The sequence below is a fragment of the Mauremys mutica genome, chromosome 3, assembly GCF_020497125.1.
Source record: "Mauremys mutica isolate MM-2020 ecotype Southern chromosome 3, ASM2049712v1, whole genome shotgun sequence".
Lineage (NCBI taxonomy): Eukaryota > Metazoa > Chordata > Testudines > Geoemydidae > Mauremys > Mauremys mutica.
In genome coordinates this window covers 169,663,930-169,736,018 of record NC_059074.1, presented here as the reverse complement: position 1 = coordinate 169,736,018, position 72,089 = coordinate 169,663,930, and the positions used below count along the sequence as shown (strand labels likewise).

General features: G+C 41.8%; 1 protein-coding gene across 1 annotated transcript; it reads right to left on the bottom strand.

Moving 5' to 3' along the window:
* Nucleotides 1-13,775: 13,775 nt before the first annotated feature.
* PKDCC (protein kinase domain containing, cytoplasmic) lies at nt 13,776-62,091 on the bottom strand. Its single transcript, XM_045010242.1, has 7 exons — nt 61,227-62,091; nt 44,656-44,778; nt 41,115-41,386; nt 36,382-36,461; nt 34,934-35,041; nt 20,929-21,102; nt 13,776-17,995 (listed from the first exon to the last, which is right to left on the bottom strand). The coding sequence occupies exons 1-7, from the start codon at nt 61,908-61,910 to the stop codon at nt 17,910-17,912; spliced, it is 1,527 nt and encodes a 508-aa protein (XP_044866177.1). The 5' UTR covers nt 61,911-62,091; the 3' UTR covers nt 13,776-17,909.
* Nucleotides 62,092-72,089: the final 9,998 nt, after the last annotated feature.

The following is a 72,089-nucleotide window of genomic DNA, read 5'->3' as shown; positions in this document are numbered from 1 at the left end:
GATGGGACAGAAGGTGTGTAGGTTACACAAGCACTTTATCAGAGAGTCTCCTGTGTTTGCAATGAGTTTGGCAGTCTGTTCAAACTTCCTGTAACATACAAGGCAGGCAGTAAAATTTTCCTACAGTGTACCACGGTCCTAGGGCTAGAGAGGCCACATTTCAGGGGGGTACTAGGGACGCTGGGAAATAGTTACTTTGACTCAGGTCTTGCAGTGTGGATGCCAGAGCCCTAGGCTGGAGCATGGGTTAGAAAAGTCTTAATGTAGGGTATAAATACAATGTAGATGCTCATGACCAGGGTACATTGGTCAGCTGATTCAAGTTCCACTTATCCTGTGCTTACATTGCAGTGTAGACATACCCTAAAAATAGCAGTGTGGCCATGGCAACATGGGTGGTGGCTGACCAGATGCCCAAGTACAATCCTGCCCAACCCCAGGATATGTACTAACTCAGCTGAGCTGAGCCACCGTCCGTGCTGACAGGGTGACACTGTTGTTTTTAGCTTGAGCCAAGCTAGCACGTGTACACCTCCCAGCTGCTGTGTAGACCTACCCCTTGTCACTTGGGCAAGCTACATGGGCCAACATTTTCAAACCTGAGTGCCTGAAGTTAGGCACCTAAATCCATAATAAGTCACCTCAATGAGTGGTTTGATTTAGGTTTGCAAATCAGATAAGGGATTTAGCCACACTACTCCCATCAATATCAGTCCTCTCTGTCTGCTTTGAGAAGCTCATCTTTTATTTTCAGAGGGCCTGAGCATCTGCAGCCGCTACTGAAGTGAAAGAGGAAGTAGTGCTCAGCCCCTCTGAAAATCAGGCCACTTATTTACAGATTTAGGTGCCTAATTTTGAGTACCCATGTTTGAAAATTTTCCCCTGGAGCTCTTCGTACATGTTTAAAGTGCATATGGACTATATTCACCTAAGCACTTCATAGTCCTTGAAGAATGTCTCTATGACTCTGATCTAGCAAACCTGATCACATGCTTAAATTTAAGCACATGTGTAGTGCCATTGACTTCATTTAGACTGCTTATGTGCTTAAAGTTAAGCATGTGGCTGGATCACTTGATGATTACCTGTTCTGTTCATTCCATCTGGGGCACCTGGCATTGGCCACTGTCAGAAGACAGGATACTGGGCTAGATAGACCTTTGGTCTGACCCAATATGGCCGATCTTATGTGCTTATGTGCTTTGCTGAATCAAGGCCTGTATAAGTGCAAAGTGTTCTAGAATATGTTTTAAATGTAGACACCTCACACCACTTCCCTCTGACTTTCCTTGTTATTTTTTTAACTTTAAAAAAATTGATGGCCTTTCTTGTTCAATTATTTTCCACCAGAATTCCTGCATGTAACCAGCTAGAAAAATTAGCCCACCAAACAGGAGTATTGTGAGGATTACAGGCCTGATCCAGCCCCTCCTGAGAGATTATGAATATCCTTGACACCCGTTGATTTCATTAGGAGTTGATAGTGTTCAGTACCTCTTAGGAGGCACTCTGTACCCTATAGGATTGGGCTCTAATAAATTAATGTTGGTAGACCATCTTGAGATGTTTACATTTAAAAGCAATGATTCTCAACCAGAGGTATGTGTACCCCTGTGGGTTTGCAGAGGTCTTCCAGGGGGTACATCAACTCATCTAGACATTTGCCTAGTTTTACAACAGGGTACATTTAAAAAAAATCTAGCGACGTCAATATAAAATAAAGTTTCATACAATGATTTGTTTATACTGCTCTATATACTGTACACTGCAATGTAAGTACAATATTTCTATTCCAATTGATTTATTTTATAATTATATGGTTAAAATGATAAGGTCAGCAATTTTTCAGTAATAATGTGCTGTGACACTTGTATTTTTATGTCTGATTTGTAATCAAGTAGTTTTTAAGTGAGGTGAAACTTGGGGTACGCAAGACAAATCAGACTCCTGAAAGGGGTACAGTAGTCTGGAAAGAGTCCCTGGATTAAAGGTGCTATATAAATAGAACATACTATTTTTCTTGATGATAATGATTGCAGGTAATTGGCTGTATTCTATTCGTCCAAGCAATTAATAGTCAACACTGGAGGCATATGTTATCCACACAAGTTTCCTAGTTCATTCAAATTAAAGTCACTTCTGCAACTGCTTTAATTGAAAATATTTAATTATCCAATGTTTTTTACAAAAACCCCAATCAGTACATTTACAGCAACATATTATTTGCAAAGCATTGCCTTGGGAAATTTGTCCAAAAGTGAATTTGCCTATGTGTGTCTTATGAGCACTCCTCCAATGTTTATCCCTGATAAATAGCAGTAGATGCTGCCAAATAATGGAAGAACTGCCTGAAAAATTCATCACGGTGAAACACAATGTGGAAATACTTGAGCATGTTTTGTCCAATTAAAAGGAAACAAGACCATCTTGCAGTGGGAGTAGGGGCATGAAAAGATGTTAATCGCATGAGCAGTAATCTCTTTGGCTGTTCAGTGTGCCACACTTGGGCTTTGTTTGCCTTTACTTATCTGGCTTACTTATCCCAGTTTGTGTGATCATGTAGGTGGTAGAAGTCCTCCTTGAGTGTGCACAAGTTCAGCTACTGGAAAAGTGCAATGAAACGTGAAGAAGGAGAGGTGGAATCATACAGAAGCAATCTCTGCAGCCACCTCTCTAGACAGAAGTGTTCAGTCAAGCGATACAAACAGAAATTAAGTGAAATGATTTATTAAAATCCACAACTGAATGTAGAGGACGAATTTCCTTTTCTGTACTGCAGAAGTGCTAATTTGAAAAAGAAAAAAGGAAGGTGATGAATTTTCCCACTACCTTGAATGATCAAAAATTGATCCTGATTGATTAGGGGAAAAACGTGGTATTAGGGTGACCATCTCAGAATCGAATTTAGATTGTGTCTTCTCAATTAAATCAAAACTGCTTGGTATTAGTAGCTAAACTTCCAGGCTCTCAGATAGTAATGGAAAGTCATTAATATTACAATAACCAATTCCAGGAACATTCATTTTTTAACTCCAAATTTATTGTTTGTGGAATCTTGATTGCAGACAAAACATACCCAGCATGTGTATCTAGTCACTGTTTACAAGGACTATGATTCGCATGAGAACAGAAAAGTATATTATGTGGTTTCTTAATAGTCCTTACAAAGAACCTTCTGTTTCTAACAAATGGTTTATGCAAATATATTCTCTGACTTGCTTCAGCAGCGTACCTGTGAAACAGCATTTCACAATAGGGAAAAAAATGAACATTCAGTGCAATGTTACACTCCTCTCAGCAAGTGAGTTAATGGACAAAATGTGCCCTGTACCATTGTCATTTTCCACTTTTGAAATTTCAGTGGATAAGCTTTAGCTGAGGATGGCAAAGGCAAACCATCGCCTTTCAGCTCTTCAGCCACTGTTGCCCGGGGTGGAATGTGGGATTTGAAATTGCAGACTAGACATCAATTTTCAGTTTCAGTGAGCTACACTGAATGGTTGTTTTACAGAGGGGCAGTATAGAGGAAAAAACTGAAGTCAGTTATATTGCTAGATGTTGGAAGGGCAAGGAGTTGAATGGTTTCATTCACAAAGCCTCCTAAAGATATTTATTTGTGGTGGTGATAATGCAGAGAACAGGTGGGCAGTTTGGTGTTTGGGGCCTGATCCTGTGGGCTTCATTCAGACCAGCAGTCACACTGAAATGAATGGGACTCCTTGTGTGGGTAAGAGATGCAGGATTGAGGTCAAATTCAAAGTGATGGGTAAGGTGGTGTAAGTTTGACTCCTTTCAGTTAACTTCAGTGCCTTTACATTCACCAGGCTCCTTCAAATCTACCGACACCTGCTCTACTGATGTGTAGGAGAATCTGAGTGTAACTTACACAGCAAAGAGTAGAAAGAAGGAGTAAGAAGGGTAAGTTGATATAGCCTTTAGGGCTTTCAAAGTCACTTGTTTGGCTGTCATGCACTGAGTACTGATAGCAATAAGACATGTGCAGAATCCAATGAGCAGATGTAATAGTTCACAGATACTGCAAGTACTCTCTTTCGCTAGAAGGGACAGCTGGACATGCACTCTAAAGACTCCAGTTCTGGTCGGTCATAGGTAAGCTATATGATGGGTGATGTGCCACCGTGGACTGTGATCTCATCACATCCCACAAATTTAGGAGTCAGATTATGACAGGCACTAAAACAATTGTGCAGACATGCAGTACTTTGTGTGGCCTGCAGACGGAGCCATCACAATTGTACTTCCTGCACTGAGGGCAGAATGGTGCCTCAAAGGAGGCAGAGATAGACACGGAGGTGATGAGGCTATGACACCGTCCTTCCCCTCTCCCCTGGCCCATAGCTCAGGCCAGCTGCACCAGGGGAATTGGGCTGCATGACTCCAAAGGACAGTGAAGTCTATGAAGTTGCCTAGCACACCTGGTTGCTCACGGGGAGGATATGCCTCTTTGAGGCACTATTCCTCCCTGAATTCCTAATGGAGCAGCACAGCTCGGCACCAATCCCATATCTCAGCCAGTGGCTAAATGGCCCAAATTGGCCTAAGCAGGGTTGGACCTGGTCTGTACTTGGCCAGGAGGAGGGATAGATAGCTCAGTGGTTTGAGCATTGGCCTGCTAAACCCAGGGTTGTGAGTTTAATCCTTGTGGGATCCATCTAGGGAACTGGGGTAAAAATCTGTCTGGGGATTGGTCCTGTTTTGAGCAGGGGGTTGGACTAGATGACCTCCTGAGGTCCCCTCCAGCCCTGATATTCTATGATTCTTTGACCTCCAGAGGAATTCTAGTTGCTAGGTGAAAATTAAGCAGTGTTGATGAGTGATCCTGTTTTGAACCAATGCCCCCAGCATAATGTGGAAAAGGGAACTGCACTGCTGCAGGTGCCACATTTCGAAAGAGATCTGAGGCCCTGGCCACTCACATTCCTGGTGATCAAATGATTCCCTGGCATTTGTCAGAATGAGAACATAAGAACATAAGAACATAAGAAAGGCCGTACCGGGTCAGACCAAAGGTCCATCTAGCCCAGTATCTGTCTACCGACAGTGGCCAATGCCAGGTGCCCCTGAGGGAGTGAACCTAACAGGAAATGATCAAGTGATCTCTCTCCTGCCATCCATCTCCATCCTCTGACGAACAGAGGCTAGGGACACCATTCTTACCCATCCTGGCTAATAGCCATTTATGGACTTAGCCACCATGAATTTATCCAGTCCCCTTTTAAACATTGTTATAGTCCTAGCCTTCACAACCTCCTCAGGTAAGGAGTTACATAAGTTGACTGTGCGCTGCGTGAAGAAGAACTTCCTTTTATTTGTTTTAAACCTGCTGCCTATTAATTTCATTTGGTGACCCCTAGTTCTTGTATTATGGGAATAAGTAAATAACTTTTCCTTATCCACTTTCTCAACATCACTCATGATTTTATATACCTCTATCATGTCCCCCCTTAGTCTTCTCTTTTCCAAACTGAAGAGTCCTAGCCTCTTTAATCTTTCCTCATATGGGACCCTCTCTAAACCCCTAATCATTTTAGTTGCTCTTTTCTGAATCTTTTCTAGTGCTAGAATATCTTTTTTGAGGTGAGGAGACCACATCTGTACACAGTATTCGAGATGTGGGCGTACCATGGATTTATATAAGGGCAATAATATATTCTCAGTCTTATTCTCTATCCCCTCTAAAGTGATAACACTTTACACGCATGTAGCGCCTTTCCTCTGAGGATCAGTAAGTGCTTTAAAATGCTGGGAACAGTGGGGGTATTTGCCAATATCCTGGCAAATTCCAGCTTGGTTAAGTACATTCTTGCCTATATAAAATTTCCCCTGCAGTCTCGGTTTAGAAAGTTTATAGCAAGTGAAAAATAACCTATTGTGTAGCGTTGCTGGTACAGAAGGACCGCTTAGCCCCACCAAAGAATAGCTGAATTTCTGTGGTGGACAAATGATCCTTGTATGCTGTGTACAAGCTATAAAGGGCTTTAGGAATCCTTGTAGATGAAAAATGCTGTGTACATGTAAGCTATTTGTATGTATATCTGGGGCACAGGGCCACCAACTGGCAGAGGGCAAAAGGGGTGCATAGGGTTTTACAGGCATTCCCTGTACACCTAATAGCTTTACCAAGAGCCAGTAGCCCACTGGTCATCATAATCACTTCAAAATGTATGTATGGATAATATTATGTATCTATACTGAAAATTACATTCTTAACATCTTGGAGTAAATGAAGTTTTGAAAGTTTTTTTTTAAAGGAATGACATTTTTATAACCATAAGGTACATACTTGTTCCACATAGAGCTGTCAACTTCACATGACACCTTATATTACAGAACTGGAAAAATACATGAACAAGGATTAATCTTTCCCTATCCCTCCCATGTATATTTCCACTGGCAAATGGCACAGGTTAGAATTTAAACATTGTATCACTCATTGTTCCTTACCATGTTCAGCCAACATATACCGTGGTGTCAGCAACTGATGCTTCATTATACCCTACAGACCAAGAGCCTTAAGACCAATAGAAAAGAGAAACTTTTACTTCTCTTCTTGCCCTTTGTAAACGACCTTAGATAATGTATCCGGTGCTTTGTATGGTTCTTCACAGCTGTTTGATTGTGTAAGGCAAATATGGTCCAAAAAGCACTTATTGGTGGTTCCTGGAAAACTCCTCCTTATTTGCATCAGTTAGTTCACATCAAAAGGCAGCTAAGCAAACATTAAATACATTCCTAATTTAATTTTTTCATTAAAGCAATTGCTCTAATTGTCATAGGAATACTATGTAATTGTGAATAGGAGGGGGAGGGTGGCCTGTGCTGTCGTGAATGAGAGGGGAGGTGATTCTCAAGGTGATCCTTATATTATTAACGTACGGTAAACTTTCTGAAAAAATTTGAAACCATTTGATTTGGAGCAAAGTCCCTTCCACCAGTGGGATTATACACCCACACTAACCCCCTGTCTTGAAAACCTCTCCCAGCTAAACTCATTTGACTGTGGGGTTTCCTAGTTCAGAGGGAAGTGCATTATGCACCAACATTTAAAGCACTCAACATTTGAATGGAACTCCCTCCAGCCATTCATATTATGAATGTAAAGCCCAGCAGCAAGACCACCAGACGTGCTGCACCCCTCTAGAAGGTCCTTAGTGCTAGAGAGGCGTCTATGATGTATACTCAGGAGTGAGTACCTGACCTTTTTGAGGTCACAGGGAATAGGGAAGGCAGTAATTAATTGTGGGAGGAGAGAAGTAGTTTCATCATTTAATCCATAATAAACGTTGTACTCCTGTGTTTTATACAGCAAGTCAGACTACAGGATCACAGTGGTCCTTCTGGCCTTGAAATCCATGAATCTAGGAATATGAGAGGAAGGCTGATCCAGAGGTTAGGGCTTTAACCTGGGACTTCTTGCTTTATCCCAGACTTCCTATGTGTCCTTGGGCAAGTGACTTAATATCTCTGAATCTCAGTTCCTCATCTGTAAAGCAGGGATAACAGTACTGCCCTGCTGTTGTGAGGATAAATACATTAAAGATTATGAGGTGCCAAGATACTACAGTAGTGGGGGGACATATAAGTGCCTAAGATTAGGGCAAGGGGCTGAAGTATGGGCCAAATTGAATTGTGGGGGCAGACTTTACATGATAGAGATGGAGTGAGCCCCGTGGAACTTGGAGGTTATTCACAAGACGAGTACAGATGCTTGATCACATATCTACATAATAATTTATATGGAAACGAATGTACTACTATTGATTTCTTTCTGATTGGTGAGTATTGATTTAAATATTTACTTCAAGAAACTTGTCCCAGTACAGATTTTCAAAGGCAGGGTGACAGACAATGCCAGCCTGCATCTATCAATGCCATCCACTGAAAGAGGTTTGACTTATTCTCCAATGAAAAAGCCCATCTGTCTTGGAGATGCCACTTTATTAAATGCATGTTTTTACCATCCTGTATTGGCTCCGTGTGCTAATATGAAAGTTCTAAACTGAACACTGTTTCTAACTTCCCTTGGAATAGATTTCTGGCCAGCGAACAAACAAATATTGAAAGTACTTTGCAGGGAAAAAAAATACTGGAAACACAAAAAGATGAGTTCCATTTGTAGATTTAATTAGGAGATCATGTCAATAGAGCATTGCACTGTCATAGGATAATGGTCTCCTGCTGCTATATAAATAGTAAGGCAAAGCTAAGGCGTTTATTTTCAAAGCAGAAGACGCTGGTCCTGTGACCCCTTTCGAGTGAAGTGACTTTGATTCTCTTATACCTAGTGACTTATGTTGATTTAATAATTTCTCTGGTACAGTAGAGTGACAGGTTCTCTCTGTGGGCATGATTCCGATACCCTTCCTCGTGTTACTCCGCAAGTAGCCCCTCTAAAGCCAGGTGCTACTCAGTGGGAGAAGAGGAACCAGACTCTGGCCCTGTATCACTATTGAACAGTTTCATGCTCACTGATCAGTAAACGGGGCTTATTGTGTGCTGTAGTCAATCAGAGAACGGGCTTATCTATAAACATATGGTGAGGGGGTTCAAAAGTGAAATGAACAGGTAAGCTAGTGTCTGTCTAAAATACATTCTTTCAGATCTTATCAGAGCATAACAGTGATTCAGCTTTCTGACTGGTTGATGCATTTTTGATCAGACAAAATAATACCTATATTGGGCCAGATTGTCAACCCCTCTTTGAGTGACACCAAAGGACCTGAGGGCTCCCTCAAGTGCCTTGCTGTGGGTACTCCCAGCATGAGGAAGTGCCCAGCCCAGGAGGCCCAGAAATGGCAGAGCTCCCTGCCATGCTCTGTGTCATGGCAGGATAGGGGCTGGGAGTCATGGTGAGGAGAGATGGCTGGAGCATGATGCATTCTGGCATATGGTCCCTAGGGAATCACAGAAAGCCAACACGCTTCAGATAATTCCCCCAGGCTGCTCGATCCCAGACCATAGGCCAGAGTCAAGGCAAGAATCATGAGCTCCCTTTCCAACTGTGCGGCTGCACGTACCCTAAGCTGGACACAGTGGAGAATACGACTACATAAGTTTATTCTTTAAACAAATAAAGATTAGACCTTGGCTTGACATGCAAGGAGCTGTTTCCTTTTGAAAAAAAGTAATATCAATGTTTATTAAACAGCAAAAGGAAATCACTGGCCTGGCCAAATTATAGCATGTGAATTTACAGTTTAAAGGGAGTATTTTCATTTCCTCTCTGAACAGCTCTAATTATTTCAAGTAGAGCTAGATACTGCTCAAACCAGAACACAGTCTGTAGCAATACCATTCACAAAGCATGCAACCTTAGGTGTAAAACTTATAGTAAATCATCTTTCTGACAATGAGCATAATGGGAACCGAAAATGAGTGAAAACTCAACCAGAATCATGGCAAAGGGCATAACAAAAATGAGCGTGCATTCAAACGCTTATTATTACAACCTCAGAGTTCTTCTCAAGTTCCTCCTTGGATGCTCTCGTTGCCCTACTTAAGCAGACACTTATATAACAGCTTAGGCGAGACATTACATTGGGACTAAACTACTAAATTGCCATTAATTACTTTATTCAAATGTTCTGCAAAATGAGATATTTTACTTCAGCCCTAATATTTAAGGTTCCATTTCAAATTTTTGGCTAACGTACTAGAGGCTTTTGAAGTCTACTCTGGAGCAAGCAGTGATAGTGTCTGCTGAATCCATCAGTTCTTATTGACAAGTCTGGTTAAATTATCAGGTTGTATGTAATTTTATTTGAGTGTAGGAAAATGCATGTTACAGCCAGGAGCTTGGTGGGGTTTTTCTTTCCTGAGATGATGATTTATTCCTTTTGGCTTCAATCGCTCTGGTGTCAGGCATATTTTATATTTCTCCAACTCTGACACTTCAAACATTTGATTTCCCTTTGCAACTTCCAACCTAAAACATGTTTCCCATTATAGATATTCAAGGGACTGCCATGCACACACTGACTCATGAGGCTGTTTTTTATTTTCACAAAATATATAACCCTATTTGAATAAAATACAGATGGTGTCCAATACAGAAAAAATAGCAAATTTGCTATTCCCTCCTCCATCCCTCCCCGCATCATACATCCCCCAAATTTTCTGCTCTACAGTGATATGAAATCTTATCACTCTGAGTCTGAATAGCTCAGAGATGTAATGGCAACTGAGCATTTTATAATGTGTTTATATTTTGTCCATTACACTAAATATTAAGCAGAAAAAAAATGTAAGGACCCAGTTAGGTCAGTGCATGGTAGCTGAGGATGAGCATCTATGCTAATGTAACCAGTCTTAACCATCAGCAAAGTTTGAACCAGAGACATACAGCACTCAAAGCATGAGTTTCTACCTGTTGAGCTAAACACTAAGCTTTTTAGCTAGCTACTGTGGCACACTAAGTGACCTCTTATATTGACCAGCCACCAGAGGGGGGACAAAGACTTATATTGCTCTAATAGCTATGATTTATTCAGAAGAAAGTTAGCTTTGCTCAGGAGGCAGGGGACCCATGCTGGAATAGTGCCTGTCAAAGCTCCAGAAGCTAGGTTTAAAGAAGAATCTGTCAATGGCATTAGCTGGGGATGCCAAGTAATCTTGCTTTGTGTTAAAGAATATGTAATTTTTACCATAGTTTATGGCTATTTTGTTTGGGTTGTTAGTTGTATATGATTTGGAGTTAAGTTCTTTACCTCTCTAGCTGTTTAAAAGTTTATTCCAGCATAATTTGGGCATAAAGTGGGCAACTGGAGGGCATTTTTCTGTGCAATTTGGGATGAAACACAATCTGACCTGAGAAAGAGGACTTGAAAGATGACTGAGCAGACATTCAGAATCACTAACTGAGCATTGTCCTGTTTGTATGCAAAAGGTATCAAACGCCTAGAGTTTGGGGCTCACTGGTCATCAGGAATTGGAAGACTCTAGCTCTAGGCTGTGAAGAGAACCAAGGAAATTCTTGAGAAGCTGACAGCTGGGAGGGAAGGCTATGGGCTGGATTGTGTTCTGATTTGGCTTCGGGGAATTAAGAGTTAATTCTTTCCTGACACTCCGAATGGATTGGGTATTGTCATTGTGCAGCCACAAGCAGTTTGGCACATGGTGCAAGCATTTGCTATGCCAGTGCTCTCTCTGTTCAGGTCTGAGTCTGACCCATGTATTTCTTCTTATGCATCCTTTTCTCTGCCCCTGTTCTTTCTATATCTCCTTTCTGGAGTTTTGTCATCTTGTAGCAGTTGGGATTTCAGCACCCACATCCACCTTGCGAGTGAGTTTCATGTGGCTAAAGTTAATTCTAGCAGGCCAGTGTTTGCACACTGAGTACAAGTGTTTTATAGCATCAATACACAATACCTCACAACTGGAGCTGCTGTTGAATTGCATCACTTATGGCTCTTGTATCCACACTGGTTAGTAGTTACGAACACGTAGCAGCTTTTTGTTCACACATGACTCCAGGAATTGGGGCTTTAAGAAAAACCCAATATCAAAATCATGGGAGTTGGCAACATTAAGTATAATTTCTTTCCACAACTGACACACTGGTAACACTGTACTCCACAAGTAGCCCCCATGAAAGCAATGAGATTACACTAGAAATATAGGGTTGGAAAAGACCTGAAATCATCAGGTCCAGCCCCCTCCACTGTGGCAGGACTAAGTAAACCTAGACCCTGCATGACCAGTGTCTGTCTAACCTGCTTTTAAAATCTTCAAATGATGGGGATTCCGCAGCCTCCCTTGGAAGACTATTCCAGATCTTAACCGCCCTTATGGTTAGACAGTTTTTCCTAATATCTAACCTAAATTTCCCTTTCTGCAATTTAAGCCCATTACTGTTATCAGGGAGCCCCTCACTCATCTTGTCTCAGGACTAAACATGCCCCGTTTTTTAACCTTTCCTCACAAGTCAGGTTATCTAAACCTTTTACCATTTTTGTTGCTGTCCTCTGGACTCTTTCCAGTTTGTCCACATCCTTCCTGAAGTGCAGCGCCCAGAACTGGACACAGTCCTCCAGCTGAGGCCATATCAGTGTCGCACAGAGCAGTTACTCAATCTGAGTAAGGTGGGCAGAATCTGGCCACAAGTATACACCCCTTACTTGAATCTTAGATACCTCACCACAGCAACTGTTAATACATGTTGCCTCTATTTCAGAACTTTCACTCCCAATCCCATCTAGAAATACAAATCAGAAACACCCAAACAAAATTTGCTGAAATCTGTTTGATTCTCAAACAAGCTTTGGGTTAGATATTATTCATGTTTTGGACAAAGTGTCAGCATGTTTTTAATACTAATAGTAACACTAACATTCATAAGAGTGAGAGGAGATCTCCAGTCATTGAGGCGGAGACGGGGGTTTCTCACAGGTCATAACCCCTCAAAGCCAAAGTCTTGTACAAAATGTTATGCACATGCACTTCTAAAATGGGCACTGGCCACCCAACAGTCTGATTAGCTGGCACACATTCCAGTTGGTATATTTACAGAAAATCTGTATTTCATAAATACCAATTTGTGCTATTATCTACATGTGTAGCAGGTTCCTTTAAATATTGAGAACTGGCAATTGTCATTAGCATGTACTTGAAATTAGTTAGCAGAGGAATAACACAGAGGAATGATATTTATTTGTTAAAAAAAAACCAATGAGGAAAAATATACCTATCCCCTGTTTTCTTTACACAAAGCAAAGCGGGAGAGTTCTATTTTTTTCATAAACAGATTTGGCAAAGTCCAACTTAAAACCAAAAAAAAGCTATCTTCATTAATTAGTTTTGTCAGTCAGTTGTTGGAATCCCACAGGATCACCAAGAACTATGATGGAGAGAGACAATGCATTTTTGTCTCATTTACATGGTCAAAACATTTGCAGTCAAGAAAAAGATTTTATTTAGATCTTAAAATATGGCCACTCTAAGAGCATGATTCTGATATGTTACACAGATGTAAATCAGGAATCAATGGAGTTATACCAATAAACCCAGATAGATAAAATCAGCTTCAGGCTCTAACATCTCAAGTGGTGAATTGAAATTTTCTTCTTCCCTGATAGCCTCACAACCACTTGCTGAACAAGCCTATTTGTTTACAGAATGTACCTTCCATTAAGTAAGTTATTTTCCCCATGGCTTTAAATTAAAGGCAATTTCAAAACGAGGGTGACATCTTTTTAATGTAGATACTTTCCCCTTTGGTAAAGGTGCAGCTACTGACCCAGGACAACTGCTAACACAATGAAGGGACAATGGGATTTGGGTTTTTTTTCCCAACACACACTGTCACATTCATCTCCTAAAAGGCTGAAAATCAATTAGATGAAAATAAAAATACAGGACTTGAAAGGCTACAAAAGATGGATCTGAAAACATAGAGCTTTCAAGTTCTATGTCTGTCTGAGGGAGGGCGGAACACCTGACCACACAGTGAAAGCTGTAAGTGGCACTGGACCTTATACTGCAATTACAAAAATGGAAATTGGCTTATGCCTACCGAATCACTATTGCTGTACCTTAGATGATGTGGAAATCATTAAAAAAAAATTCTTGATAAATTCCAATTACCAAATAGTGTCCACCAAGTTTGCATATACATTGGTTTTTTAACAGTATTTCATAATGTTGTGTTTTTTATTAATCCGGGGTTCTCTGGCTTTTCCAGTCTGTGGGACACTTTGTAAGAGAGAGATCCTTTCATGGATTCCCCTTCCCAATCCCCCTCTGCTTGTTTCCACAGATGTTTGACACAGTATAAAGTATTTTAGCAAACTTTTATTTAAAAAAAGTTCTCATTAGAATTTCAAATTTTGGCCAAAAAAAAAGAGACCATTTTCTAAGAAAATATTCATGAAGCTTTTTCCCCAATTTTTGACCAGTTTTACTTATTTCTTCATTGTACAAGACACAAGGAAGGGTTCTCTGGACTCACCTTTGAGTACCTCTGTATCTATTGCTGGTTCTCATGCTTTGTATTGCAATTTTCATTATATTTGGTTTTTTTTCTTAGTCAGCTGACACAAGGAGCTGTGGATTTATGTGAGAACTTCAATGTTCATTTTTAGAAAAGGTAAGTTTATATTCCTTCTGGTAGTGGAGAAAAGCTTGGAAATATGACCCAAGGGCTCCCTCAGAAACCAGCCAGCAAAGAAAAATGAGAATTTTTTTAATCTCATAATTTTTGTAGGATTGACTAGTGATTTTCTCTGTCTCAGGGCTCCCGCTAGTCTTTTTGTCACTGGATTCCCCTAGTGTATCCCCTTTGCTTTTCCTCCCTGGGTAGTAACAGTATTTCACCAACTGCTTATTCAGGTTCATTCAGATAGGCTTCTACTCCCATCCCTTTTGATGCCTGTCAGCTGATCAATCAGTGTCTGGCAGGAGTAAGGCTAGCTGCTAAGTAATCGTTTCTAGCCTGTAGTTTCCTGTATTAGCTCCTGTAGCAAAGGGACCATGGGCAGATCTTAACAGACCCCTAAACTTTCAAGCCTTTCCAAGAGTCATCAGGCCTTCCTTACGCCTTGTCAGATTTATACAAATGATCAGACAGTCTTTTGTGAACAATGCTCACTATTTGATAGATCTCACTTTCCCCAGGCCCATTCAGTACATTGTTGGCAGTTCATTTCATACACCGTCTGTTGGATTTGCACTGAGTAAATCTCTATTCAGATCTCAGGATTTATTTCTTTTTTAATACCAAGGATCAGCCACGTAGAGCCTAGTTGGTGTCGTCTTTCCTTTTCCTGCGTCGGAGCTGCAGGAAGCAGTTTGACGATGCCAAGGAAATGTAAGAAACAGTCCAACCTTTCAAGAAAATATAAAAATACCTTTTTCCACAAAGAAATTGTATATGATTGCTGCTCCAAGTCTAGAAGGGTCTGACTGGATCAAACCTGCCAAATTGCTTTTGTGAGTCGTCTTCTACTGTGGGTTTCCATGCCACAACTATCCACGACATTATAGTCAGCACTCACATTGCCCACTGTGGATAAGTTTAACAGGTGAGGGATTTAAGGTAGGGGATGCATGGTGAGCTTCATGGTCCACAGAGAAAGTGATACAAAATTATCTTGTTTCAGACCCTACCCAATGTCTACCTGAGTTTGATTTATGGCAAAGGCAATGCAGTCTTCTGAACCAGTTTCATACTGGACAAGAATTTGTGCTGCAGCAGAATTTCAGTGGCATTCTAGAGACAGTCAGTGTCAATGTGGGCAGCCACAAACCATGACACAGGATTGAGGACTGCAAAATGACTCCACTTCCTGGAGGTCTTCATGCCTTGAACATCGTGGCTTGGCTTGACTGAACTGCATACACCAAATAAATAATAAATGCTACAAGAACCAGTCTGAGCATTTGCTGAATCAGATCTTAAGCTGCCAAAGACACATTGCCCTAGATAGTAAATATATTTCTGTTACCAGTGGTTATTCCAGCTATTAGAACTATTTAATGTACTAAAGTGCTTCTTGTTAAGATTCTATCAGCATTTCCATAGGAAACCCTTATTTTCAGAGTTATCAAATGGTCCATATAAAATTGATGACCACTGAAATTTGTCATCCAGTCTTTTGGCTCAAAGCTACGTTTCTTTCTTTTTGCAAATTCTGGTGATAATTGTTTTGGCAGTTTTTCAGTTTCCACAGGGCAGTATGGTTTTTGGTTTTCAGTTTCAGATGCTTTTAGGAAAACTTGAAAGGGTGGAATGAAATTATCCTGATCATTAGCCTTTGGATATCTTTTTTCCCCTTGAAATTTAAAAAACTGTTAGCCATTTTACTAAATAAAAAATATCCAATTAAACAACCATTTATAAAATGCATTACTTTTTTTTAAAATGCCAAGTATTTTATATAATGTTTAATATGAAGGCACACAACCAGGGTTAAAGGCTTTCAAAGTATGTCCTGATACCTCAATGCCAGTAAGGTGTATCACTTCAATGATCTTACATTGAAGTACAATATGTGTTGGTGTGATGTGTAATGAATTTTAAAGGACTCCTTACTGTGTGTTTATCACCATTAAATGAATGAGGGACTCCTAATTATACAATCAGTTATTGCAGCAGCTAAAATGCTAATCAGTGAATTATAGCATGTCATTTTAGTGATTTGTGAGACATTATTATAGTATCGGTGATCTCTGAGAAACTGCAGTGAAATAAGGACTGTTGCTGAATGTGCTGCCCCAAGAACATCCTCTCCTGCATAGTCAGAAAGCTGAGAGAACTTCTGCTTCGCTGCTGCAGCTCCCTTCCTCCCTCTCCCCCACTGCCCTGAGCAGAGCCCAGTGAGGACAAACAGAATTTAGTCCTATGATTAATTACTTCGGATTCTATTCTAATCCGCAGTTAATTCAAAATGTTTGAACACCCATGAGCTATATTTACATGACTGAAGTCACAAAGAAAGAGAAGCTACTGAAACATGGTCTCTCGACCTAAAGGTCACTTATTTCAGCATAGACAAACACACATACAGGGCCAAACTTTGCTCTTGGATACGCACACCAGATTCCCACTGAAGTCAGTAGGGAGTCATGTATATCCTAGGGCATAATTGGGTTCTCTTAGATCCCAATTCTGCAAAGATTTGTGCACACAACTTAGAATATTCTATGTTAAGAACTTACATACATCTTCACAGGGTTCAGGCCTTAGGGTAAAGCACAGAAAAAAATTGACAAATTTTAAATTTTATTTTATTTTTTACAAAAATAAACAATTTAAGGAACAAAAGTACAAAATTTTCTGAATGTACAAACTACAAAACAGTATGACATTGGTCACTTTTAGCATTTAGTTTATTGCTTTCACTGAAAGCAAATTCTCTAGACACACTATGCCTATAAAATGCATCTATTTATATAGAATTTAAGGCTAGTGTTCATTTTTCATTTCATTTGTTCTAAGAACTAGTAAGAAGCACCTTAGAAAACCAAGGATTTGAGGATACTACAAATGAAAAGTTTTCCATGGCAAGATTTTCATAAAAAATTATGTTGTTCAAACTGCTGGATTGCTTTGCTGATCTGTCAGTGAAATACCTTAGGGAATATTTTGGACAGTTATTAAGGCCTTGATTCAGCAAAACACTTAAATATATACTTAAAGCTATCCCTATTCAGCAAAGCACTTAAGCATGGACTTAAATCCCCCTGGCTTCAGTGGGACTACTCATGCTTAAAGTTGGCATATGAGTAAGTGCTTTGCTGGATCAGGGCCTAAACAACTGAAATATGGCTTTCTTAAATTAAAGATAAATGTTTTCATAAACTTTTCAAACAAAATGAAAATTGGCTACATTTTTGAAATTATAAATATGGCTGAGTTCCATTGATGACAGGCCCATCGTATTTCTACAAATGTTTTTGGTCTTGCATATCTGATAACATTGACACAAATGTTGATTGTCTTCTATAACATTTGATATTTAGCTTTGTAACTGATAAGCTTCATTGACTCTGTAGTGATTGTACTTGTCTAAATAAATATCCTGGCAGAGGACCCAGACTTCCTATGGAAATTATGAACTTCCAACTCTGTGCAAATATGTACAGACCATTAACCTTGGTTAGAAAGGCTAGAGTTACCTACTGCTTTAAAACCCAACTTATATTCCAACAGTGTATCACATTTTGTATTTTTTGTTTTGTTATAAAAATCACATTTTGAAAATGTTGTTGTATTGCACATTCATCCTGACCATGCAGGTCATTTCTTTAAAGTTTTGCTTAGCACTCTAGATTAGAATGAGTAATAGTGCAATTATCTCTCCCTCCCGCAGACATCTTGTACATAACAGCTGTCTATATTTATACACAAACAGCTCCTGTCATTTACAAGTCAGCCTAAGCCACTTAAGCTGTCAGCCTGTCACTTTCACATATGTTATCTTGTCAGGATCAGGCACGATATGATTTGAGCCCATCTTGAAGAAGACAAGCTGCCGACCTAAACAGAACATGAAAGAAGAAAATAATTAGAAGTGATTACCAACATTTTGGTCTATTCCAAACATTGAAATCTCATATCCTGATTCTTTCTCTGCATTCTTTAAACTACACTGGAGGCCAAATTCTTCTCTCTTTCAAGCTGGTATAAATCTGGAATCTTTCTGCTGAAGTCACAAGGGCCAAACTGCACTCTGTTACACCAACACTACATTGAGAGCAGAATTTGGCCTAGTATAGATACTCCAGGTATATGCTAGGATAAGTGTGGTCAAGATTTGGCTCTGTGGGGTTGTCCAGGTGTAACTAAGAGAAGCATTTGAAGATTAAAATTGCATTAATCTGATTTATTTATATAGATTTGAAGGAGCTTCTATAAGTCAACCCATTGATTTTAATGGGCTCTGGATAACAGTTTAAATGAAGGGCATTCACTAGATCATGCAAGAATATCTTCTTGGCCTGCTCAAACCTACACACACAAAAAAGTATATATGCACCAAATTTGGCCTAGTCTGAAACACAGATGCTAAATAAGTCATCTCCTGTTGTTCAGCAGCTCAGATTTTTAAGGCAACTTTAGCAGATTTTCCACTCTTACCAACAAACTAATACAACAAAAAACACTGAGTGATGGGCAGCCTGTACAGTTTCCATTACGTAATTAATCCTTTAAGCCAGAGTTCATTTAAGGCTGTCCTTCAGTAAGGGGTTGGTTGTTGGTATTTGCTGGTGCCTCGCTAGCCCGTTCTGCTCTCATCATGCTTGTCGAACTAGGATGATCTTTCTTACATCCCCTACAGCTGGACGTGGTCCCAGCATACTGAAATCCCTAGCGCACCTGCTGTAATTGATAAAGGAGAGTCACTGGAATATATGCTACTGTGTCTTTAGGCAGTTATTCAACCTTCCCCTACCTTCTGCCTCAAGGTAATACAGCCAAATGACATTCCCACAAATCCTGCCTCTTCAGCTGGATAACATTTCCCTAAAAAATGTATCACATGCTGATCTGGATGCCAACAAATATGGTTTTAAATAATCAATAACTCCTCAGAATGCCTGAGAATCAAGTGATAATGCAGCAGGAATTAAAGTATTATTTTAAAGAATTATTTTGACGGCGCTATTCAATTAAGGGAGCTGTTCCTTTCTTCCTACAAATCTCACCAGAGCTCAAGAAGGTGTTTTTAGTGGTATATTTGGTACATCTGATTGTCATGTAATGGACAGTATGGTATGATCAGCCAGAAAGTGTTGGCTCCTCAGGATAAAGCTTGCATAAGCCTGTGATATATATTCTTTGTTCTAGGTAGGCTCTGTTCATGTCTTCCGGGTGCACAATGGATGTGAAGACCCACAGCTGCATACCACACCTTACAGCTAATACCATCCTATGGACACCTTTTTTAAAAAAAAGGTGTCTCTTGTGGGTGCCTCCAGTTTTGAGGTACCTGAGTGAGATAAAGAGCCAGATTCTGGCCTGGTCTAAATTAACATAGCTCCACTGACGTCAAAGCTACATTGATTTACACTAGCTGAGAATCAGATTTAGGGTGTCTCTAGCTGGACACCAGAAACTAAGCTACCAAACTAAGTCGCCACTTCTAAATATGTAGGCCTGCATCTTTGCTATCTACCCACAATGGGGCACAATGCATGAGCAGTTAAAGTAGCACAATGTTATGCCCAGGTAGTGTTGTCATTTTTACATTTCTGCCTTAACCGTTTTACTCCCTTTCTGGTGATTTGTGTCACTGTTGTACCATCATTTACATATAGATCTTAGTAAACAATGACTTTGAAGATTAGAGCTGACTTTCCCAGAGCAGAGCACTACTGTGCAGAGAAGCTGAAGAAGATTTCTATTATGTAGTCATATCGCTTCTTTAAACTCGGGGTTTACAATCTCAAGTATTTGTATGGCTCCCATTACCACCGTATCTGAGCCCCTCACAATACTCCTCTGAGGTAAGGAAGGAGTATCGCGCCCTCAGACGGGAACTGAGACAGGGAGGGATATCTAGGCTGCTTTTTAAACCTGCAGCAGCAAATGTCAGTTATCAGGGCTACCGACAGGCTCACACCAAAAACAGCTGTGTACGTAGTGCAGCTCAGGCTCCAAAACTCACCCCCCACCGAGCTTCAGAGCCCGAGCTCCTGCCCAAGCCCAGACATCTCCACAGCTGTTCTTAGCGATGTAACACAAGTGTAAAATTCACTGCCACAGGTCTTCACGCACAGTGTAGACATTTCTTCAGAAGCGAAGTGACTTACCCAAGCTCAGCCAGGAAGTCTATGGCAGAGCAGAGATTTAACCCCAGCTCTCCCAAATCCTAGGATGGTGCCCTAGCAACGGAATTATCCTTTGTCTAGAAAGTTGTGCCAACTCTCCTTACCAACAAACAGCATGTAAACCAGAACACCAGCTGACAACAGCACAGTATTTCTGTCAGGATCAGGACCCTCTTCTGTCTGCCAGAGGGTCATAGCTGAGTGATGGAAGGAGAGATAAGAGAACTTGTTTGGCCTAATATCAAACCAGATCATATGGACTTGAATGTTTCTTTCAAATTCAAATGTTGGGCCAAATCTTGCCTATCTTACTCATGTGAAGACTCCCAGGGAGGTCAAGTCCCTGTGATCTCTGTCCAGCTGCCCCCAATTGATCCCTTCATGCCAGGCTATTCTGAGTCAGTGCACAGACCCCCTCTGTGGAGCACAAGGAAAGTACAGCCTAGCCCACCTCCTCTGCTCAGCCCCAACTGAGGGTTAAGGGACATCCTCCCATCTCTAGCAACTATGCTCCCATGAGCCTACTCCAGTGTAACTCATTCACCAGATGGTTTCAAAACCATATATATTTATATGGGCCAGTAGCTTGTTTTGGATTATTAGCACCAGCTGCTGCATTTGTTCAATAGCACCGGTTACCTGTCCACGTTGTCTGGTTGGTCAGGACAAAAGCTTTGCACTGGGAGTGATTCTCGCAGACCTCGATGGCTTCGCCGACATCGAACACAGAGAGGAGGCAGCCCTTGTGATGGTAAGAAGGCCAGCACCTGTAGTTCTCATCGGGAATAGCAGCTTCCGGTATCTGTTGGTACTCTGCAAAAACCAGAGCTAAACAATGAGTTGGAAAGCTCTTCCAAAAGGGGTTGTCAAAGTGCCGTGAGGGGTGGGAGAGAGAAGGCGTATAAAGGGACATCTCTCATAATCTATCACATAAGATTTTCATCACCTCTATTTGCTAAAACCTCTTTGGTGCTCGTATTTATTTTTAGAAAAGGATCTGTCTGTAAAACTGTGCGTACGGCAGGCATGAGATATTTTATGTGGGATTTCACTGGGAGAATGTCCCATTCAATAAACAGCATCCACTTGAATGAACTGATTCCCTGTCCTCCTCCTTAACACTGAATGGGCTTGTCAGGGTGAGACCTGATCAGGCACTCCTGCCCCTCCCTCTCAGCCAGGAGAGCATGTTATTTCACTTTAGCTTCTTTAGAACATGAAGAAAAGACAGGCTTTTAATTAAGCAAACTTTTTTCCTTGCTCAGATTAACACAAAAGGGGAGTTGCTTGATGGGTGTTGGGGGGAGGGGGGAAGGAGAGACAAAAAGAGCCCATGAAGCATGTCAGCTTGGTTCTTGCCCAGCTCCTCCGCATTGCCTTGTGGATTACTTGGCTCCCTTGGCTGCCGTTCAGTCTCTCTTGCCTTTATGAGCTCCCTCTTGTTCTCTGTTCACAGCTCCTCTCAGTCTCCCAGCTGCTCTTGGGCTTCTCTGATGAATGCATCAGCAAAATTAAACTAATCATTTCTAAATATTTCTACTTAGCTTCCAGAACACAGAAATAAAAAAATAATTCGATAGTTATCCTAATTGCATCTATTACAGAAATTGTAGCTGCGTGCCCTACTTCTTTTGTCACTTTTGTTCAAGGATCTTTTGCTTGAAACTGCAAAGTTTCAGCCTGCTAATATCTGAGAGAGAGCTTTGTAAGGATGCTTCCAGTCCAACAGACAGTGTTTACTATAGACTTAACAGCCAGCGGTTTGATTCATAAAACAATTACTCACCATGTAGGGTACATTCCATGCTATTGATATGGAAAGTGTGTGAAATATTCAATATGCTCTTATGAGCTTGGTCAAAACAAAAATAAGACATACACCAACAGGAAACACAATAAAAGTCCAATCATGTCCCATTTAAGTCAATGGCAAAATTCCCATTAACTACAGTAGATGCAGGATCAGACCCCAGAATGGATTTAAAAAATGGGAAATAATTACGCAAAAAATGTCTGCTTAAAAAGCAGCTGCATGAATAAGAACGGTCACTAGTCAGACGTATGTCATTAGTATTAAATGTAATGGAATTATTTGACCAGAGCTACAGCACAGAGACTGATTTGAGTTGGTTTGTGTGTTCACTCTAAAGTCAATGAGACTATCCATGTAAGGCAAACAACGGGTCCAGTCTACCATTGCCCTGTTCCTTATGTAGTCAATTATACCAGTGCCAACCGAATGCAAAGTGGATGTGAAATGCCCACCTTGCACCGGTGTGACTACAAAAGGTGCAAGGCAAAGGTGAAGCAGTACACCTAAACGGACATCTGCAAGCTGGACGTACTTTTTAAGTAACGGAGGAAAATGCACGTCTACTCTAGTGCTGGAATGCCGGTAGGGATCAAGCCTTGGGCCCTTACAGGGAATTCTCCTCAGAGCTTGCCAAGCTCCTGACGACAGCATCTAAGGCCAAGCTCTAGCAGGCCTTGGCAGGAAGTCTGCATAGCAACCCCAACATCATGTGATATATCTTCACTATACAAACAGAAATCTGTCTCCGAGTAACCCACCTATCAAACTGCAATTTACTTTTTTTAAAACTCTCCTACAGGCAAATATGTTTTAAAAGTCTCTCTACTACATATTACATTGTTTCATTTCTAATGTGTTACTATATATTCAATGTTTCTCTCAACAGTCTTCCCCACTCCCTACCCTACCTACCATTACAATTTTTTTAACCACAGTGGGCCAGAGCAGCTGAAGCGCTAGTTCCTTTATTCATACATCTATTAAAAAGCAGCTTTCATTCACTTTCAAAGAGACTGAGGGCTTGCTTTTACTGAGGGGTGTGAATTATAGATTGTGCTAATGTGTTGTGATCTAACTATCACATGTAGACCCTGCTGGCGCAAATTCAAAAAGGTACCTAGTTCCTGTTCATGTAAACATTAGAGTGAAGATAGTCTTTCTACTTGGAGCAGCTCTGAGGTGTGCAACAGTGACCTTGTGGAACCAGTCAACTTGTGGAACTCCCTGCCTGAGGAAGTTGTGAAGGCTAAGACTATAACAGCGTTTAAAAGAGAACTGGATAAATTCATGGAGGTTAAGTCCATTAATGGCTATTAGCCAGGATGGGTAAGGAATGGTGTCCCTAGACTCTGTTTGTCAGAGGGTCGAGATGGATGGCAGGAGAGAGATCACTTGATCATTACTTGTTAGGTTCACTCCCTCTGGGGCACCTGGCATTGGCCACTGTCAGTAGACAGGATACTGGGCTAGATGGACCTTTGGTCTGACCCAGTACAGCCGTTATTATGTTATGTTCTTATGACCTCTTTGTCCAGTTCCTAGAGCAGGGAACCCACAATGGTCTGCAAAAGTCTCTGAGCTCTGTACTAATGTAAATAGTGTCACAGTGTATTTAGTAAATGATAATCCAAACCACAAAAATATACACAGAGGAAGACTGATACATTCCCTGGCTGAGAAGTTACTAAGCTTCCTTGCACAGTTCTGGTAGAGGGGCAGAGGTAGAGACATAGGAGGCCAATGGGAAGTGTGGAGGAACAGGGCCTCCATGTGGATAGCTCTGGCAGAACCCCAAGACTGGCACATTTCTCAAAATACCCACAGATTCTTGGCTTTTCCAGCAGGGGTTCTGGCACAATTTTTATAGTGGGGGGTGCTGAGAGCCATTGTAAACCTTATTTATAATGGAAACTACTTCAAGCCAGGGGGTGCGGCAGCATCCCTAGTTCCAGCACCTATGTTTTCCAGTGTGGTGAGAGTGTAGTGGGGAGGAGAAATGTGAGGGGATTGTCATGGGGTTCCCTTTCCATTGTGTGGGTTTTCCTGTGGAAAGGCTGATGTCCTGAGCATGATGCATTTCAGCAAGCACAATGTGAAGAGATGAGCAGTTTACTTTTTAAAAGCATTAAATTTTCCCGACAGAAAGCCTGATCTGATATCTACAACTGGACTTTGCATGAAACTTAGATCATTATGGATCCTCTCCTGCTTCCACTGAAGTCAATAGAAAATCTGAGTACAGTAACTGCCTACTGGCCTTGCTGTCAAAGTGAGGACCATATGGCGACCCTGAGAGCCACATCAAGACACTCTTTAGCTTCCTTCTCCATACACCACTTTTCCCCTTACCACTAATGTAATAACCCGTACTACATTTTCCCTTTCATCATTTTTTTCATGTCTATTTTAAAAATAGATGTGAGGGGGCGAGCTGCTCCCTAAAGACCAGCTGTGCCTCTGCCATAAGTGGCCATGCAGAGGAGGAACAGGAAAGGAGCCTTTGCCGCTACTTGTGTGGCCTACAACAGGAAAGCCTAAATCACAGCTCTGAGTGAAGGGGCTGCTGTCAAGAGGCTTTGGTCCCCTGGCAGCATCTCACCTGAAAGAGGACAGCAAGGATGAAGAGTAGGCTGAAATGTAGCTCCCTCCCCTCTCTCTCTCTCTTTCACTCACTCTCGCTAGCCAGCAGAGCTTTCCAGCCTTGCAGGGGAACAAGTTTGCTGTACTCCTTTAAACTGGTGCCACAAATTATTCCTCCTCCTCCTCAATTAGGGAGCTCCAGGAGACATCCTCCCGCCCAGGGCAGTCAGGCCCATGTGGGTTTTTGGGTTATAGAAAATATCTTCAAACTGCTTGTGCCTAAACCTAGAAAAAACTCTAACCCATGATAACAACCACTGAATACTGGTCTGAGAAGTGAATCCTTTTCCAAAGATTCACTTTGTCTCAGAACATGATGATCTAGTATCTTTGTAATTTGCACAATGAAGAAATCTCACGCGAATCTCACGTGTATATCACTTCAAATCAAGGGTCCAGTCCATAGCCTTTACTTGTGTGAGTAATCCCATTGTGCTGTGAGTATTTGAAACCAAGACACTTTACTCACTTAAGTAGGGATAGCAGGATAAGGAGCCCTTACTTGAAGGCAACTGGAGAGTTACTTAATTAACAGGAGTTTTGACAACACTAATTGGCATGTCCAATTAAAAGGTAAGCTATGTATTTTAGATATGCCCAAATGTAACCACTCAAATACATAATGAATCAAAATACTGATAAACGTGGTACTAATTCAATGGTTCAGAGAGCGTTCCTCTCCTATTCAAAAACTTGCTCAATCTGAGATAAACTATCAAGATGAAAAATAAACCCATCAGTGGTAACTTTCCAGTCACATACTTTCTATCCATTTGTTTTTATGTTCATGTCACTCACCTAGCTCTTTGTGGTTCACTATGTAGGATATAGCAAGATTAAAATGTTACATAGCTCACTTGTACTTTGTTGTATGTATCAAAGAGAGAGGTTTGAATGAGATTTGTAGCCACATCAGGACTTTTTACCTGCTGTGTGAAATGGCTTAAGAAATCTAAGTTGCATTTCTCAAACTACTACTTTAAATGTTTATCCTGGTCACAATGGTTCAAATACTTGTTCTATTTAGAAATACCCAACTGATTTAAAGACAGCTTTAGCTCAGGTTTTTGCCTTCCCAAACCTGAAACTTATTTAAATGGAGTCCATGGAATTTGAAGGCTCACAGCAGTAAATCACATCATAAAAAGGTCAAAGTTCTGGTCGATTTCCAGACTAATGGTGTTTAAAACCAATAAATACTTGCCTAATACTATAAATGCAGCAATAAATTTACACTTTCACATACATATACACAATTTGACATAGCGTATTTAAAGTCTATCACTGTAAAGTCAAGGAATAGATCAAAGAATTACTCTGTGTTCATAAATAACTCCTTACCAATGCCCTAACCAAAAATATTCCTTTTCACTTGTACATATTTTTGTAAATGTTGAAGCAAATAAACTTTAACTACACTAGGCCTGATTCTGTTATCACTTATACCATTTTTCATACCAGTTTAACCTCTAAGACCAAATTCTCTATTCACACTGAGGTAAGTAGCGCCAGGCAGGAAACAATTTTCCCATCCTACAAAAATTTGAGATTTCAAAACATTTTCCTAGCCCAAATCATAAGTTGAAATCTAAAAATTGTTCATGAACCAAAAATCCAAGATGTTTTTTTAAATCATTCATATTTCATTTTGTTTTTTTAATTATCTATAAATTAACCTGAATTTTGAAGTAAAAAGTCATTTCAAATAAAAAAAACAGAATGTTTCATTTCAGAACTTTTTCTTTCTTTCTCTCTTTCTTTCTAAATGGGAAATTAGTTGAAACTGACCCATTCCCATGAAGTTTGCTTTGTTTAACTGGCATTTTCCAACAAAAAATGTTTAGCTGAAAAATTCCCAACCAGCTCTAGATGTAAGGTAAGTAACTCCAGCGAAACTGGGGCAGTTACACTGGGAGAAAGTAAGTGTAAACCAAGATCAGACTCAAGCCCATTCATTTATGTTACACTGCTGTAAATCGACAAGTAACTTAGATCAAGTCCTAAAGGCTCTGGCCCACCCCACCCAGAAGAGCCATCTTGACAATGTACCATTTCATATGATAAAGTGATATATTTAAAAACTGAAATCAGTTCATGGCAAACTAACAAATCACTGACCAAATACTATAATTAAAAACAAAATAGCAAAGCTTAAAAAGGCACTAACATCCCAAAATTACCTTAGCAAAAAAATCACCTGTGTTGTCCCAGTGCTGACTCTAATATATAAACATGCCCATTTTCACAGTACCAGACTCAATCATATAAATAACTCCAGGACTACGTTATAAACAGGCTGTGGTTCCCCCTTTTAAATTGCTTAAATCACCTTAAATCTGACTTTAATCAGTTCTAATGACCATTTATTTCAGCTACAGCAGCTAGAGTGCATTTTTACTACCAGCTACAGCTTCCAGGTGGAAAATTGCCCAGTCGTCTTTTCCAGTTATCACCTGCCAATACACCATGGGTCAATGACACAGCTGCATCCTTGATAAAGTAATCCTGTTACTCCCTATTTCACCCCCACTTCCATTGTAATGATAAAATAATGAAACCTGCTTCTGGATTTCTTTCCCCCCTACCACCAATTGCCCTTGCTTGTAGTTAAACATAAAAGGCCTGATTCTACCAATCTCAGTAATGCCTCGCTATACAAATAGTCCCACTGATTTCCCAATGAGTATGGACAGCAGAATCAGACTCTAAATAACAGGAAAATATACTTACTGCTTCACACATACGTTCAGATTAAAAAACAAAGCGAGAATTTTGTTATTACAAACGTTTGCCCTCTTGATATTACATTTGTTTGCTTGACTTTCAGTAGGTCTCATTTTACATTTTTCGTGTGTCCATGTTTTCATATGCTATAGTAAATCATTCAAAAAGAATGCCCCATAAATACAGCTCTAAGGCCAAGTTAGTGTGATTTTGCATTACACAAATGCTTTTTCGGGGGGGGGGGGGCACTACATGCCCATGCCAGCATCAAAACAGTAGTATTGCAGGGGAAATTACTCTCCACTTCCAATCACACCTGCCCTCCTCCACTGAATCACTGCAGCCGTTTGGAGAGGTGCTGTGGTCCAGTGAAAAAGGCATCTGGATAGGACACTGACCTGCTGCATGACCTTGGGTAAGACACTTCCCTTCTGTTTCCGCTCCATCTTTTGTCTGTCCTGTCTATTTAGACTGTCAGCTCTTTGGAGCAAGGACGGTCTCTTACTATGCATCTGTACAGTGCCTAGCACAATGAAGCCCTTGTCTTGATTGGAGCCTGCTGCAGTACAAATATTTGCATTTTGTCCTCCTGTCAACATTGCACCATGAGAGGAGAAAAAGTTGGATTTTTTTTCTGGTTCATGCATTGACAATAGAACTGTTAACCAGGTTCCAACTACAGGGGCAAATTCTACCTGCAGTTATGCCTCTGCAGTGCAACCTCATTGAAGGTAGCTGTACCAGAGACTGGGGTTGAACAGATGTGACTGAGGGAGAATTTAGCCAGCAAAATCTTTATTGGTGTATGAAAATCTGTATTAAAATTGTAGAGCTATCACTTTAAATGCTCGGGGGATTCCCAGGTCCTGCTTGCAGGCAAGCGGCTTTGTGAGAAAGTGTGTGAGCAATAGTCTCTCAACAGACAAGCAGTCTAAAGTAAAGTGAGGTGACCTGGGCCTCTCTGTCTTAGGGAGCAGCCTGCTTTGTCTCTCTATTGGGGTTCTTGTGTATTATTCTAAATTCTAAAAAAAAAAAATCAAGTATTGTTACAATACAATACTTTTGCTGGAAGGTTGCATGGTTTTATCTAACTTCTCTGTTCCTATGCTGCGAACATACCAAATGGTCGTGATACTGCACAGGCCAGAAAATGTGTAGGGTCAGATTTTTAAACATATTTAAAAGTTACTAAAGATGCAGCTAGCCACATAGTGGAATTTTCAGAAGTTCCTAGGTGCATAGCGCCCAATTGGAGTTAGGCACCTAGTAAGTGAGATTTTCAACAGGGCTTAACTGCCATTGGGAGTTAGGCACCTCAGCACTTTTGAAAATTCCACTAGGTGCCTATCTGCATCTTTAGCAGCCTAAATAAAATCTGGCCCCTAACACGTCTGAAGGTCCAGCCCAGCAGTTAGAAAAAACATTTTATTACTAAGCTGGTCAAATCTGATCTAGAGCAATGGAAAGATGATAATATGAAACTCCATGATGCCATTTTTAGAGTCATTTTTCAGAGCAGAGAGGAAAGGAGTACCTTGGCGGCATGAGGGTGGAGATGTATATCCTACTGTCCACACGTGAGGGAAAGGAATACTGTAACTCCTTATTTTCTCAGGGCTAGGTCATTATATTTATGCTACAGCCCTGTGAAAGTGAGTCAGAGCTACACCCTATGGAAGCCAGCTACTGCCTGCCTGGGGCTGCTGCGTGCTGATGGTAGAGGTGGGCACGCTGTTCCATAACTATGCACTCCTAGTGGATTGGCCCCACTCCATGGGCCAATAAAGGTGGAGGTCAGACCATGCCTCTCCCCTTCTCATTTTTAGTCTCCTGCCCCACATATGGCTGCAAAACGAATCCTTGTGCTCCCTAAAGTGGAGGGAGCACACAGACTGCTAGCAGGGGAGGCCCTTGCATGGCCAACGGGGAGGCTTCCTCCATGCCCCGCTATCCCTATGCGACTCAGGGCATGTCTACACTTACCTCCAGAGTGATCGATCCAGCAGGGGTTGATTTATCATGTCTAGTGAAGACGCGATAAATCAACTGCCAAGCACTCTCCTGTCGACTCCCGTACTCCACCGGAGCGAGGAGCATAGGCGGAGTCAACAGGGGAGCGGTAGCAGTCGACCTACCACAGTGAAGACACTGCGGTAAGTAGATCTAAGTACGTTGACTTCAGCTATGTTATTCATGTAGCTGAAGTTGCATAACTTAGATCAATCCCCCCACCCTCTAGTATAGACCAGGACTCAGTAAAAGGCCTCATACAATCTGGACCTATATGGTTGTGCAAAAGGACACAACAGGGGCACAATCCTGGCCAAAACTAATTCATTTTAGAATCTGTGAGACTATTTGTAGGAATTGTTTGTAATGTAATCCCATCTGCAGCATGTGTGTCTTTAAGTATCTTCAAGAAAGTGCTTATTGTCTTTTGTAGCTCAACCTAATATGGCGTATAAAAACTGCCTGAATATAATCTGTTCCCACCCTCCAATGTTTCTCTCTCTCTCACACACACACACACACCATTAAAATTTCTTGAGCAGATTTATAATTTCTCAAGCAGGTTGCTAGAGTATTTTTTAAGAAACATTGTTGCACTGTAAATATTTACATACAGCGCAACCCTGCCAAAATGTCAAAGGACAAAGGAAAACAGAGAATGTCTTTACCTTACTCCCTGGCATTCTGTCTCGAGTCCTGTAAATGTACTTGGTTCAACAACTGCTTTTATTTCTGCTAATTATGCCTTTCTTTTGGCTAACTCGCCCCTCAAGACTTAATAATGGGTCACCTATTTTCTTTAATGAATAACAAAGCTACAGGATTTACTAGCTGTAGTGCCTCTCACATTTCTGTGTAACTCCTGAATTCACTGAAAGGTTGGGTTGGGGAGGTTAGACTAAGACTCCAGAGCCAGACCCTCAGTTGGTGTAAATCAGCATCGCTCTTGAAGTCAATGGGAGTTTTGCTGGAGACTTCGAGGAGGAAGGAATTTCACCCATGAAATCCAATGGGTTTGTATAGTATAGTATTCTTGCAGTTATGGCAATGCTGTCATTTTAGAAAAAAATCTTCACAAGGAAATGTATGCTCCGCATTGTTCAATGTTCTCAGAAGAAGAGACTAATACCCCATTACAGATAAAAGCATTTGAACACAGTGTCATTCCAAACAGTGTAGCACCTGTATAACAATTCTGTGTTATTTACAATTACAAAAAACTTACATGGCTACTGAAGGACTTCTTCCCCCACCCCTTCTCTACATTGCTTCAGTAATTTAGAAGCAAAGTCCAGAGTATAATATAATTTACAACACTGTAAAATGTTTTACAGCTGAAACACAGTGAAAGCTTAAGACCTAAGTCCTCCTGTGACATGACCATGGTTCATGTTGTTAAATTTAATTTATGGGCAGGCTCAGATTGACAAGAACTTTCCTAGTATCACTTTCCTACGGATGGTCAATATCACCTTTCTCACTTAAAAAGGGGGTCCTTGCAAAAACATAGGCTCAGATAGAGAAATCTGTTTCATGAAAGGTCAGATTTCAGCTTTTTCCCTAAGTCCCTTTTCAGAAATCACCATCGCTTCTTGTCAGGATTTACAACTCTCTATTAAAGACAATGGATAACTCCGAGTTTCTAGATCTAAATCAAATTATGAAGTACCGTGAGTTGAATCTTCTAATGTTCCTTTTTAAAAAAAAAAAAAGAGAGATCGCTTGCAGTTCCTGGATCTGAACCTACTACTGTGGCTTTGGTTTCAGTATAAACTCTATACCAGAACAGGCTTATTTTCTAGGTCTCTTTCGGATGCAGCAGGAATCTGTTGGTAACAGTTATTAGGTGAGATTGCAGCCCAAAATGGAGGTAATGTCACATGAGCAGTTAATTTCTTGAGATTTCCATTATTCAGGATGGTGGAAATCTTGTGAGACCAGGGCACCTGATGAGATTTCCATCATTTAGACCGAAATCTAATGAGAACAACCTTGTAAGCTTTTGCCTCATTTTAACCTGAAACCAAAGCCTAGTTCCAATTCAGCCTCGAACCCAAACCACAATCCCTAGCCCAAACCTAAATCAGTCCAGCATCTGACAAATAGCCTCCTCCCCCTCTCACTGTATTATAGAACACGACAGAAAAAGAACAAACAAGCTACAACTTAAAAAAATATTTTTCCCTTGCCTTGGGAGAGAGTTATACAGTGTCCTGTGAAAGTGCTGCTGGTTTCTCGGTCTTTCCACAGACAACATTTTCAGTGGTGTTTTAAGGTGAAATTTGTCTCACCCACATAAAATGCAGGGGATTAGGGAGGTGAAATCTCCCTTCCCCCGGCCCAGGCAGGGCCAGAACATGGGCGTATAACTGCTTTTGTGATTTCTACTGCCTCTGCGGCTGCTGAACTGATGGGTTGGAACAGTATCCACCCCACCACCACCACCACCACTTGCAAGAGTTATTATGTGGCCCAGTGGCCCAAACTACTTAGTCTGTGGCCCCAGCATGGCTTGGGAGTAGTGTTGCTTTGTGTGCTGGACCAGCATTTGGCTGTTCTCCTGAGCACCCAACCCTCCCCTACCATCACACCCTGCCTTGCAGCTCCACTGTGCCATCAGGAGAATGTCACCATTGGTAAATCATCTTTGGATTGAGAGTTTTAAAAAAAAGTGAGTCGTCATGTGCTAAAAGCGAAATCTTGAGAGAGAGGAGCCTGTGTAGAGAAGGAAGGATATAAGTGGACACATGGGACCCGATTACATTCATCTGCACTGAGGCCTCTGGGAGGATAAAGTAAGGTTACCCAATGTCCCAATATTAGGGACTTTTTCTTGTATATGCAACTATACTCCCCCTATCCCCAAAAAAGTGTCTCAATTTTTCATGCTTGCTATCTGGTCACCATAGGATAAAGGGGCCTTAAAATATGAATACATTATATATACACACCCACTTTAAGGTCCTTTTACATGACTCTAGTGGTGTAAAATGGCCTTAGTGCAAATGAGAAACAGGCCCATGCATTCTGAAGATATGGTATCCAAGTATGAATATTTACCCATAAGTCAACAAGGTCTTGCTTCAGTGTAATTTCTGTGAGGATATTTGATTTCTCTTGATTGCCATTGGCTGAATCCCCACATAAAATAATTTAAAGAACCTCAATGTTATGTTAAATTAGAATTTTATTAGAATTGCATAAAACTGTACTCACATGCTCTATGTGCAGTTACACAGGGCAATTTCTATAGCCTTTACTCATGTTGAGTAGCACTTTGCTCCCTGAGCAGTTTCGTAAAAGTTAATGGGACTGCTTGCAAACAAAGGCACTAGCCAACTTGAGTAAGGGTAGCAGAATCTGAGCCACAGTTATTCAGGATTATACATAACTAAACCACATATGAAATACAGAAGCCTAATGTGAGTGCAGGTTTGCTCCATATCACTGAAGCCTTGCACTGTTACATCTAGCATCACTGTCTTGGGTTTTCTCCCGGCAATTCTTTATAAGCAGGACAGCCTTTAAAATTCAAAACCTCATATTGTCCTGACATGGCAGCTAAATCTGGAATCAGCCAGCATCACAGAAAAACCTCAACCTTCCTGGCACTTCCTCAACAAAGGATGTGTTTGTACTGTTGATTGTGCTGCTGAGAATGATTTGACTGTGTTGACAGGTATCACTCAGCAAAGACCGTGATGAAAATCTGAACATTAGAAAGTTAAATGAACACCTGTAACAATTTTCTTGCCAATTTTACAACAAAATAAATACTGAATTATTTGTGATCAGTGGGCCAAATTCATCCCTGGGGTCAGAGTCCACTAAAGTCAGCAGAGTTACACCAGGAATAAATTTGACTCATGAGTCTATCACAAGGGAAATGCTTTACTGAACTTTTAAAATCCTTTACCCTAAATCCATCTTCATTTATCAGCCATCTCTTTCTCTCTACTATCAGTGGTGAGCTGGAGCCGGTTCCCACCGGTTCACGGGAACCGGTTAAATTTAGAAGCCCTTTTAGAACCAGTTGTCCCGTGGTTGAGAAAAGCCCCAGCAGCTCCCTGCCCTTCCCCCGGCCCCAGCTCACCTCACTCCGCCTCTGCCTCCTCCCCGAACGCTCCCCCGGCTTGTCCTCCCCCTCCCCGGCTTCCCGCGAATCAGCTGTTTGCGCGGGAAGCCTGCGAGGGCTGAGAAGGAAGCAGCGGCTTCCCGCAGGTGAGCTGGGGTGGGGGCGGGGGCGCAAGGAGGGCTCCAGGTGCCGCATGGCTCCGGCCTGGCCCCCAGCCCCGACCCCATCCCCGGGCGGCACGGTGGGGGGCAGGCAGGGGCAGGGGTTCCAGGGGCAGTCAGGGGACAGACAGAAGGGGTGTTGAATGGGGCAGGGGTCCCGGGGGGGCCATCAGGAATGAGAGGAGGGGGTTGGATGGGACGGCAGGGGGCAGTCAGGGGACAGGGAAGGGGGGTGGATGGGGCAGGGGTCCCAAGGGGGGGGTCTGTCAAGGAACATGGGGGTTGGAGAGGGCTGTAGTCCCGGGGGGGAGGCCCATGATCCCCTCGTGGGATGAGGAGGAGGGAACCGGTTGTTAATATTTTGGCAGCTTATCACTGTCTACTATGCATGTGCCGCAAAACCATCATATTTTCTTATCACCCTCCAGCAGCTCAAAGTCTGACATGGATATTGCACCTACAAAAAGAAAAATTCTGCACAGCATCTATTTTTGGTGGTATGACCACCAAACAAGTATATTTACCTATTACAGATTGTAACATTTGAAAGAAGGTAATGTGTTCTTCTACAGTGTATGTTTGAAAAGCACTGTATACATTTATGGTGCTATACAAGAGATTTTTGTTAAGATGTAAAAGAAAAACCTCAGCATGTAAACTTTATGCAATTTCTTTGTCAATCTATGCAGTTTTGTTACCCTATCACTGCTGCAAGCTGAAGGCTGCAGGGATATTCCCTTTCAGAGCAGGTAGGGGGGGTTAATGCTTCTAACCTGCAGCACCTGCAATACAGAAACTGCAAGGAAATCCCATGAATCTTAGGATATCCATGCAGAGCTAGGATATTAGCATGGAGATAAATTGGCTCCCTCTTCCAGGGCTCCCTGCTCTTGCCTGCCCCAAACTCCCACCTCAGGGAGGTTCCAAAATGCAGATTGGGAGATAAGCATTTGGGCACAATGCACCTTTCAGCATGAATTTATACTGCAGATTTCCCACAGGTTTGACGTGGTTGATGGCTGCTCTCCATGGCACCAACAACCCGCCTTAGTACCTTCCATGGTACCCATGGAACTCTGACTACCTGGAAGCCCTGCTGTGGACTTCAATTTCCACGACTTCAGGGGCCTTTTTGGTCTCTTCTCCTTATTTCTGCTCCCCTCCACACCTCACAGACTAGATCGAGCCAATAGCTTTACATTTTGTCAAAGGAATACTTACCAGCTTTCAGCATCCGTGTAGTGTTCTGTAGGTATGTGCCACTCTTGTATAAATGCAAAACTCTTTCTAGCTGAGCCACTGTTTCATCTATTCCCCAGTGGAGTTCTCCTTTAATAGTACAGAAAAACGGTGATTTAGACAAAGAATTTGGGATTAATAGGGATTATACCTGAGTAAGGTCCAAAGGATCAAGATTCAGTTGTGCCAAACTGTGTGATGTTTTTGTGATGTGGACTTCAGGCATTACAAAGTGACTGCCAAATTGATGTTCATATATGCGATGAGTCAAGCCCTAACCCCGAGTCTCCAAAGCTGAGCAGCTAGTGTACTGAGACAGCCAGCGTCCTGTCTGAATATGATAGGATGGGTTATCCACAAGAGATGAAAACTCCTTTCCAGTGAATTCCCTTTGAAATTATTTATAGCCTGGCACAATATACCTCCCCATAAAATATACTGAAGACCAGGCAGGAAAAAAAACCCTCTGGCGTGAAATCAAAAGTACAGTTAAGACATACTCAAGCTACTCTTGTCTGAATGTCATTTTATGGTAAAGATAATTTTATGGTCTACTCTGGATTCTGAAGCATAAAATAATCTCTAGTGTCATCTGGGAGATGTATGCAATAAATTGTCTCTGTGGTTCTAATTCCTCTCAGTAGAGATGGCCCATTCAAGGTCCTCCACACCAATGAATCCCTTAACATGGGACTAACATTTTGCAGAGGGCTGTGCATGAGCCCTTTGGTCAGGATGAATTTCACTCTGTGGGCTGGCTTGTTCCTCCTGAGATCTGCATGCAGAGGAGACCAAATTTTGAGTCAAATACTGCTCTGGTCAAACTGCCATTGACTTGCAGTGGGAACTGCATCTATGTAAGGGTGGAATTCATCCCTGTGCTGGGGCCCAGGACAAGGCACATACTACTTAAATACTACTTAAGACCTCAAAATAGAGAGTTAAATGGTATATAGGCCTCATCTTAGCTCCTCTGATCAGGAGTGAATTTAATTCTAAGGGCACATCTACACTTCACCTAGAGGTGTAATTCCCAGATCAAGTAGACATGCATGTGCTAGCTCTGCCCAAACTAGCACCTAAAAATAGCAGTGTAGCCAAAGTGGCATGAACAGCGACTCAGGCTAGCCACCGAAGTACAATCGCATCAGAGATACTAGGTAGATGCTCTGGTGGCTAGCCAGTATCTACACTGCAATTTTCAGCATGCTCACTCAATCAAAGCTAGCATGGGTACATCTCCCCAGGCTGGAACTTACACCTCCAGCTGCAGTGTAGACATGCCCTAAGTGAGAGCAGAATCTGGCCTTAAAGCAATACATGTAAATGTAGCACCCTTCCCCCCATCCACCCCCAAACAAACACTCAAGTTTACAGTGATATGAAAAAGGGAGACATTTGGCAGTATCACATATTTACAGTGGGATTACCTGTAGCATTGACTATCATGTCCAATAATGGTCTTAAGGAGGATGGAGCACTGTGTGGCAGAAGATATGTAAAAAAAAACCTGCAATGGAAAAGTAACCCATATTTTAAAATAAAGTTGGCAAGGATCTAGTAACCACTGAATGACATAAACTATTAGAATTTTATTCCTTAAGTCCTTGACCTATTCAGGAAATATAATCATATTCTATAATCAAATAAATATACAGCGGAGGCTAGTCACACAGCTGTCTGGCATACCTAGACTAAGCTGCTATAACAAGGCTGCCTTGTAACTACCTGTAAATGTTCCATTAACATAGAAATTTGCTGTGAAGCCCTATGGATTGTGACTATTTGCAAAGCTGTCTGTACTTGGACAAACTTTATTAAAGGGACACTGTCAAACTCTGAAGTCTTGTTTTTTCCCCCTCAAAACCTTAAAAATACAGGTCAGATTTATGCTTATTTTATTTCACCAATTATTTCCTTTTCAGTTCTGCATTATTTTTAGGCTTTAAGATGAAGCGGGGGCAAGGGGGGAAAATCAGTCTACGCCACCAAAATTCAGGACATCTTCAATATTCCCATGGTGGGGTCATCATTAACATGCATTCGTGATGTTCCTGAATGGACTCCATGTTTGAATGCAAACTCTCTACTGAAAAAAAACCTGCTAGGGATTCAGGTAGTTTGCATTGCTTTTCCTAGGGAGGAAACTGCTGTAAAATGAAGGAAACAAAAAGTAAAGCAGGTTCTACAATTTCCGGCCTAATTTCTCACAAGCTTGAAACAAGCATCTGGTTGTGAAGGCTCTTGCCCTGTGCTCAGAGCCTGATGATACCGAAATGCGAACATTTAACTGGTAATGCAAGTTAAACGGTGATGGCTTCACAAAAACACATCAAGGATTTGGAAAAGCAGGCACAGCAATAATTTTTTTGTAATTAAAGGTATGCTGATTTCACTTCTCCATTATTATTTAAAGATAGAAGTAATTTCACAGTGCCCCTTTAAATTTCTATTGCTAATCCGGTATTACTAACCTCTACAAACCCTGTTTCAGAGGGAACATTAGATAAAGATGGACAGTTCAGGATCTGGTAATATAAACAAAAGTATCAGACATAAATATTAGGTAATGAGCAGAATGGTAACACAAATAGGAAATTTTACTGAGAGAGTTGCCTTGTCTATCCTATAAAGTACAGTTTCCCCACACGGCCAGAGAAACTGTAGTGAATCGTATTCATTGGAGAGAATAAAGCAGGTTTCACATAAGCATAATTTAAAAAAAAAATCAAGTTATTGATTGGCAAATGTCAGCTACAGGAGCCAGTATTGTGGCCTATTCAGCTGACATACTTCTACTTTATACAATTAATATTACCTGAAGGTGTTAACTTTTTTTTAAACAAGAGTAAAATTCATCCCTTCTAAAAAGGATACTTACAAAATCCCCAAATAAGATTATTATAAAAGATTTCTTAGTGTTTTATATAAAAAGCAGCACTCTAAATACATATAGTGTTTTAAAGGTAAGCAAATCATTAGCAATGAAGAATTCATCTGGTAAATTTTCTGCACCTGGAAAATCCATAAGTGGATTGTGACTGATTACTAGAAGCTCTTTGAAAGTATTCAAAGGTCACAGTTTGCTTTTCAGATGGGGTTGGATAGTTACAATTGGACAGAAAAGTCACATAGTATTGTTTCTGATCCTCAACTAAATGAGTGTGCAAACATTTTGATATGAATACTCACGCATGTCCATCGGTACTCATACATGTGACTTTGAAATGCATCAACATCAGTGCCAGTGAAACTCAAACTGGCACTGATGCATCTGATGAAGTAGGTTTTAGCCCACGAAAGCTTATACCCAAATACATTTGTTAGTCTCTAAGGTGCCACAAGGACTCCTTGTTGTTTTTTCAAACTGGAACATTCATGCAGAAGCACCTTTGGGCGGGGGGGATGCAGAGTTACATCCCCCCACCCCCGATTTCTGCCAGGGTTTATATGCCCTACCCTAAGTCCCACTGTATAACACCAGAAGAACCTTCAAATTGTACTCTCCCCCACTACCAATAGTTACGCAACATCTCTGCATTCATGATTTGTAGATTATAAGGCCAGAAGGGACCACTGTGAGCTTCTAGCAGTCTGACCTCCTGCATTACACAGGCCACAGAACTTCTTTGAATATAATTCTTCTTTGAACTAGACCATCTCAGCTACAGAAAGATCCCACATTGTTTTTACAATGTTCAGTAAATGAAGAATTCACCAAACCTATTGGTAAATTGTTCCAATGGTTCATTACCCTCACTGTTTAAAATGTGCACCTTGAGGGTACACAAAAGGATGCACGTATGACTGAAGGAAATCATTTAAACATCCAAGCCAATACTTGCACAACAATTTTTTTGTAATATTTTCTCAGCTCTAATAATCCACCTTGAGAAGGAACCAGGGGACTGACACAGTGATGTTTCTCATGGGTGGCTTTAATAAATTCAGACACTACTGAAGATTTATACCATTGGTTAATGTGCTGCTGGTTGGGACTACCAAGTAGCACCAGATATGGACAAGAATCCCTTTTTCCAAGCTTCAAAAAGTAGTACTGCCAGTCACCTGCCATCACAGTGTCCCTATACATGTTTTCCAGTTCCCAGATCACCCTAGTCATCTATACCAAGTAGATTGTAGTTTTGTCCTTGCTGAGTGAGCATGTAGAGATTGTTGCAGATGCATTCATAAGGGCGGCTGCAGCCTACCATGGTGTAGGTCTGCTGTCATACAAAGACCTATTATGTGAGCATAATAATAAGCAATAGTGGGTGCTAAAAGCACTAGGATTTTCAAAGTGTAAAAACAGATCTTTAGAAACTGATGAGCAGATGGAATAGTTCAGGGATTCTCAAACTTCATTGCACCGTGATCCACTCCTAACAAAAATTGTTACACTACCCCAGGAGGGGGGACCAAAGCCTGAGCCTACCCGAGCCCTGCTGCCCTGGGCAGGGGGCCAAAACCAAAGCCCCCAGCAAGGCAAATGCCAGCCCTTGGCGAACCCATTAAAATGGGGTCGTGACCCACTTTGGGGTCCCAACCCCCAGTTTGAGAACTGCTGGAATTGTTCAATAGCACTCTCACAAACGTTAACCATTGTGATAGAAAAAGACTGCTTTCCTCAGTGAGCGTATGACAGTGTACGGCTGAAAATCACACTAAAATATTAAATGTTTTTTTCTGGCCAGACCAGCAAAATGGCCCTAATCAAAAACTAATTCACTAAGAAGGATCTTTAACCCGAGCAAATGGAAAATTTTGCAGAACACACTAAAAATTGCACGGCACAAATGCACATGACAGTCATGTAGTGGAATGCATTTCAGTGTGGTCAGATAAGTGCATTGGGACAAAAGCAGAAGACTTTCCCTGGAGAAGACTCTTCTAGCTGTGGCCTGGCAGGGAATGAGTGATGTGATACTTGAAAGAGAAGCCTAAGAAAGGAGCACACCATTATGGCATTGCCTTGAGACCCTCTAAACTGTCCTATCTGGATCAGTCCACAGCACTCTCTCTCTCCAGCGCACTTGAACATCAAGCCACAGCACAATTAGAAGCAGTGCATTAAGGATCAATTCTTGATGCTGTGAAAGCCAACAGTAAAGTTTCCGTGGCATCAGTGTTCAGCCCAAAGAGTGAGTTGAGTGATCAGAGTTAGTGAAGAGCCAAGACCACAAACATAAATCCCTCATGTAAAACTCCTCAGTTGTAAATCTGAAGAAACCTTAAGAAACAAAATTCTAAGAAACACATTTCAGCGAGACACTTTCTTCAGTGTTCTGACTGGCCAGACATAATAACCCAATTACCTATCTGTCATGTGCATGGCACGACCACAAATTATGGATGCAGACCTCAATGGGGAGGCACTGAAGAATGGATGGGTGTAGTGCAAGAAGCAGGCAAATCACTGCCTATTCAAAGAACAGCAATTGGTTTGTTGGTGTGAGGAAGCCTGGGGTAAATTGTAAGGAGAGAACTACAAAGCAGTGATGGCTTTTAAAAAACATTAAGATTCATTATAACCCCTGGGAGATTATTCTCCAGATTGTCAGTGGTCTACGTTAAAGAAGTACAATGACATTACAGGTTTTTGACTATCAAACAACTGAACCAGCGAGTTTTATAATCAGCAGAAAAGAGGCCTGGTCTAATGAGAGAGATGTATGGGTTAGTGGTCAGAGCACAGAACTAGAAGACAGAACTGTCTGAATTCTAATCCCAGCTCTGAAGTCATTTCACTTCTCAGCCTCAGTTGACTCATACTTAAAAGGGGATGATAACACTTATTAATCTACATCATAGAGGTGTTGTGTGAATCATTTCATTAATAATGTAGTAATTGTGCCCAAATCACCATAAGATTACGCCAGTTTTTCACTGCTATAAATCTTTACTGTGTAACTGACTTCAATAGAGTTATACCAACACAGACTTTAGTGGTGAATCAGACCGAATGTTTGCAAAGTACTTCCAAGATATTAATGTTATGTATTATTATTAATGAAATATTTACAACACAAATTATTCATTGTTTAGTTATTAGTCTATAAAGGCCCGATCCAGCATTTCGATTGATCTCAATGGCTATAAATGACTATACAGAATTCTTGTCAAATTTTATTCACTTTATCTACTTAGATAACTGGTCATCTACCTGTACGCATTATAAAGATTCCTCTTTTCATTCATATTTCGACATCGGCCCTCCACAGAGCAGGGAAGAGTGAAATTTCTTGCTGGAAACTCTATAAAACAGTCACGGTTACTGGTACAAGAGCTTTCTTCTATGCTGGCGTCATCCAAATCTGTCACTTTCAGCTCTCCATCTACAATCACAAACTGTCGAGGGCGAAAATCCAACAGCGTCACGGAGCCAAGCGGAGAGTGAGCCAAATAATGCAAAAGCCGAACTAAGCTGAGACATATCTGAAATATAAAAGCACAGATACCCCGTGTGACTTGTCTAGTATGGAGCATGTAAAAAAAATGCAGCTGCTTTAAATTAAGTCACACACATAATAATGACCAAAGATTGGCATTAAATTTATCATAACAATCAAAGTTAATACATTCAAGATATTCTTCATAAAATTTAACATTCTTTCAATGTAAATTAGAATAATCTTTAGAAGCTTGAAACTAAAACGTGCTTCTTTACCAATTTTTCCCCTATGCAATTTTGGTTCTGAGCTGCTGAGGCTTCCTTGTTTTGTTTTCATTATTTTAATAAAAATAAAAGCATTTTTTTAAATAAAACATCACACATAGGCCCTGATCCTGCAATCTAAGTCTCTTATCTTCTAAAAGCTGACATGTACTTAACTTTTCACACTGAGAGCAGTTTGACTTCAGTGAAACATTTCACAGTGCATAAAGCAAAGTCTTTGTAGGATCAGGACCTATCCATGTAGACAGACCCTTATGTCCACACAGAATTCCATTCGAGTTAATGGCGCTCCGCACATGTGCATCAGATTGGGGCCATAAAGTGAAGAATTATCTGGGCTTTGCTAATAGATAGAAGAGAATAATATTCAGAACCTTCACATTTGGACCCAACCCTATAGCGTTTACTACTGTTTGCAGTTCATTTATGTGATGCCTTGACAATATTTCTTTGTATGTATTGTATAACATACTAAAACAAAAACAATATTAATATGCATGCAGTTAAATATTTGCATGCTCATTCACTGTATTCAATTAACGACATGTCTTATACAGGCTAGAAAGCTTTTTATTGTTTACATGTAAGCTTTGTTTTTTTGTAGGGTGACCAGACAGCAAGTGTGAAAAATTGGGATGGGGTTGGGGGTAATAGGAGCCTATATAAAGAAAAAGCCCCAAATATTGGGACTGTCCCTATAAAATCGGGACATCTGGTCACCCTAGTTAAAACTGTTGTTAAGGCCATATGTATTAAAGTAGTCAAATCACAGTTCAGTCTCAGGACATAAATGATATACTCAGGGAAATACTTAAACGCAGACTTCAGAAGAAAATAGAGGTTGAATATGGCTTACGTTAAACTTCACAGACTTTACGTCTGTGAGATATTAGGACTATCTAACACTTCTGTAATCATTTCACCTGCCTTACCAGCCTAAAACATTTTTGTTCCACTTAAGCAAGATCAAAAGTTTCTGTAGAGATACTTGTAGGCATAAATTAATACAAGCATGGTTATGGGATGTCTGCACTGACTGCTCTTTTGTTCTTCTTGAAATTTACAGAAATCTTCTATACAGTGTCCCAGAGGATGCTACATATAAAAGGCATATCGTGTTGCTGAGGAAATGAAAGCAGACCAAATTGAAGCATTAACATTCAGAATATCAATGTGATTTTTGCCTTGGGTCAGGAGTACTGCACAGAACCTCAGCATAGGAGCTGAACACTGTGCTAAAATTGTTAACAGAAGCTTGAACAAAGTTATAATTAACACCATTAACTGCTCAAAGGTAAATATGGGGGGTGGAAATCACTTTTCACAGGTTTCTTAAACTACTACGGAAAACTCTGCATAAAAGTATAAAAATTTTGCAAAAAACTAAAGAGGGATTTTTGTTTGCAATCTGAAACCATTCCTCCTTCCTCAAACACTACCAAGGCCCTGATCCTGCAAACGTATCCACTGACACAGACCCTTGTGCCTGTACCGAGCCCTGTTGAAGTCCTTTATCTATGTGCCTGCCCTCAGTGTTGATATGGGCTGTGTGTGTATATCCCCAACAACAAGCTTAAAATACACATTTTAGGGCTCAATTCTGCACCATTGCTTTCCACTGATTTCAATAGGTTTGGAGAGATTTGGTCCTTGTCCTGTAAGCACAAAGACACTACTTGAGTGTATAAAGTTAAACAACCATGTTACTGTTTTCTTGACTGCGGCAGATACATAAACAATTTTCATGTATTGAGCTGAGAACTTGCGTCCTTTTTCTTCTCCTCTATGACAGCTGCACACTAGATAAGGTAATAGTTATGACATTGCCTAAGGCTTCATTACAGCAGTTCCAGGAACATTCTATTTATAATTACATCTCTATGAATCAAACCAGCATTGCCAAGGTATTTCTCCTTCATCTCCCTCTAACTGCCCTGTAAGGGATACCCATTCTAAAGAGAATTTCCACCCACATCCTATGTAATATGGTCAAGCCAATAATCTACTGCCTCTTTTGCAATTTACATCACAGTGCCATAATTTGCGGTTGCATGGGTGCAGGGGCGGCTCTAGCGATTTCGCCACCCCAAGCAGGGCGGCACGCCGTGGGGGGCGCTCTGCCGGTCCCGCAGCTCCGGTGGACCTCCCACAGACGTGCCTGCGGAGGGTCCGCTGGTCCCGCGGCTCCACCGCCCCACGCTTGGAGTCTGGAGCCGCCCCTGCATGGGTGAGGTGTGAGGGAGATAGCAGTACACTTCATTGGCCATTACAAACGAAAAACTCTGATTGAGTCATCATTAGGAGTTTGTTTCTTTTAGAACAACATAGTGGAAGTTCAATTCATGGGCCAAATGCAGTTCACAGAGCTCTAAATGAAGCCTGTAACTGCCCTAATCTTTAATAGTGAGGTACATCCCACCGAAACTACAGCTCAGCATACCCTATCATGATGAAAGTACCTCTACAATCTGGGTTCCGTTGCATACAAATTAAGTGTTTCTGTTAAATTGCCAATGTGGGCTTCACTGGGCAAACTCTGTTTTAGGATCTGTGAACATTGATAAACCTTGCTTTACCCTTTACTCTCCCCCAGTAAAAGGCAACATAACAGGAAACAGTAGGAAACAATTATAAAATCAGCTTGTGATAATGATCAAGATAGAGATGTCACATCCTTCTATTGTTTGAATTCCAGTTGTAGAGCATAATGTACAAGCCAAAAATGCCAAGCTCTGAGTTTTTAACAAGTATGAAACCTTTGAAGATATAATGTGAATAGCACAGAACATCCTATAATTAGATACCATCAACACACATAATAGCGCAGTGTCTTAAAAACTGAAAAATGGGAGTGTTATGTCTTGCAGACAAACTAAGACTTAACATTCCCAAGCAAAGCAGTTGTTTAATAAATGTGAACAAAGCTGTAAACTATGTAACTCTCTTTTTTTTTTCCTCTCACATGCTTCGAGTTGTGTGTTCACATCCTACTTAAAAGTCCTTTAGATACCCTGGTTGTTGTACTTACTCGAAATCTGTCCTCCCAAGAGGTCTGTAAAAGCTGAATCATCTCCAGTGGTGAGCCTAGCTCAGTGATGGCAGTCAGCGTGTCTGGGATGTCATTGCTATCCTGATAACAGTAGCCATAGAGCTGAAAAAAGTACACGAAGGGAGAGAGATTAGTATAATACTTCTTGGCATGCTCTTCTTTTCTCCATGGATGTAGGAAACAGTCTCCTGCATCCTCCTTGGACCTTTGGATCCTATATGTTTTAGGACTCTGCCCTTAAGACCCCATGTTGCAGCTTTGTATCCTTCCATCTGAGGAGATGTCCTGTTGAAGCCCATTATTGAAACTCTTAAGTTGCCCAGTGCAGACTCTGCAGGCCACACATGGGTGGCTGGGTATGCAGTATTTGCTTATCCTTCTGGGTAGGCTTTTATAATCAAGACCCTTATCAAGAAACTTATACGGAAAAATATGTGCATGTGTAGATATGGAGACTTACCAGAGGGAATTCATTTTAGTATATGTGTTATCTGGCATAATCATAATAATTCTGTGCTTAAAAATAAGCATTAGAATATCTCATTTAAAGTTCAAGATTTTTTTTGCAGTACTATTGCTAGCGCACTGAGTGTCTATTTGTATTTAAATGTCACAGAGGATTCACCTATATTTTTATAATGAACTTTAAAAAGCCATTGCAAATGCCAAGGCATATCCTTTCCAATGCAGAAAATGCTTCTAATAGTACTTGTCGAAGTTACATGTGCAATAATGTTAGAGAGGGGTGAATACTGCAAAATATTTTAAAATGAATGCAGTTCCAGCCCCTTTTGTGTTTACTTTCCAAAAGTCACTTGAGTGATCAGTTTTTACTTGCACAGACACTTTCACAGTAACAACATTTTAAGCCTGTGCTTAAAGTGACTTATTTCAGAATGGATGGGGACTGTTTTACACAGCCAGGAGACAGACTTTTAGAAACTCCTTGCCAGAGCCTTGGCAGAGAGGCAGTTAAATGAGCTGAACAAAGATCTGATTACAGTCTCTGCAGCAGGGACAATTTTACACTCTACCCCCACCCAAATAAGTCTTATGGTAGAAGAGCTGGCATGACGTAAAAGGTTAAAAATCCCCTGAGCCTACTCATCTCCTCTCCATCCCTAAAAGGCTCAAAAACACCATGGCTTCTTCAAACCTATTCGTCTCCTGATTATGGACATCATCCAAAACTCATTGAAGTCAATGGGAGTCTTTGTATTGACATCAGTGTGCTTTGAATCAGATCCTATAAGAACTACACTCAGCCATTCTGGGTTCAGAAACAATACCTTGTGTGTTATGTGATCGATCACGACTAAGCAACATTTGAATAGCCAGAGCAATTAAATGATCTCAATCAACTAACAATGGAAAAAACATTGCAAACAAATTCACTCACTACTCTGAATAGCAAGCAAATTTGTGCAATATGCTCACAAACATTTAACAAGCCAAAAAGGAGGTTAAATTCAGTAAGCAAATTATTTGTGATGAATCATTCCCTTAGCTCTATCATTGTCCATGTTTAAAGGAAGAAAAAATATTCCAAAAATGTAAGTGAAGTAAGCAATTACTCCTTTCAGTGAAAGAATAGCATTGTACTTCAAAACAACTGGTAAAACATGTACATCAAACAAAATGGAATCTAGAATAGTTTATTTAAAAAAACATACAACAGATATTTTGGCATGAGAGATGTACTTGTGGCAGGTATTTCTGCACTAGAGACACATGGGATTGAAATAGGGATACGCCATAGTTTTAATAATACACATTAACCTAGGCCTTCATGGACCAGATACAGGGATTGTCCCTTAATATCTGTGACACATTTTTTTATGGAAGCATGTTTCTGATAGTAGTAAAAACTTAGCATGACACAAACTATCTTAGAAGAACACATCAGCACAAGTATTACCATTACAAACCAAAAAGAACACAAATATAAAGAGAATTAAAATATTTTATAGAATATGCATCTGATAGAATGCTACTGGACTTGCCTGTGAATTTTATATACGTTAATTTCTGGTGTCAGAGCCTAATAAGAGGGTCTATATCCTTCTAAAGTCTAGTTCTATAGAATCACACAGGGGATTTATAAAATTGTATTGTGAAGTTGAAAAAACTAATAAATCAGAATGACAAGGACATCAGTCTTCATTAGCCATTCAAGCCCTCTGAAAGAGTGCAATAAAAACAAAGTAATTTTAATTAAGACAAAGTATCTTTATAGCATATGTAAATGCATATTAAAGGATTCTGGATTTATTTTAATCAAAATATATTTTTAATAAAAATAAATTCAGAATACTTCTGCAAGTGTTAAATCTCAAAATATGGGTTCCAATTGTCATGATAATGTAACAGGTTTGTTCTCAGGGGGTTGGGTGGCACTGCATTGAATTATCTCCATTTAGAATCCAATTGCACTCCTGCAAAAATCATTGCTGACTGATGTTTATATTTAGTACAGACTCTGCTGTTCTGGAGCATAATTAGTTGCTTCAAGTCGCTATGAAAGCTTAAAGGGCCAAATCCAATTTTCCTTCCACAAGAAACTCTCTCTTCAAATCGCAATGGGAAATTTTCTTCCATAAGTCCATTTAATTTAACTAAGTCCATAGTTATTTGATCTTTTTCTTCATCGCACATAATTCTAACTAAAGAAATAGGTCATTTGGCTTAAGATCTTCTTTATCACTATTACTAATGTAAAACATTTCTAGTTATGGAATTGCTGTTTTGTTATATAGAATCACTGGAGCATGGAAATCATAGATGGAAAGGAGATATTGGGCTACATTTCAATATATTTTAAATGAAAACCTGAGGTCCAATACAAAAATGCAAATGCAATACACGGCCACATTTGGGAGTACAATTGTGGTGACTGAAAATTTAAAACGTAGCTACGTCCTGATGCAAACAAATAATTAGGTATCCAAAATGGCCATTTATATGTGCATGACCACACAGAAGACAGATGTATGTGTATTTTCCCTTAAAAATTTAGCTCATTAGATCATCCCTTCTTCCTGTCAATGCAAGGTTGTTTCCCAAAGTATACTTTCTTGGTTTTTCTCCAATCTAGTTTGTAAAGGTCCCAAATAGGACAATGTCATTTTCACTACCAATAATTAAGTAATTAATTTGTATACATACATATTTGGATCAACCTCCTGCATTTGGAAAAATAACCACACAGACAATTTGAATGAAACTGGAGACAAAAGATTATCCAAATGGGAAAGATATGAAAGTAGAGCAAGCAGAGTGAATCAGGAACTTCAGCAAATGAAATTCTCTTTGAAGGGATAGCATTTTATCCCTATCATCTAATTACATATTAGATTTTCCAAATATATTATTGTTTCATACCCCCATATGGCGTGGTTTCAGTTAAATGTATGGAAAGAAATATTATCCAATGAATATTGTCTGATATGTCAAGTCATTACATTGAAATACTACAAATACATAATTTTGTATAGAATCTATAAACAGTTACTATCTTAGGATGCTTTTCTGTTTCCTTAGGAAAATATAAGCCAGATATGAAATTTTGAACTGTTGTCACATTGTGCACAATAATCCCTGTAGAGCAGGTGTGTTTACTGAGTCCTTCACTAACTGTTTAGATTTTTTCAATCAAAGATTGTATTCCTTATGCACCTAAATCTCCCACTGACTTCAGCAGGAGTTTTAGATGCCTAAAGAATACAGGGTCAGCCCCTGAGAAAGTTATATTCTTTTGTAAGATTTCATGTCTGTACTGCCAGTCAGTTCACATCCCTTTAGAATTGCCTTTTATTACAAATTATAGAGACAGAGGTGCCCCTTTCAGACAAGAAAGGGGGTGGTGGGGAGCAGAGGTCAGACCGCACACAAAAGCTGACAAGCTTACTGAATAAAAACACAAAATAAAGGAGCTTATTAAGCTGTCATCAGTGGGTAAGTATATGCAAACAACAGGCCCTCACGCATTAGTGTAGTCACCAAAGCTGGATTAAAAAAAAAAGAAGAAGAAGAAGAAAAAGTCAAGAGAAAGCCTTAGCAAAGGTGTTACTTTTCATATATACAATTTGCTCAGACAGGAATGGTACAATTGAAAATCTTAGAACATAATCTGGCTTTATTTTGTATCGCTGGTGTAAGCCTAAAGCAAGATTGCCAGCCTGAAGCATTGAACGATCAGAAGTCTGGCCCCCAAAAACAGAATACTGGCCCCAAAATCATGAGATGTTAAAAAAAAATGATAAAATGTGTTTGCATTCTAGTTTTGGAGCCCTGAGGATTCCCTTCATTAGCTTTCCTCTGTAACCAGGAGGGCTATAAATGTACTTGTTTTTTGTAATGAAAGCTGCGATTGTTCATATCATCACATGACTCCAAGAGCTCAAACTTTCTGGGAAAAAAGGAATAATCACCTTTGATGAAATTGTGAGAGTTGGTAACTGCTAAAGTAACAGCATTAGTTCTGATTCTCTTCTCACTCACACCTCAGTGATTTCACTGGAGTTACTGCAGATTTATTCCATTGTAAGAGCAGAGTTTGGCCAGGAACTGACAACAATTTTCTTGTTCGTGTGCCCACTGGAGCTCGTGGGCACTGTGCCCACTGGATGGTATTTATTTTCAAAGATACATGTGCACACCTAGCCAAACTGAAGATTAGTCCAGAACTGGACATGGCAAGGCCAGTCTAGTAGTAAGCTAGAGCCTGCATTCAACGCTCATTGCACTCAATAGAAAGACACCCACTGACATTGCTGAACACTGGATCAAGCGCCTAGTGGAACCGAATGTAGAGTGCTTTGACATTCCAATGGCATCAGACCAAAGGAAGACAAAATCAGGGTAAACTTTTACATGCACCTGACACCTGGGCCATGCCCTCTGTTGCCATGGCAACAGGCCAGTCCCTCTTGGAGGGATATACAAGAACAGCCATGATGCATAGCTGTTACTTAGCAATAAATACTCTAGGATTTCCACTTTGGCCTAAAATCTGTTTTTTCCTCTCACATTTTAAATGTTCTAACTTTACGGAGTATATTATAAATATTTTTGCCACCCCTCCTCAATCCAAAAGCATCTGTAAACATGGTGAGTGCTTTTATATGGCAAATGATTAGGTTATTTAATTAATTTTAATCTTCCTAGGTAAATGTAATATACAGAGGAATTGCAGGGAGCAGAGGTCACTCAGCACCATTCAGGATGCATTCAGCTTCTTGTAGGATTGGGACCAAAGCTGGCTGTCAAAGACAAGAGGCAAAATTTCTTCCTGTTGCCTCAGGCTAGAGATGGAAATTGTAAGCAAGCAGTGGATAATTTAAATATTAAACTAACTACTCACAACTATCTTTAGGAGGGTTTTTTATTAATAGCTTTGCTATTATTAATAGTGCTGCACACTAGAAGAGCTAAAGGTTACACAAATGTCATCATAGCTGCCATCCATATTAATAGCTTCAAAAGAAAGTGGAACAAAAATGAAATTCACATGTCTATGTATATATTATATTCACAAAACCTGTAAGGCACATATTTTGGCAGTAAACATAAGGCTTACAAAAGTTCTCTTCCCTTTTCTCTCTCCTCATTTTCATTATAATTAAACTCCCAAATGAAATAGTTCTATTATAAAAAATTCTTTATAGCACTGTAAATTTACACTGCATTGCACAACCCTTGGGTCCAGCCCAGGAAAACACTTACTCATGCAAGCTCTTGCCAATATCTCACTTAAAGTCAATGAGACTACTAATCTAACCATGATCTCAATGGGAATGGACAGGTATAACTGAGTGCAGAATTTGAAGCCATATCTTAAATAATAGGGATGAATATCTACCCTGACTTCCATCTGTGAGGACTGCATCCCCTTCAGTAGGGTTGTGTGGAAGTTTGACTCTAAATTATGCAACTATTTAAATTACTAATCTCTGTATGTTTTCTGTTCTGAAGCAGCAAGCAAGACAATGCTGTTGAAATGTTCATGAGACCCGTCCATATTAAAACTGATCCCTTCCGTATAATTCTACTGAGTTAAGTGTCTCAGTCTTCTTCACTGCTGGGCTTACTTCCCTCGAGAGAGCTTTGTCTAACTCAGAGTCAGTCTGCAGCTGCAAAGTCCCAGAATAAGCAGCTCTTCCTATCATAGCTCATTCTGAGTTTAACCAGAAACGATATAAAGCCTTCCAGGCCTAGGTCCACAAATACTCCACGGGCAGTTCTTTTTGCCTAGCTTGAGTGGCCAGGCTGAGACTGGAGAAAAGACAACAGTTTGCTCCTTTATTATTATTGATTAGTTGTATTGCCATAGTGCGTAGGAGTGCCAGTGATGGACCAGGACCCCATTGCGCTACGCACCGTACACAGTCCCTGCCCCAAAAGCTTACAATCGAAGTAAGTAAGAGACAACAGAGGGATATAGATTGACAGATGGAGGCTGTGGTCTCAGCAGCCTAACTCCTGTCCAGTTTTTTTTGTAGGCATCATGGAAGAGGAGAATTCAAATGAGAATTAGGCACTGAGACACTTCAATGGAGGCCTATTTGCATCTTTAGGTACAAAAATGCCTTTAATAATCTGGACCTAAGTGAAAAGGTATTAAAACCATCACTGGTTGGTACATACAATGTATGAACGACACCTTGTCTCCTCAAATGCTCCTCAAGTGTGTGCCCCACAATAGTCTCTCCCTATTGTGGACAAGGCTGCCTCATGGGTGGCATCATACTGGTTTGGCTAATCCCCACGCCCTCCCACAAAGTAGTAATGCAGAAATTACTCTAAAGCCACCCCCGCCCCTCAGCAGCAGTGGGTATTATGGGCTAGGCCCTACAGGCATCTTAGAACTACAGCTGTTACAACTACAGTGTGTGTGGTGTGCGTGGATGCACCAAAACAATTTCTGTCAAAATAGCACTTGTGGGTGGGTTAAACCATTGCAAGGATGGATGATGCTACAAACCGTTTTGTGCAATCAAGTGCCATTGAAGCTAGGGAACTGAATTGTTTGTTTGCAACAGCTGTCAGGAAGTGTTCCTTCTGAACTGGTGCAGAAGGATTTTAATAATTGCTAGTGTAGGAGGGCCAAACCCTTTATAGAACCGTGACAGGAAGTATGAAAGAGACAAGTTTTCCTCAACTTAATGTAGACACACCCACTGATCAAGGGCAGGATGCAGATCTAAAGAGACAACATGACTACATGGGACCTTAGAAACCAGGAAATCCTGTGTCTAGCCCCAGCTGTGGCAGACTCAATGTGTGGCCTTGGACTATCTATGTAACCTCGCTCAGTCTTGCTATCTATCTAATAAAAGAAGTAGGACACTAGTACTTACCTACCTTACAAATTAGCCCAATGGTAAGTAATAAAGCAGGATTGCCCTTGGAATCCTCATTATACAAAATGTTATATTTTATTGAAACAGTGTCCTGGGCAGGATACCCACCAATGTGAACAGCTTTATACGTGCAGTGTGTCTCTGAAAAGTTCAAGTAGCAAAGGTGATTTTTGCAAAAAGGTGAAATGGTGCCATTGGTCTCTGTTCAGTGCTGCACAGAGAGGAGACTGCCAGGATCCTAGGCAGGGAAAGCTGATGAGGTTGCAAATCATCAGCTCCCATAAAGGAGCCAGAAATTCAAAACAGAGTCTTTTGGGGTAATTTACATGGCACATAACACAGAGGAACAATCAGAGAAATCATTCGACAAATTAATGGGATTAGTTTTATGAAGGATGTATTTGCAAGTGAGTAATGAGGGTGTAGCTCTTTAACTAATTCTATGGTTTATGCCTCGTGGAAATCCCTTCCTGCCAACAGCTATGTAAGTTGAATCCCCTCTACAGTCCCATGCAATTCAATGGGAGAAAATATTATCTGGACACTTTAGAGTTGAGGCATATGGCTTGTCTAATAATGACATGAATAGTTATGGCTGGTTTGCAATTGTATCAGCTCTGTGCTTCCAGCAGCACTGGAGTTCTTGTTAACAGATCCTTTCTTCACTCTTAAAAGTGCAGGATAACATCTGGGCCTGTTGGGAAGCACTCTTGCAATAAAGAAGTACTTTGTGTAATTCATCTTTCCTCGCCAAGCCGCATCTGTCTGCTCTCCCTGGCCTTCTCCATTCCCACCCTGAGCTCCCCAGGGCTGTGGAGGCATACTGGAGCTGCAGCAAGCTGTCTCCATCAACAGGTGGCACTGTTTGCTGTTTTCCTCCTCACCCTACAGAGAGATCTGGTGCTGTCACCCCACATTACACCTAGGGTAACATTTTCAAAAGTGCTTATGTCACTACATCTCCCTGTGGATCTAGTGCTAACTCCCACTTCAGGGTCTTAAATACAAAATATAGGCACCAATGAGAACCTCAATACCCCCACTCAGACGCCACCTCACCCCTAAATTCCCTAGGCACCTCAACTGCTGTTGGTGAGCAGGTGCAAAACCACCTAAATCTAACACCACCAAGCTGCTCAGTGCCCTAGTTCATGCTCCCCCCGGGTGGGATTCTCCAACTTGGCATTCCTCCAGGGCCAAACCTGGTAGGTATTGTCAGAGCATGCCTTACCTGCACAAAAGACAACCAGATCTAGACTTTTCTGACGTGGGCAGGAATATCCCAGAATACCTGACAGCCCAGTGGGTAGAGCTCTCATGCAGGCTATGGGAGACCTGTTTTCAAACCCTCATTCTGCCTGATATGGAGCAGGGACTTAAACCCGGCTTTCCCAGAGAAGTGCCTTAACCATGAGGCTATTGGGTATTCTAGGGTGACAGTGCTCTCAACCTGTCCTGCTGAAGCTGTTCCCCTGTGTATTAAATAAATATATATTAACTGGGCTCAAGAGAGACTGACTTCATAGCCCCGGGGTTAGGGCACTTGCCTGGGATGTAGGTCCCTGCTCCAATAAATATTTCCTTTGTTATACAAAATGGAACAGCTTCACCAGAAGAGATTGAGAGAGCCCCACTTCAGCATGCCCAATAGCCTGATGGTCAAGGCAGAGATAGGGGAGACCTGCCCCAAACCAGACAGAATAGGGGTTTGGTCTCCCACAGCCCAGGTGAGCACCCCCTAACCACCTAGCTATAGGCTAAAATGTGATGGGTCTCGCTCTCTCTCTCTCTTTTTGAGAAAGAGCTGAGGTGGCTTAGGAACCTCGTTCCAGGAAAGAGTTCACTGCTCTGAATCCAGAGTGGAACTAGACACGGGGCTCAGACCCCACCCCTCTCCTCGGTATTTCCTACTGGCTAGCATAGACAGACGCCAAGTCTCCCCTTCTCAGGCATCTCCCCTTCTCAGACTCCCCTTCTCAGTGGAATTCACAGCCTGGGCTCCTAACTTGGGGCTGTGAATTCCACTAGGCAGCTGGGTGCCTAGAAGTTAGGTGTTGCCATGTCTATGTCCCTTTGTGAACTAATCCTGAGGAGCCAACCTGACACAGAAGGTAATTAGGCTTCTATGTTCCTGCATCACTTTTGGGGATTTAGGCTCCTAAGTCACTTAGATGCTTTTGAAAATGTTACCCCAAGTACCTGTCTACCCTGGGAAAAATTTCTGAGCAGTTTTAAAACTTGTTCAGCTAAACTCATTTTAAAACTATCTAAGTCCTGGTGTGCACTTGGTTTCAGGCAGTTTAAAATGTCTTTAAAAATGCTCTAATAAAAACAGGTTAACAGCAGTTAGAAAATTTCCCAGTGTACATAGGCCCCTGGAGCTATATTGTACCCTTTATCTATGGATGCAGATCAAGCACTTAATAAGATCCCAAGCTCTCATTCCAGCGGGTTAATTCTCTCTAATTAGGGGCTCTGTTTTGAAGGTTCAATTCCAAGGGAAATTTCTACACTCCTCTCCCAATCCAAATTTCATAAAGACAATTTCCCCATGTGATCAGCTACCATCTTGCCTTGGCTCTTCGTTGATGACACTACACCACAGTCTACTCAGAAGTTTGCTCAATTTTTCAATAAAAATAAAAAGCTCTTCAGTTCATCACTGAGTATTCTCCACCATTACCAGCACAAAAGCATTTCATGATTTGAGCTCCTGATTCCACTGGACCCCACTTTCTTGAAACAACAAAGAATTTCCTGAGCATCTGACCCTCCCCACCCAACTAGAGTTCACCCCTAGCCCGATGTTGTATGCCAGTTCTGTTAATTAAAGATTAGTGTGGACTCCGAATGAAGCAACCTGATATAATGTGACCTGAAGAGTCCAGAGATGATTCATATCAACTCATTTAAGCTAGAAATGCAGTTTAATTAATTTGCCACTTGGAGAAATTATTTTCTTCCATATAAAGTTACCAGATTTTATATTAAGACCTCAACATTTTAATTCTCAAAGTAAAAATAAGGGTCCTGCTTTTGAACTCACTAACTGGATTTATCTATGCTGAGGAAAAGCAGCATGTTAGAAAACATGTTAACTAACATGATGGTAACATGACTTTACATCCTATTTAAAAAAACAAGTAATGTTTAAAACTGTGTTAGCTGGTTGTAATAGCCCATGCCAGGACCACTTAAAATGTTTTCAAACACCGCTGGATTTGTCCACCCCAAAGGCAAAATCTTTTAATACCATGTTTTCTAACATGATACATCTTCAGAGTGTAATCAAGGCCACTTACACATGTGTAAATCCAAAATAATTCCCCTAAAAACAATTGGATTACTCCAGATTTAAAATGGGATAAAATCATAATCTGGACCATGATTTTTAAAGTGTATTTGCTTTAACACTAATCTGACAAACTAACGAAAAAAGGGGGGTGGTCTTCCTCAACAAGCCTCTGGTCTGCTGTCAAGACTGTTCCTCTCCACCCCATCGCCACTGTTTCTAAATGAACTCAGCATCAAATATTTTTTAAAAATAAAATAAAGAATAAAAATAAGTATTTTGCTTGACGTGGAGACGTTTTCAGTAGAACACACTGAATTGCGCTATGAGTGATTATAAAGATACTAAAAACCTAAAAAGATAATCTTGCGGCTTCACAAAACGTATGTCAGTTTCAAACCTTCACTCCTTTCTATTCGTCTTCAGCAATGTAAGGGGAGAACCCGTCAAAAGATTGTTTATACCCATGAATGGCAGCATCCTTAATTCAGATCTACAGGGGTGTAATTATATTATTACAGTAAATCAAACATTGCCAGGGTCTTTCCAATCGTATTCATTGTCTGAAATTAACAGCAAATGGTAGTTGATTTGCTTTTCTTCCCTAGATACAGACGGACTGGAGGGAGGAATTAGAGCAAACTAACCCGGCTGCCCGGGAAAGCTGGATTCAGAAATAAATATTTTAAAGAAAAGAATCCACCGCGGAGAGGGAAAGGAAGAGGAGACCTGCCACAGCTCTTGACAGAGAGCGAGTGCAAAGCAATTAGTAGGCTGCTAAATCCTGTGTGACAATAAATCAGTGACCCAAATCCCTCTCTTCCCCAATGCCCCTCATTATTAAATCAACTTTAATGAACTAGCCCCCCTCTCCCTCTCCAATCCAAATACGGTTCCATTTTCATCTGCACCTGCCTATCACAATGGCTGGTGTGCGGCAGGAATGTGTATAGGAAGCGATCTAGAAGGGGTGTGTGTGTGTGAGAGAGAGAGAGAGATTGACAAGTTCCCAGCCTTGCCCTTTGAATCCGCGCCTCCGCCCAGATCCCGAGGCAATGCCCGCTCGGACAAACCAAGCCTGACTCAGAGACGGTCCATACAAACTCTTTAAAGCGACAGGCACCTCCTGTTTTCTTTGCATTAACACCAGCTAACCCCTGTATCCAACACTAACCCACACTCCCTCGCCCGGGTTCTCAGCATGTCGTTTGATAGCTGGATGTGCCACATCTGGCGCCTGGCCCGAACAGGCCCCATGCATGACGAACGTGTCAATACGCGGTGCGAGGACAGGGCTGCGAGCTGAGAAGGGGTCTTTTTTTTTTAAACTTCCACATACGTATATTGTGCCCTAAGCAGGTATTCTAAAAGGATGCCTTAAAGGGGACGGGACCAAAGCTGGTTTTGACAAGAGACAGGCTACAACGGGAACTGCCGAGACAGTCAAGAACAAGTCTGTTATCTTACAAAGGACACGTCAGGCTGTCAGCTGCGAGAGATTTACAGGAAAATCCCCTTTCCTGGGACTGAACCTCCAGGAAAGAAACGCCGGGTTTCCCCCGAGAAAGACTCAAACATATTCACCCTAGATAGCCCCTCATACAGGCCTGAGAGGGGACATGTGCTGCCGCGCCAGATCGCTAAGGGTACAGTGCAGGGAAAGCCACTTAGCAGCAATAACATTGCACACAGCCGTATGCATCTCTGTGAGTAGGATGGGGGGGGGCTATTTATCTGTCCGCGTTTGACTCTATGGAAGAAGGGGAGATCTCTCTTCTCCCTGACCCCTTCTAAAAGCCCCCCGTACCGCCATCACCAGCTGCAGTTAGCGGGAGGGTGGCTTCTGTTTTCATACTAAAGTACCTCTATTTGGGGACGCTGTTTTAGAGGGCTGAGCGAGTCAACTGGATTTGAAGCAGCTCAGCACTGAGCAGCTCCAGCCCCGAGTCGTGCTAATAATTGGTCGCAGCTGGCTTAGGGGTGTTAAGTGTTCACTGTGTGCTGGGGGGATAATTGGAAGGGGAAGTCTGAGAAACAAAAGTGCAATATTTTATGGCTGGTTTACAGTGATGTCAAACTCCGCAGTAAACACATTGCTATTGAAAACCCAGCGTGAGCCTGAGTCGTCAGGAGCGGCTAACCCAATCGCCGGGCTAAGCCGTGGCTTGGCGTATTAGACATTTTTTTTCAGCACATTTGATTTTTCCCATGTCTGAGATCGCTAAAAGTTCCTTACCCGAGAGGGACTGTAAGCTGCTGCTGGCGGGGGTGGCGGGATAGTCATTTCAGCTGGTCTCCACACCTCTTTCGACTAAGTGAGAGTGATGATGAAGCTGGAAATTCTTTTAAAACTAAGCCCAGCAGCAGGCAGAAGTCTTGTATTTTGCTCAATTAAGAGCTACTGAAGTAGTACTGGCAAGTGGCAACGCAGTATTAACTGTATGCAGCAATGTTGTTTTAGCCCTGTAGCTCCCGGGCTATTAGAGAGACAAGGTGGGTGTCAAAGCGTCTCTTTCTCACCAGCAGAAGCTGGTCCAGTAAAAGATATCGCCTCTCCCACCTTGTCTCTCTAACGCAGAAACGGACTGTCCATTTTGCTAGGGAAGTAACTCAGTGATTGATGGATACGTTGCATGCAGGCAGAAACTGAAAGGCTTTTGAGGACAAACTGAGGACTGAGTTGTGTTTCTACAGTGGATGAAGAACCCCGATGAAAATGAGCTAAGAAAAAGTTTTTCTTATTAGGACATACACAGTTGTGTTATAGTGAATTTGACATCAGTTAAATGGTTTGGGTCCTTTACACTCTTTTCTTCCAATTAAAATTGATGCTTATGTCAAAAACCAGAACAGATTGGGGAAAGTATGATGACTTTTCAGTTTCTTTCCACTATCTCCGGCAGAAACTTATAGATAGTGATTTCTAAACCCAGATAAGCGTTATAGGCCTAATCCTGCGTTAATTTTGTCACTGACGTCAGCAGCTGCAGGATCATGCCCTATCGGGAATTTTAGACTAGACATAACAAAAAACAGCAGGCTGGCTTTGAAAACGCTCACTGTTCCCCATGTATGTGCCCCGATGACCCCCAGGATGACATTACAGATCTATTCCTGGACCATACGTCTGCCCAGCTGTGACTAGATAAAGTCTGTCGGGTTTTTAGAGTCGCCTTGCAAGGTAAGGTCTTATCAACCATTAGTGTTCACTCACGGCAGTGACCTCGCCCCGCGCTAAACGCAATGAATGGAATAGGGTAAACAAAAAGGCAGCGATGTATGTGGCTTCGCAGCTCTCTTTTCTAGCGCATTTGCAATCTGATCAGAGTAGCCAAGTGAAAAGGAAATTCTGCTAGTGTCTGAGGAGACAGCGGGCAGCCAAAATAATAATAAAGAAAGAATCTGAGCCAAACGGAAAACATGTTTCTGATTTAAATTTAATCTATGTTGTAATTAGATGGCATGTCATTTATAAAAACATAATTAACACAGGGGATTTTTGCTCGTCGGAACATTCTCCCAGCGCAGAGGCTGGGCGTGTATTTCTAATTGGCGTTTTTAGAAGCGTCTATTCATGTGTTTGTTCTCGTTCAGTTTCTACATGACGTGACTGCTCACAAGGAAAATGTGACATGAAGAAGATTGACTTCATTTACCTAGTATAAGATCCACCAGCCTTCAGCAAACAGGGGAATTAACTGACAGCGCTTCCTCTAGTCTTTGGTACAAAAAGCAAACACTGATCATGAGCAGATTTTTCAATAAGATGTTCCATAATGCCTATCTCAGTTTGAAGGAACCCTAGTGTCTACACATGTGTAAACACGGCAGTTTGTTGTTGTTGCTCGTTGCATAGATAATGCACGACAGAAGTTTGGTTTCCATTTTGTGAAGATGACTAATTATTTCCAAATCATTCTCTGCATACGATGAAAATATCTATTTGAATAACATGTGAAAGGAATACAGTAAGATCATTAAAACCCACCGAGGAAACCAGAGAAACTGCAATTCTAACATGTTTAATATAAATAATCAGTTTTGCTAAGTTGTAGAAACACTGGATTGCTTTCTACGGAATAAGAAAAAAATCTGGAAAACCCATGTTTAAAAATTGAGTTTATTTCCTACTGTCAAGCTATTATCGATATCCTAGTCTGCACTACAGTGATTAGTTTGAATTTCTTCCTAGGAGGATGTATTACATCATATGGAGTAACTGAAAACCTCTAACAAAAGTTGTAGTGTAGCGTGTGAGATGTTGTTTTCATTATGTGTTATACAGTAGTTATACCAGGCAGCATGGACGCAATCATTAGCAAACGCTTTATTTAGTTGGTTGTTGATTTTTTTATTCTAGAGCTACAAAAAATGTTTTCTCCAGTTTTATCCCAGGAAAGCAAGAAAGAAATTGACTTCCCAAACCCAATTTTCGCATGTACTCATGGGGAAGAGGCGATATTAAACTGGCATCTGGCCTTTCCTAGACTTCCAGTGTATGAAAATTGACCGTTCTGTTCATTTCTACCTTTAGTTCTTATGGGGAAATTGGTACCTTTTGCTAACGAAGAAATCAAAAACTGCCTATTTGATTTCTTTTTAAAAGTAGCTATGGGGAATGTACGTTCTAATATTGTTTTATTTTTCATCAACGTTCCACACAATTTCAATCCAAATGGGCACGTTGAAATTAATGTGGAGGTGTAATAGTCGCACGATGCAACATTTCTGGCAGGTGGAGTAATGTCAGTGTACAGTAAGAATAATACTGAGCCCTGTTACAGTTCATACTCCTTCTAATCTTCCATTGGCCAGGATTCTGTGTATTTAAGATTCACACGATAAAATGCCCAATAACCCTAAATAACGACCACAGTGCCAGGTGAGGAACAATCACATTTCCATTCCCATAATATTCGGGGGGAAAGGGAGTTGTCGTTTGTTTTGATAGCATTTTATTGTACATATTTTGAGAGAGTTTCCTTCGCTTTCCAACATCACAATTTTTTTTTTTTAGGTGAAAGAACAAACAGAAAAGGCTGCTAGGCCAGGCGCAGCTATACGCCTCCTCCCATAATGACATTACTTCTGCACCAATTAGCAGCATGAAAATGTATAATATTCCTAATCTTTCCTCACTGCTTTGGTATACAGGCCACAGGCCAGGGTAAATCTGGCAGAATGTAAAGTAAAGAGTTGTTAGAAAAGAGCAGAAACTATAGCTCTGTATAGATGATACATCAGAAGGGATTTTGTGTATATAAAATTTGAATGGTGATGAACTAATATCTACAAATCTTTAGAAAACATTAACTGAAGTGACGTATTTGACTCGATAAACATTAGTCTAAAAGGATGTTATAACTATACTTGTCCAAAGAATGTTACATTTGTATTTCGAGGGAGGCTTGTTATCGCAAGATGACATTTTTCGACCCATTGGGCTGACATTAGTGATAGTCAAATACTATTTATTCGCTGTACTATAATCACTCGGGACGCAAGGCCAGGAACCGCAGTGTTATAGGTATATCAAGATCAAAGCTTTCTAGTTCTTTCATACAGATCACAAATGCAATCAGCTCCACCCTATATACACTCCTTTCTGCGGTTACTACATACTTTTATTCCCTTGGTGTGAAGAGCGCCAACAGGTTGCCTGTGGTGAGAAATAAACCCTTGACACATTTTTCCACATCCTATCTGTACACGTCGGCTGGTTGTCACTCGCCGTCTGGTACAAGCCCAGACGTTTTGAAAGAAACCCTACCTAAAGATGACCACTGTTTACCGTGCCACGTCCATCCGATCTGCAAAAGCTACCTGTAATTCCCTTCAAAGAGCCCGAGCCTCCCTCGTGGCACCAGCCCCCGAGCGCCCCAGCCCCCTGGGCTTACCTGGAGGATGTTGGCGTGCTGCAGCCTTTGCAGGAGGATCATCTCCTTGACGATTTTGTAGGAGGCGAGCCGGTAGCAAGCGTCTAACGCCGCGTATTGCTTCACGCAGTTCTCGATGTCGTGCCCCCCAAAATCCACCGATTTCAGCGCCACGGCCAGCGTGCGGTTCAGGACGACCTTGTAGACAGCTTTGGTGTAGCCGGAGCCCAAGTAGTGCAGGCTGGTGACATTGTGGATGTCTCGACACCCCAGCAGAGGGGGGCTCAGAGCCAGGTCTACTTTGGCTTCGGGATAGGGGCCCCCGCGGCTGTCAGCCTGCGGCGCTTTCCCCTTCTCCAGCCGAAGAGTCTGCTCCGAGGAGGTCCGCGGCTGGGCCAGGTCCATCAGCCGCCGCTCCAGCGGTCTCACCAGCCGCCGGGCAGCAGCCGCGGGCGCCTGGCGCTTCTGGTAGCGGAGCAGCTCCTGGTAGCGCTCCCTGATCTGCCGGGCGAGCTCCGAGCGCTGGCTCTCGCGGTCCGCCCCCGGCCAGTAGAAGGGCGAGCCCGCAAACGCCGGGGGGACCCCGCGCCGCGGCGGCTGCTGCTGGTGAGGCTCAAAGCCCGGGATGAAGAACACGTTCAGCAAAGTGCCCAGGAAGAAGGAGAGGCAGCAGCCGGCGGCCACCGCGACCTTTCCGCGCCTCATCGCGGCGCCGCAGCCTCTCCCCTCTCCCCCCCGGGGCTCGGGTTTGGGCGGAAAAGGCTCCCCGGCACCGCAGCCTCTTCACGTGGCCCCGCCAGCCCTCGCCCGGCTCAGGCGCATCAGCCTGACACTTGCCTCCCTGCTCATGAGCGTCTGGAGCGCGGATTGTCAGCCGGACCCGGAGGCGAGGGGTGGGTGGGTGTGTGTGGGGGGGGGTGGTGGTAATCACCCTGAGCGCTCTCCGCTCGCTGACGTCCCCTGATTGACAGTCCAGCCCTGCCCGTGGACCGGCGGAGCAGCAGGGGGCCCTGGGAAACGTAGTCTCTGGGCTGACGCTCCCCGCTGCCGGGCGAAAGCCGGGAAGTCAGGACTACAACTCCCAGGCTCAGCCGCAGCTCCCGTGCACCGCCAGGCAAGAGGCGGGGCCCAGCGAGCTGATAACGGTGTGAGGGGGGAGCGGGCTGGGCCGGCCGGCCGGCAGCGCCCGACACACGCTCGCCCGCCCGCCCGCCCGCCCGGGGTAGGGACCGCATTAGTGAAGTCACTACTCTGGCAGGAGCCTCGGAGCTAGAGGAGGCAGGGACCAGAACTGCCAGCGGCTACTTGCTTCTGTGGGAGGGAGGCGCCTTCATTTTGGGATTCATTAGTAAAATCTCCCCCTCTAGTGATGAAGGCTTATCTCACACTCCCTCTGCCCCCACCCCCGGTGCGTGTTTATGTTTGAGCGAGACGTTTAAAATCTCACCCACAATGATTTGTTCAAGATCACTCGTTCCCATTCTCCCAGTTTGACAGCGCGGGCTGTACTGGCATCACACCAGTCACACGTTGGAAAGTGTTTTACGGCGGAGAAGCCAGTGCTGGAGAGCTCTGAAAGCAGCAAGCACACGAATACAGAAGCACACAAAGGGAAGATTTTGCCGATGAATTTTCCACATATTTTCCTGCAGTTGGTTACCTTACACATAAAACAATCCGATTAAGATAAATAACATCTAATTAATTATGTCTGCGTGAGGTGGTGTATATATTTTCTCTCTCAACGCAATAAGATGGTACAACATTACCCAGGAAGTAGTAATGGCCTTGTGTCCTCTAGCAGGATCAAACTGCGGCTTATCATAAGTTTACTGATAATATAAGAACAGCGGGCTGTGATTTCGAGATGAAAACTGAAAGCAACGGAGGAGATAGGTTAGCTGTGTCACTCTAGACTAGATCTACAAATCATGGTCTCAACATGGGGTAGCCCCTGCCCTGCTGGAGACGTGAATTGCAGGGGTGAGTGCTAATGACATGGTTATCCATCAAGCCCACATTACGATGCTGTTAGCAACTAATTAACAAATACAATCGGCCCAAGAAACGTCACAAAGAAAAGCACATCAACAAAAGAAAAGCCATAAAGAGCTAGAGGGGCACTGCGAGCTAAAGTTCACCGGGACGCAAAAAGAAGAACCATTTCCCATAAAGAAAGGGGATCATTTAAAGCACGAGTCATTTAGGTAATACACATCGGCTACAAACATTCCGTTTACCCTCACAGGCGCGTGTGCCCGATGCTTGAAAGCATTTATTTTCGGTGATAGTAGAAAGTAAAGCAATATACTTTGGCTTGTAATTAATCAAAATCCAAAGCCTGTTGTTTGTCCATTTTTGTTGCATGTCTTACACATGATACTGAGTCTGTGATTGCATGCTGACTCATAAGGAATACTGTTTTCAAGAGACATGATACATTAATAAGAGGCCTATATAGTCAAGATAAGCGGGAGAGTTTAAAAGATTCAGTTTACGGTTACAATGTAATCTTTTCAATCACTGGTTTAACTAAGAACCGTCAGTCACTTGTAATAAAACTGTCCTGAGGGTGAATTACAAGTTTATGAGAAGCAGCCAGCAGATCAAATGGCTTTTAATGAGGCCTAATTTTGGCATATTTTAATAGTGGCTGTACAGTCAGGCTTGAAACATAATACCAAGAGCAAATGGAAGAGTTAATGTCAAACATGATGAGAGCCTCAGAATGAGGACAATAAATTACCAGTAAAGAGACCTTGTCTGAAATAGGTGTGGTCCTAAGAAGCCATTAAGCAGCCTGCAGCACATTTCCTGAACGCCTCGCGGTGTTCTCATGCCATACTGTCCCGTTAGCTTTGTGGCCATTGCAGCCTTTGTATGTGAGCAGAACTGAGCTGTGTAAGGAGACTGGGAGGAGATCGCATGCAGAAGCCGGAGAAAAATACTGTATCAGCTAAGCGCCACCTACTGTTCCTTGCAACTGAATGCTCAACCAGCAACACACCCTCAGTCAGCGGCAAGCTTATTGCCGGACACAACAACGGGGTGAAGCTTTGTGTAGCTGGATAGCAAGTAACAAGACATAAAACACCCCAACGGTGCGTGATGCATCTCATTTCTTATTCTTTCCATTCTTATCCGATTGTCATCCCGGACAGAATTCTCTCCTTAGTGATACCACAGCCTGCTCCCAGTCATGTAAGTGGGGGCAGAATTTGGCCCGTGATAATGTCTGGCAACATAACTCTGGTAATAACGACTTGGCCTATTTTCAAAGGCGCTGAACGCCTGTCGCTCCCGTTGATTTCAATGGGATGTGCGGGCGACCAGCACCTTTAGATCCATTCCTTTTTATTACATTACATTACAATACATTACAATACTAGGCATCTGAAACTCGCATACAACTAAATATATTGTACCTGGGTTAATGCAGGGCCTTCCCACTCTGATCCGTCAGCCACACCTGCCTACGATGCTATACAATGTTCGATCTGGGGGCTAATTTATTGCAATGTATAATACAAACGAGACTCGTGCGCGAATTTAGCCCTATCTACATTCCGGATCAGGTAACCACTGAGCAATCACCAGTCAAAGATCTCCCACCACACTGTCAAGTCTCTGACCCACTCTACAGCAGAAATAAAAGACTCTCCCAGAGCTGTATGGGGAAATAATTCCCATTCGTCCAGAAATACTTTAAATATCTATTTTTATGCGGTTTTCTGATATGTTTGATTTTAACCAATGTTTCCCATTTATTCCAAAGATGTAAGTACATGAGTAAAGTTGGAGCGTTTATGAAAGCGGAGAAAGGAAGAGCAGAAGGAAACCCTGTATATGCTAATTGTACCATCTCAGTTTTATTTGGGTTCATAATTTGCCCAGTAACATTCAAGGGCCTCGACAGACTCTGTCCGGTGAAAATAGTGAGGTTTAGGAGGGCAGGGCTAAATTCTTACTTTGTTTTCCCGGGATTTTAACGTTACAGATTAATCTCTTTTACAGGAGAAAACACTGAACTACTAAGGCAAACCTATTGGAGCAGATCATCCTCCCACTGAAGTGCATAGCTATTTCGACTTCACTATAGAAAGGATCCAGCCCCATTGCTTGCTACGACTGAGGCGGTACCTTCCCCTAGGATGGAAATGCTCTCAGACTCGGGAAGCCGATTTTCAGCTGATCTTTTAAAATCCTTACTTCTCTAGCTTTGGGATGCAGTTTTATTTTTGTTCCTGTCAAGAGTCACTGCTACAGTCTTAATTCACCCCCAAATGCTTGGGAATGGATTTAAGTGCTCTGATCTGACGGAGAGAAACACCGACACTGCCTGTTCAGTCCAATGCCTTTCCCAGGCAGTTCGCTTTGATTACGGTACATCGGCCAATCTCTTCAAACTGCACTATGGAATCAGTGGGCCAGGTTACTTCACGGTTCTCCACCTCCTCACCCCGCCAGCAGCCCCGAGGGTTGTCTTAGCAGCCCTGTCTTCTCCAGGGTTCTAATTTAGAGCTTTCCCCGGATCGCTCGCGTTCTTTGCAGACACCTAACAACTATTTACCAGCCTCACGTTTGAAGCGCACAAACCATTTAGCGCGGGATTATCGAACTTCACAGACAAGCAACGGAAAGCCCCTGAGAGCTCACAATCCAGCCCCCTCCCTCTGGAAGATTCCAATCAGATAATAGGCCAAACACTGCCTCATTGAAAGGGAGGGGAAGGGAAGCTTGTTTAGCCAGGTACTTTGCATTACAATATTACCTGTGGGTGGTTTGGGGGGAGGAATGTAAATCTGCCTGTATGGGAGAAGGGTTGGTCCTGCTTGGTCTTCTGCAAGGGCCTCCTGCTGGGAGCAAAAATGAACTTTTGACTGCTTCTCATTATTAAGGCTAATTTAAACAATTTCACCGGATAGCAGCCAGAAAGAGGGGGATAGGGAGTATCCAGATTCTCTTCCTTCTTGCCTCCCTAAACACACACACACACACACATTTAGACTTTGTCTCAGCACCCCACCCCTGAGTCATTTTCTCACCCTCAGTGCTTTTGCTTTCCTGGATGTGAATTACTAGTTTGTTTCAGACCTTGTGATCAGTCCTTTAAGTTTACATCGCGGCTCATATTCTGCCTCAAAGGTTTAATTATGCTGGGAGAACTTGTTTAAAGCAGGGAACATTAATACCTTTGAATAGTAAGCATAGTGAAACACTGATAACAGCGCCCCTGCAAAATGAGTTTATTGCCTTGCTTTCCTGGGTGTATTGTTGCAGACAACTTTGCAAGCACATAATTTGTTTGGGTCTGACACTGGGTTGTTGGTGCATGCATGTTAAGTATAATATCTGACATTAGCTTGTGCCTTGTTTATGAAGTTTACAGGAAAAAATACAACTGCAAACAGATGCTTCCAAACACATTCAAGTGGGCCAGCTGTTTTTTAAATCAGGCCTCTCTCAAAGCCAGTTTTCTTCATTATATCATTCCCGACAGACACCATGAAATACATCACTCATTTAGATATGGAAGCAGACTCTGGAAGAGGACTTGTGTGGAACACTTTGATGTTAAGAGACAGATTTCAAAAGGCAGAAAACTTATTCGATGTTTCTAATTACAGCCCATTCTGGGCCTGTCACTGATTATTGCATAGTACCTATGCTACATAAACTGGGAGTGTTGTTAAAAACACAATCTAGGCATCAAGAGTATGCTGAGACCAGCTGTCTGTAGTCTACCTAATTAAACTATGCAGGGAGAAAAATCAACAAGGATTTATAAACAAAGCTACCGACTAAAGTCAACAATGAGCTGCAGGGGACAGCAAACATACTTCTTAACACTTCAGGGCTCAGTGGAAGTCAAGGGGGAAGGGTTTGATTTAGGTGAAACAGAAATTCATAAATCTGCCTTAAAACTAGGCAGACAAAACATTTTTTATGTTCTGAGGCAGATTATTTTTCCCCACCAAGAAAATTCTGAATAGATTTTATCTGTTCTCTATAACCAAAACTTTTGCAATAGTGAATGCAGAAGGCATCACAGGCTCGGGCATTTGCTAACAGTTCTGCTCACATGCTAGCCTTTTATCTCTACAGCACAGTTGGAAAAGATTGTACATTGCAAAAAGGCTAAAAGCTGCAGTTTATTCTTTTATTTACAGAAGACTGCTCTTTATTTGATCTTAACAGTTCCTATTTCTATCAATATTCCTAAGGCTGTGGGATCAAACACAGAAAAATTAAAACCATGCTACCATGCTAAATAAGATTAAGATTGTGGCAATGTATTGACTGCTCCTTGGGGAAATCACTTCATTGCTCCAGGAACCATAGCAGTCTTGGAGGGCTGAGCCTAAGAAAAAATTTGTGTTCCAGTGACTGGGAATGGGAAATAAAAGTTTAGATGCCTTCTGATCTGCTAGACCCAAATGTTTGCATAAACATTTTCTGTCCTACACTTGTGCTAACTTTTGGGCTGTGTTCACAACATGAACATTTGTGGAATGAACTATGGTACATCATGATAAGCTTCATAGTGGACCGTATAGTGAATTAAGAATTCCTTTGCGAAGCTAACATTTCTCAGTAGCTAGCCGTTTTTAATGAAGTTTAACACACAACTGCACTCACAAAAAGGCAGTTAGGAATTTAGGAAGGAAGGAACCTTTGCCATTGGACTTTGAATCAAGCTCCAGAAGACCAAATTCCAGATTTTCAAAAAAGTTTGGGGCCTGATTTTCAAGAGCCCCGTCAGCACCCACAAATGGGGACATAGTTTCAAAAGAGCTCAGCTCCCACTGAGGTACTTGAGTAAGAGGGGGATTTTAAAAGCCCTCAGCAGCCAGCAGCTCCCAAGGTGACACTTTCAGGTGTATCATTTGAATATCTAAACACGTATTCTGGTGTCTGAATGGGAGTTGAGCTTTTTTGAAAATCCATCCTCACTTGTGGGGGCTGTACACTTTTGGAAATCTGGCTCCAAGAGCCTGCAACCTTCTCTGTGAGAGTCCTCAGTGTTGGAATGCTCTCCCATTCCTTTGTTGCCAGAGCCCAGATTTGACAGCCTTCAGGCATGCAACATCTCTTCTTTTTCTCAGGCTATTAGGAGGGAGCAAGCATAGAGCTGAGGTGGGTATATTCAGATACATTTTATACAGTCTTTCTGCACTATTTTCTGGGCTTTAACTTATGGGACAGTCTGAAGTAAATTATACAGTGCCTTACACAGTCACGTTAGACATGATTTTATTTGGCCACTTTCTCAGTAAACCTGCTCTCATGTACTGTATATTTGAAACAAGCTCAGAGGAAGCCAATTTTATTAGTTCTGGCTAGAGCAAAAAATGCATCATGAAAGGCTGGAAATGTGCTGAGAATCCAAAATAAATGGTCACTAGCCGAGCCAGCAGAATCCCGCTGGCATAGAAAGTTGCAAAAAAGGAAGGCTTGGACTCTGCCTGTTCTGGAGGTACCCTTCAGGACTTTTCCAACAGAAAATTCAATTTTAGATCAAAAGGGTTTGGAGGAAAGAGATTTGGGAGCCGTCACTTATGTTCACTTTAGGAATTGTGATGATTCTTCTCTTGCTATGCACACAGTTCTTATCTGGGGAGTGGGTTAAGTGGTTGGTGGATTACAGCATATCTATATTTCCATACTGTTCTAAGGGGGAACTCTCTGTGTCTCGGTTCCCCGTTTGTAAAATGATGTAAATGCTTCCCTGTCTCACAGAGCTGTTGTGAGGATAAATGCATTAATGTTTGTGAGGGACTCAGGTATTACAGTGATAGAGGTCCTATAAGTACCTAGACAGAGAAAGAGTGCCTGCGTCCCCCTGGGAATTATAGACTAATAAACTTTACTTCATTACAAGAAGGTAGTTGATAAAGTCACTAATATATTACATAAACTGTTGTTATTAGTTAAACATTGACAGTATACTTGGTATGGGTCCAAGACACAAAATACAGACAGTTGCTGCTGTGAGGTGTTTACAATCTAGAGAGAAATATAAAACGCCCAGAAAAGTAACTGATCGGGACAAAGCAACATAGCTGCTATAAGAATAAATCTTGCCTGTCTAACCTTTTACAATTCTAAGAGTTAATAAAATAGTGGGTAAAGGAGAACCAAAGGATATAATTTATTTAGACATTCGAAAGCCTTTTGATAAACTCTCTTACAAGAGGCTATTAAGGAAACTTGGTAACCACAGAGTGAGAGGTAAAGTCCTGTCATGGATTAAAATCTAGTTATAAATGGCCATGGAATAAATGGCCAATTCTAAGCCTTGAAAGAGATTAATGGTGTGGTGCCCTAGAGATCAGAACTAGGACCAATATTGTTTAATACTTTATTATTAACATGGAAGACAGGGTGAACAGTGAAGTGGCAAAATTTGATGTCAATAAAAAAATGATGTGTTAGGTCAAGAGCAGGTTTCTGAGGTACTTCAATAGGGTTTTAATAAAATGATGGGACCATATGCAAAAATATGCAGGCAGCAAAAAATGCAAACAGTCTTTGAAGAGCTACTGTAGCATTGTATTGTTCCCCTGGCACTAGAGGATTGGCAGAGAAACATAAGAGGTCGGGCCACAGAGAGATTTTTGGAGGTTTGGGGCAAAATCTGAAATGTGTGACTCATGTGAGGGATACAAGGGGGGCACCAGCTAGAGGGGGGCATGTGACCTCCCCACGTGACCCTCCCCCCACATGACTCCTCCCTGCCCTGCCCCCAGCCTGGGCCCCTGTGCTCTCCCCGTCCCCTCCTCATCCCACATTACCTAGGGGGGAGCCCTATGTCCTCCCGCTGTGCTGGGTACTGATTTCAGGTGAAAGGAGGGTGGCCCCATGCCGGCATTTCCTCCGGCACGGCTGTACAGCCTCCAGCCCTGTTGTCCGGCGCAGCTGTACCAGTACCGCCCCCAGCCATGTCCTCCGGTGGGACTATACAGACCCCAGGAGACACAGCTGCGTGGAAGGGCTGGGGGCAGTACAACCACGCCCGCCCCATGTTCTGCTCCTTTCGCTGCTGCGGTTCCCTGCTGAATGTGTGCTCCCCCCATGTCTAGGGAGGGGCATGTGACCCTTCTTGCACACACACCCCGCCCCCAGGCATTGCCACAGTGGTGTCTTCTGTCCCACAGAGGAAGCCTGTCTCCCCATTCCAGGCATTGTGTGATCTGGTGGATGGGATCACTACACCACTCACTCAAATTTGGCCTGGCTGCCTCTCCATCATGATGGAGGAGTGGCTGGGCCAAACTTGAGACCCCATGTGCCAGGTCGCAATGTCACTCGGTTTGAGGGCTCTCTCAAATGAGGGGTCCAGGGCAAATGGCTCATCTCCGCCTGCTCCCCTGCCCAACCTGAGCAGCCCTGATAAGAGGAACTGAGCATGTCCTGACATAAGCACGGACCAGAGGGATCTGCCAGATCACATGGCTTTCAAGCAGGATATCCAGACATACCTTCGCTGCCTCTCAATCATTCTTCCCATCCCATGCCTGCCCAGATGCAGCAGTGTTTCTCATGGCATGTGAATAGGGATGGACACCTACCTGGCATGCCCCTCTGACAGTTTGTGGAAAAAGTCATCATGAAATCTCCCAGCAGTTTTCTTTATAAGCAGCAGTGTGTTTCCATGGGAGCTTCTCCCTCTCCACCATGCCAAGGCCCCTAAAGCATATGAATATAAGAATGGCCATACTGGGGCAGACCAATGATCCATCTAGCACAGTAGCCTGTCTTCCAATAGTGGGAGGTGACAGATGCTTTAGGGGGAATGAACAGAACTGGGCAATTATTGAGTGATCATCTCCTGCCATCCAGTCTCATGTTTTATGAGTATCTCAAAATGCATGTATTCGGGCTTCTGGGAATGATTTGGGAGCAGTCTGCCATACTGCTTAAACTAGGCTCTTTGAGACAGGGACTTTTACTCTATGTCTGTATGACACCTCGCGCAACAGAGCCCACCTGGCTGGGGCCTCTAGACACAGCTGTATCACAAATAGTAAATACATAAATAACAGTAGTTACTTATAGAAAAGAAAATATTCAACTAAACACATAGGGTGATGAGGGCTGCACTCACTGCTATTGAGATTTTGGGTTAGTTCTGAATATTACTGGTTTTTCCAAAGGTTTAATGATGGTAATTTTTGTGGTATTTGTGTCACTGTGTAATATGGCTTTGTCTTGCTAATCCTGATAGCTGTGAGTGGTATAGTCATAAACTTTCATATGCACTAATGCTCTTTGTATACTGTAGATTTGTGAGAGATACAAAAAAAATATAGTTCAGCAATTGAAGTATTATTGGGTTTTGGCTTGATAATCTAGGACAATAGTTTTTAAAGGGACTGTTTAATTCAGTAATCTTATTACTGCTGATGCTCTCTGTCCCGCACTTTCCCTTCCCCCACTCCCTCACTCAAATGGACAAATGAAGGCAACAATATCCCTGGCCATTTGAACCGTTGTTTTCCACAGAGATTTATGATTACATTTTTAACCAATGGGTCATTTCCAAGGATACTATTCTTGAAAACAAAAGCAACTCAGAAAGACAGAGGAAAAACTGGCTTGACCTGGCTTGTAAATTATTCTAAAACAACAAAAATCACTTGAAAAATCGTCCTCTTTCATCTCTATTATTATTTTTATTACTCTGCATGAGCAGCCAGAGGCCCCAGCCAGTGTCAGGGCCTCGTTGTATGAGGTGCTGTGCAAACAGAGCATCTGCGACAGTCCCTGCCCCGAAGGGCTCACAGTTTAAGTAGACAAGACAGACAAGGACTGAGAGGGGAAACAGAGGCAAGGTGGTGAAAGGACTTGTCTGAGGTCACACAGCAGAGTCAGGAAAACAAC

Coding starts and splice junctions, on each gene's coding strand:
- PKDCC (XM_045010242.1), bottom strand. CDS start 61,910: ATGAGGCGCGGAAAGGTCGCGGTGGCCGCCGGCTGCTGCCTCTCCTTC. Junction 41,387..44,655: donor CTTGGGAGGACAGATTTCGA/GTAAGTACAACA, acceptor TTTATATTTCAG/ATATGTCTCAGCTTAGTTCG. Junction 21,103..34,933: donor TACACGGATGCTGAAAGCTG/GTAAGTATTCCT, acceptor TGGTTTTTGCAG/AGTACCAACAGATACCGGAA.